The sequence below is a fragment of the Bos mutus genome, chromosome 24, assembly GCF_027580195.1.
Source record: "Bos mutus isolate GX-2022 chromosome 24, NWIPB_WYAK_1.1, whole genome shotgun sequence".
NCBI lineage: Eukaryota > Metazoa > Chordata > Mammalia > Artiodactyla > Bovidae > Bos > Bos mutus.
In genome coordinates this window covers 34,245,702-34,317,191 of record NC_091640.1, presented here as the reverse complement: position 1 = coordinate 34,317,191, position 71,490 = coordinate 34,245,702, and the positions used below count along the sequence as shown (strand labels likewise).

The following is a 71,490-nucleotide window of genomic DNA, read 5'->3' as shown; positions in this document are numbered from 1 at the left end:
ACTGAGGCACTACAGTACCCAGAGGAAACAGTTTGCCCTTTATATGATAAATTAAAGAGGAACTTACCTGGTGGTCCAGTGATTAAGAATCCACCTTGCAATGCAGGAGACTTGAGTTCCATCCCTGGTTGGGGAACTAAGATCCCATATGCTGTGGAGCAGCTAAGGCTGCATGCAACTACTGAGCCCACACAATGCAACTAAAGAATTTGTGCATCACAATGATAGATTCTGCGTGATGCAACTAAGACTCAAGGCAGCCAGAGGAAGAGAGAGAGAAAAATAAAGAAAGCACCTCGAAAGGGCTTATTGCTTGGATGCTTTCTATCCAATGCTATATTCAGACGGTACTGGATGATTCCTAGCTGGTTTTGGATCAAAGAATTAAACGAATGACATTTTGGAGGGTCTGTTCTTTTTATTCCATTTTAATTTTTTCCCCAGCTTTCTTGAGATATAAGTTGATGTCTAACAGTGTATCAGTTTAAGGTGTTCAATGTGAGGAACATATGCATTGCAAAATGATTACTGCAATATGGTTAGTTGACACCATCATCTCATATAACTGCCTTTTTTGTGTGTGTGTGGTGAGAACACTTAAGATCTGCTCTCTTAGCCACTTTCAAGTGTACAATAGAGTATTGTTAACTGTGGTTACCATGCTGTACACTGGATCCTTAGAACTTACTCATTTTAATGAGGGTTGCCCGTTCAGGAGAAAATACAGGCATTTAAGGATACCTTTCTCCAAACAACTTGAAATCTTAAGAAAAAACAAGGCACACAGAAGTTAGAAAAGATGTAGTGGGTGTAGAAGGAGATCAGAGGAAAGACATAATAGTGACAGCAGGAGCAGTCTGAGAAAGCTTCCCAGCTGGCAATAAGCCAGTAAATTTAAACTCAGCAAATGTCACAATATATAAATGTATGAAAAAGGGCCTGGAAGAAACACACCAAACTGTTTACTGGATTGAGTATGGGAGGCATTAAAGGGGACAGTTGATTCTGATTGCATCCAATGAGAGATGACTAGCATTACTGGTATACAGCACAGTGGTGTGCCGTATTAACACATATATGTGGAATCTAGAAAAACGGTACAGATGAACCTGTTTGAATGGCAGGAAAAGGGACGCAGACCCAGAGAATTGACGTGTGGCATGGAGAGTGAGGATGAATTGGGAGATTGGGAATAACATATATACACGACCATGTCTAAGACAGATGGCTGCTGGAAACCTGCTACACAGTGCAGGGAGCTCAGCTTGGTCCTCTGTGATGATCTAGAGGCGTGGGATTGAGGGTGGGGTGGGAGGGAGGTCCAAGAAGGAGGGAGGAGATAATATGTTTGCATATGGCTTGGGCTGGAAGAAGCACAAGCTGGAATCAAGATTGCCGGGAGAAATATCAATAACTCAGATATGCAGATGACACCACACTTATGGCAGAAAGTGAAGAGGAACTAAAAAGTCTCTTGATGAAAGTGAAAGTGGAGAGTGAAAAAGTTGGCTTAAAGCTCAACATTCAGAAAATGGAGATCATGGCATCTGGTCCCATCACTTCATGGGAAATAGATGGGGAAACAGTGGACTTTATTTTGGGGGGCTCCAGCCATGAAATTAAAAGACGCTTACTCCTTGGAAGAAAAGTTATGACCAACCTAGATAGCATATTCAAAAGCAGAGACATTACTTTGCCAACAAAGGTCCATCTAGTCAAGGCTATGGTTTTTGCAGTGGCCATGTATGGATGTGAGAGTTGGACTGTGAAGAAAGCTAAGCGCTGAAGAATTGATACTTTTGAACTGTGGTGTTGGAGAAGACTCTTGAGAATCCCTTGGACTGCAGGGAGATCCAACCAGTCCATTCTAAAGGAGATCAGCCCTGGGATTTCTTTGGAAGGAATGATGCTAAAGCTGAAACTCCAGTACTTTGGCCACCTCATGCAAAGAGTTGACTCATTGGAAAAGACTTTGATGCTGGGAGGGATTGGGGGCAGGAGGAGAAGGGGACGACAGAGGATGAGATGGCTGGATGGCATCACTGACTCAATGGACGTGAGTCTGAGTGAACTCCGGGAGTTGGTGATGGACAGGGAGGCCTGGCGTGTTGCAGTTCATGGGGTCGCAAAGAGTCGGATACGACTGAGCGACTGAACTGAACTGAACTGAACTGATGGCTGATTCACTTCCTTGTACAGCAGAAACTAACACAAAATTGTGAAGCCACTATACTGTGATTTTTTAAAAAATGTTTAAGAAGCAACTTTCTCAAAAAAAAAAAAAAAAAAAAAGTTATACTGTAGTGTTGTTTTATCGCAGTGTTTTCCATGGTGTAAATATTTCCACTAAGGCTTCCCAAGTGGCTCAAATGGTAAAAAATTTGCCTACAATGCAGAAAATCTGGGTTCGATTCCCTGGGTTGGGAAGATCCTCTGGAGAAGGAAATGGCAATCCACTCCAGTATTCTTGTCTGGAGAATTCCATGGACAGAGGAGCCTGGCCAGCTACAGTCTGTGGAGTTGAAAAGAGCTGGACACGAGTGAGCAACTAACATTTTCACTTTTGTGGCTAATTTTAAGCAACCAAAGTCAAGGCAACTATCTCACAAATTCTTGGAAATTTAACAATTCAAGCAATTGTTACGTGCCAGGCTCTGAGTCAAGTGCTGGGGAGTGAAGGAGAAAAGATTATGATGCAATCCTTGTCTGTCAGACAACAGAAATACAGTGGGGGTGCTAAAAGAGGAACTAGAGGAAGAAGAGATTAGCTCTGGCGAGGTGTGGGGAAGGAGGAGACTCAGAGTAGTTCCTTGCATGAGCTTTGAAAGATGGAATAATAATTAAGGAACAAGAGGGAACGCCCCAAAGCATGGAAGCATATGATACATTCTGCGAATTGAAGATTGCTCACTTTGCACAAGATTATTGGCACCAAATGTAGATTGAGGCCAGAACAGAGGGTTGGGGCCACATTATCAAAGGTGATGAATTTCACTGGTTAGTTATGTGAGCTACTAACAATTTTTGAGAAGCTTCCAGCAATAACTGATGGCAGCATGGAGACTACACTGTAAGAGAGGAGAGCATTGTGCTGTGTGCATGCTCAGCTGTGCCTGCCTCTGTGTGACCCCATGCAGTGTAGCCTGTCAGGTTCCTCTGTCCATGGGTTTCTCCAGGCAAGAGTACTGGAGTGGGTTGCCATTTCATTCTCCAGGGGCTCTTCCTGACCCAGGGATTGACTCCTGTGTCTCCTGCATTGGCAGGTGGATTCTTTACCACTGCTGCCACCTGGGAAGCCCCAGAAGAGAGCAGAGCAATGATTGAAACAGGATACAATGAGGGCTTCAATTAAGGCAATACAGTAGAGATAGAAATATCACAGACCCAAGAAGCATTTATGAGGAAGAGTTAACAGGACAATGGATTGGCTGAAGTGAGTGGAGGAGATTGGTTGCTTGAAGGTAATACCTAGGACTCTGAAAGATGATCCTGTGGGAATGAATGACTTCATCAGCAAAGAAAAAAAGCCTTTTTAAGAGACTATAAAGGTTAGGAGTTGGTAGCCCAGTTGGTTGTTTGGTGGACTTCCCTGGCGGTTCAGTGGTAAAAAACCTGCCTGCCAATCCAGGAGTCTTGGGTTCAATCCCTAGGTTGGGAAGACCTCTTGGAGAAGGACATGGCAGCCCACTCCAATATTCTTGCCTGGAAAATCCCATGGACAGAGGAGCCTGGTGGGCTACAGCCCATGGGGTCGTAAAGAGTCAGACACACAGTGACATTTGTGAGTTTGAAGGTTGGAGACTTGAGTGGCAGGCCCTGAAGATGGTTTCATTTTACTGCGTTTGGATTTATGGATCTTGGTCCTGGGTAGTTATGTGATGGAAGTGATCCGCTTTTGGTTTGAGATGGAGGACATCTCCCCAAATTGGGAATAATAATTAACCCAGGAGTTTACTAGATAAATAATAATTTATCCATGGAGCTTGAAAAGAGAATAAGTGAGGGAAGGGAGGAAAGCAGCCAGGTAAACTTGTGAATCTAGTTACTCTGAAGAGTAATAGGTACGATATAGAAAGAATTGGAGAAGGAAATGGCAACCTACTCCAGTGTTCTTGCCTGGAGAATCCCATGGACAGAGAAGCCTGGTAGGCTGCAGTCAATGGGGTCGCACAGAGTCGGGCATGACTGAAGTGACTTAGCAGCAGCAGCAGCAGAAAGAATAAGGGAGTGAGAGGTGCCTGGTGATTCATGTGAGAAACCAGTTGGGAAGGAAGCCAGAAACAATACTTAAGGCCTCAGATGTCTAAGTACAAACACACAGGGCACAGGTAACAAGCAAATTAAACTTGAGATTTTAACACCACGCATAGACAAGACGACCTCGTTGAAACCTTGTAGACAGGGCTCAAGACGGATAAACACACTTTAGGGTATAGCTGAAATTAACACAACATTGTAAGTCAAGCATACTTCCATAAAAAAAAAATTTTTTTTAAAGTTAGAAAAAAAGAGAAATGAAGCAACTTCTTGTACATTTACACAGAAAAATGTGAAAATATATTCAGTAAACAAAGTAAGTTACAAATAGACGTACATAATAAGAGATCCAATTTTGGTAGAATGAAGAACTAGTGCTATTTTTTTAAAAAAAAAGACTGACGTACAGTGATGAAATGAAATATATGCCCATATTTATGACACGGAGAAGCATATTTATTTGGGTGTATTTACCTGGATGTTGCAGAGGAACTAAGTGGAAGAACATAAAGACGAATATTTAGGAGGAGAGGATCAGAACATAAAAGCAGTTACTACACACCATCTGCCTAGAAAGTGAGTGGGGAAATATTAAGTATCAAATTTGAATTAAATATTTTGATAAAATCCTTTCAAAAACTTTAATGGAAAATCTGACCCTGATTTTGTGAACATAACTTTTCTAAGCCCATTTCTATGTTTGAAATAGGTACATACAGTTCCTTAAAAAGATTTTTTAAAAATGTCCTCTTGAAATCATCTCCATCAAGAAAAAAAAAAATTTGTCTATGTGGGTGAAAAAATTAAAATATTTTCATAAAGATTAAAAAAATGTACAATTGAGACTATAAAATATCAAACAGTAATTCCTTTTTTTTTTTCCATTGATAAATATGATGCTGAAATTCATGTGACCAGACAAGCAGATTCTTTATGATGGGCAGATACACTTGTCACTCACCCAATGGGGATAACCCTCCAGCAGGCAGAATAACTCCCTGTGGCCAAGTAGCATGAGTCTGTTAAAAAGGAGTCTGATAAAAAATCCATTATCAGTGGGGAATTCTCTGGTGGTCCAGTGGTTAGGACTCCGTGCTTCCACTGCCAAGGATGCAGGTTTGGCCCCTGGTGGGGAAACTAAGATCCACGAGACCCTCTCAGCTGTGTGGTAAAAAGAGGGGAAAAAAAAAATCACTGAGAGCTCTAGAAAGTGTCAGGTCAGAGGCTTGTTGATACTCTCAAGTCTTCTCATCTCATTTGGAGTAACTGTCCAGCAGTGCCTCGGGATGTTATGGGTTAAATCCTGTCCTGCCCCCACCCTTCCTCAAGTTCACGTGTAGAAAAGCCTACTCCTCCTCAGAACCTCAGGATGTGACCTTATTTGGAAATAAGGTCTCTGCTGATGTAATCAAGTTACATGGAGGTCATCCTGGATTAGGGTGGGCCCTAATCCAATGACTGTGTTGTGCTTAGTTGCTCAGTCGTGTTTGACTCTTCTGTGCCTTTTTAAGGAGAGGGGGATTTGGACACAGAAACACGTAGAGGGACAACAATGTGAAGGACAAAACAAAAAGGTGGACATTTGGTGCCAAGGAGAGAGGCCTGGACCAGAGCTCTCCCTCTCGGCCCTCAGGAAGAACCAGCCCTGCAGACACCTTGATCTTGGACCTCTGTCCTCCTGTGGTTTAAGCCACTCAGCCTGTGGTGCTTTGTTACAGCAGGGCTAGCGAACCAATACACGGGGAACAGAGCTCAGCTCCCAGAGGAGGGGGGCAGGGGACGGGCAAGGACCAACCAAGTGAGGGAGTGAAACTTCAGCCTTACAGAGGAATGAAAGTGAAAGGGGAACTGAGACAAAGCCAGTGATTTTGGCGGAGTGAGCAGGAAGATAAAGCTACACTCATGGGCTTTCCCAGGTCTCATCTCCCAAACACAAAAGTGCCAACGTCAAACTCAGCTCAGGAAGAGCCTAGGAAATTCTTTGTAAGTCGCCTCCTTGGGGAGTGGCCCCGTGTCTGGGTCAGGTTGGTGTGTATATGAAAGTCTCTAGTACCCACAGCTGAGGGACTGTGGGCAGGGCCATCATGTGAAAGAAGGTTTAGAGTTTGTCATGAAAGTGAAGTTGCTCAGTCGTGTCCGACTCTGTCACCCCATGGACTGTAGCCTACCAAGCTCCTCCGTCCATGGGAGTCTCCAGGCAAGAATACTGGAGTGGGTTGCCATTTTCTTCTCCAGGGGATCTTCCCAACCTAGGGATGGAACCCAGGTCTGCTGCATTGCAGGCAGACGCTTTAACCTCTGAGCCACCAGGGAAGCAAGAGGAGGATAAATTTTGGCTCAAAGTTAAGAGATTTTTCATTTTTTTTTTCTAAAAATATTTTGACATTTAAATTATCATAGGAAATTTGGAAAATAGGGAAAGAAAAAAATGTCCCCACAATCCCATCATCTTATCCAAATTCACCACATATTTCTTTTGCCTTTTTTCATGGATGTATAGTTTAGGTACTCGGATTTAGAAAACGTATATGTAATTTGCATCCTGATTTTTAAAGGAATAAAATTATAGTGCAGACATGCTCCCATTTTGCTGTATGATTTCTCGTAAGAACAACCTTTACTGGCTATGTAAGTCCAGGGAGTGTGTGAAGCATAATGAATGATTTCCCTATTGCTGGATATTAAAGTTGTGGCTAGTTTCTTCCTTATCAATAGTCTCCCCCAAGTTTCCCTCCAGTACTCAGATTCCATGATTCTATGTTTGGCAAAAAGTAAAGAAAACCACTTCTCAAATTCTCTGTCTCAAATTCTGAAGAGGGGCCTTTTGAGACACCCTGACATGGTACATCAAGTCATATTTCTGTTTATTTCCTCTAAGTATCACTTTCACAAAAATGATTTTAAGAAATTTCTATCTGGGTGGGACAAGGAAGCCCAGTATGCTGAAGTCCATGAGGTCGCAGAGTTGAACATGAATTGGTGACTGAACAACAACAAAATCTTAGTTGCCTATCTTGGACAGTTTTTTTTTCCCTCAGATGTACCAAAAAAAAAAAAAAAAAAAAAAAAAAAATGCACAATTAGAAACAAGAATTCCTATATACCTTTCATCCAGATTCACCCAAAGTTAACATTTTACATAGCATTATGATCAAAATTGAAACATTATTTCTAACATGTCACTCTTATCAAACTCCAGACCTGATTCAAACATCACCATTGATTTCTGGCCTCAGATCCAGTGAGGAATCAGAGGTTGCAGTAGCTGCCTGCATCTCCTTTGTCTCCTTAAATCTAGAACACTTTCTCAGTCCTTTGTTTTTCACAACTTTTGCCATGTTTGAAAAGTACTGACCAATTATTTAATAGAGGGACCCTCAGTTTGGGTCATCTTGTATGTCCTCATGAAGTTTTTGTACCATCAGAATGAGGTTGGGTCCTTCTCAGGGCATCTATGTGTGGAGGCATGGTATGTTGATCCATCTCATTATAAGAGATGATAAATTTAATCAGTCTGGTTAAGGTGGTATTTGTTAGGTTCCTCCACTGTAAAGTTACTGCTTTTTTCCTTAGTAAATATTGTAGGGCTCTACTTTAGACTATGTATTAAATAGAAATCTTGTTTCTTATCATACTTTCACTAACTAATTTTAGCTTTCAGTGATGATTCATCCCTTAAGCAATGATTGTGGTGTTTTCCAGATGGTGATTTTCTGTGTTCATTATTCTTACTACAAATGTTAGTTGTGACTTACCTCGGACAGTTTTTATAGATTTTCCTTACCTATACAGCCCTAGATTATCCTTTTTCAAAAAAAGCAAGAGGATGTTTATCCTCTGCTCATTCTGTTGTTCCTGTAATCCAAAAACATGCAGATCATTAAAGGTGGAAGTGCAGACAAAGGCTTGGAGTTGGTGAGGCATCTTCATACCTGCGTTGACTCCCATTTTTCTGAGTTTCAGCCAATTATAGTTCATTCTGCCAAGGAATTAGGTGCACTTTTTAATATATGATTTATCCTTAAGTCATCACTGTAAAGTAATCAGAAAGTAGCCATTGCCACTTCCATTCTACAGATGAGAAAAGTGAATCTCACAGGTGTTTTCTTAAATATATTAAATATTGATTGATTATTTGGCTGTGTTGGGTCTTAAGCAGTACTCTTGATCTTCTTGCCGCATGCTGGATCTATGAATAGTTTGCTGACTAGAACCAGGGGCCCCCTGCATTGGGATCGGGGTCTTAGCCACTGGACTATCTGGGAAGTCCCTTTTTTGGCTAATTATTATGTACATTTTCACCCATAATAATCCAGTCTTCTCTTTGCAAGCAACAACAATAGTAGTTATTTAAACAGAAGTTTCTTGCAGATATAATTTACAAGTTATTTTTATCTCAAGATGAATTCTTCAGGGTGACCTGGCATTCTAAATACAGAATTCTATTTATCCAGAATGGTTAAGAGGTTCTAGTTAACTAAACTTTTCTGTATGTGGCAGGACCCCCACTCTTCAAAGAATCCAAATACAAAGATGAAGGAAAAGTTTTTTTAAAAATCGAATAGACATTTTAGGCCATTCCTTAGATGTGTAGGATTAGTCAAGTTGCTATAAATAAAAAGAGAATGAGATTTGGCTGGAAAAAAAATCAGACACTATCTTACATTAGTATGAAAAGCGACTCTCACTGAACAGTGGGAGATGAGCTAATCACCTTCTATGGTACCTTGTTTTCTTAACCATTTATCTTTTTCTCCGAAAAATCGCACATAAGAGAAAGAAATTTTTGATAAAGTGGACTTTCTGTTGATTGGATTTTGGATTTTAAAAAGCTACTAATATAGCCGCTATTACACCAGCTTCTTTTCCTTAGGGTACCAGCAATTAGAACTGACTAACTGGAGAAGGCAATGGCATCCCATTCCAGTACTCTTGCCTGGAAAATCCCATGGATGTAGGACCCTGGTGGGCTATAGTCCATGGGGTCGCTAGAGTCGGACACGACTGAGAGACTTCACTTTCACTTTTCACTTTCACACACTGGAGAAGGAAATGGCAACCCACTCCAGTGTTCTTGCCTGGAGAATCCCAGGGATGGGGAAGCCTGGTGGGCTGCCCTCTCTGGGGTCGCACAGAGTTGGACAGGACTGAAGCGACTTAGCAGCAGCAGCAGCAGCAGCAACAGGACACCCAGCATCCACATTTGTTCACACAATCAAGACTTGTGAGGACTTCCCTGGCGGTCCAGTGGTTTAGACTTCACATTCCCAATGCGGTGGGCCTGGGTTCAGTCCCCGGTCAGGGAACTAAGTTCCCACATACTGCATGGAGAGGCCAAAAAAAGAGATATAAATCAATTTTAAAGACTACGTAAATTTAAAAGAAAAAAAAAAGACCCGTGGACTCTAAGTGCCTCAGCCCCGCCACCCCTGCTGATTGGCATTGTTTTATTTTTGTCATTTTTGTGTCCCCAGTGTTTGTCCCTGTGCCTGGCACAAAGTAGGTGCTGGATAAACATTGCTGCCTGATCCACTGACCCACTGACTGCCAGACTTCATGCTCAGGGTGAGGGTCCAAACTCAGCCTTCCTGAATTCCTGGAATTTATTTTTTCTTATTTTGAAAACAATGCACGCTCATTCTAGACACATGTGAAATAGAAACTCAAGCACACACACAAGAGAAAACCAAGCCCTTCCTATCTCACCAGCCACAGAGATGATTATGCCATAAAGATGAACATTTGCCCATTGACTAAATATTCCTTAAAAACCTGTTTTTAATGGCAATAGAATGGTCCATTGTATGGATGTGCGACGTTTAACATTTCCTTGTTGTGGGTCATATAAATTCTTTACAGTTTGCCACCACTGGGGTGAGTGTTGTAATGTTGCACAATAAACTCTCTGGCTATTAAAGCTGATTATCACGTTACTTTCCAAAAGATTATATCCATTTAAGTCCATTTGTGACTGCCCCATATATTTTAAATGCTGACAGTTGAGAAACGAGGGTTTCGAAACAGCTCCTTTCCATTTAAATAGCCTCTAGTGTGCTGTGAACTAACCTTTTCCTCCAGGCTTAACTACGGGCCCCTCGAAGGGTAGGGAAAGTCACAGGGGAGTGGGATAATTTGGAAAACATTCCTGGAAACCTCAACCTAAATTAAGGAGAGAGAGTTCGCCCTTAAAAAAAAAAACAGCTTGTGCAATAAAGCGAAGGGGCAATGACACCCCAAACTGAGCGATAATAATGCAAAACAACTAATATCATTATACTGATCTTTGTCCCTGTATTCATGGCCCCAAATTAAAAGCAATTTTCTTTACAGAAGATAAAATCATGCTAGTGAAAACGAGACACTATTTGGGAGAGGAATTAGTCAAAAGGAAAAGGAATGTTTTGTAAAAAACATTCACTTCTAGTGACTTCCTTGGTCCAGTGGATACAACTCCACCTTCCAATACAGGGGGTGTGGATTCAGTCCCTAGTCGGAGAAGTAAGATCATCTATGCTGGGGGATGGAAGGTCAGGGGGAATTCACTTCTACTCCGCAGAATATATGTGTTTCACTCAGAAACAGAAACTTTGTTTTCAAAAATAATATATGATAAAAGCCAAAACTTTCAGGAGTTATTTGCTGTGATCAGAAAGAAAATTCCATTCTGGTTCTTGCCTTTTTCTGCAACTGCATATTGTACCTCCGAGACATAGAACAGGTGTCAACTTTGCTCAGGATCCACGGCAGGTAAGTCAGTTTCTAAATACGGCACCTGCACATCTCTTTATGAGGTCAGCATTTCATGTGACAGTGAGCCACACCAAACAGCTAAATTATTATTATTGCAATACAACAGACTCTTTTCCATTGAACACTTAATGGGACAATTTATTTCCAGCCTTCCACTTCCAGTCAAGCAAAGACTGCATTACTTGGAACTCGGTGGAAAGCTCTAGAGACACAGAGCCTGGGCTCCGAGCCAGTCCTTCAGTGGGAAACCACCATTTTAGAAAGTGGGATTTTTGGAGTACAGTGGAGTGAGATTGAAATCAGTCTTTGTGTGGGACAATTTCTCTGAGAAGCCCGAGTAACTGACCCCTCTCTGTTTTACTCCTGTGTTTTCACTGATTGTTGCAAATCCAGTCCCAGACTCTTTTCCAATCACAAGCCTATTTATTGTATTTTACAGCTTCATGGCTCAGGGATGAACACTGTACCCAGCGTTAGCCAAAAAGAGGATACTCTGCAAAGAGTTGAGTATATGTAGCTTTATTAACATGAGGTAATTGGGAAAGAAGTATTAATCTCACTTTCTATATTTCTTTAGATGGTCTCATGTTGACCTTGCAATTTTTAGTACCCGATTAACTACAGATAGACCATTAAAAAGTGGATTTGAAGCCACGTCTCTAGCGGTCCAGTGCCTAGGACTCCATGCTCCAAATGCAGAAGGCCTAGGCTTGATCCTTGCATGGGGAACTAGATCCCACATGCCACAATTAAGAGTTTGAATGCAACAACCAAAGATCCTCCATGCTGCAACTAAGACCCGAACAGCCAAATAAATAAATGTATGTTTGGTAAAAGCCACCGGACTTTCCTGGTGGTACACTGGATAGGAATCTGCCTGTCAATGCAAGGGACATGGGTTCTATCCCTAGTCTGGGAAGATTCCACATGCCACACGGCAACTAAGCCCACGAGCTCTAGAGCCCGTGCCCGCAACAAGAGAGGCCACCCAGAAGCCCAAGGACCACAACTAGGGAGCAGTCCCCACTTACCACAGCTGGAGAAAGCCCACGCTCAGCAGCCAAGACCAGCACCAGTTCCGTTCAAGCGGAATGAAGAGGAAGATGGAAGATGTAACCACTTTTAAATGATGTAGGGAAAGATATAATTTTTCCATTGGCATTTTTCTTTCTAGTGGTGGTGGTAAATCCTAAAGTTCTAAGATAGAGTGAAGATCTAGGGGCTGGGACCTGGGACAGAGTAGGGACTTATGGCCTGGGGCTCCTTGAGGATGGGAGTAGAGTGTACCCCAAGATGGAGCAAACAGAGTAGAACCTTTCCCTTTCCCCACACTCGTGTGGGGAAAAAAGCAGAGGCATTACTTTGCCAACAAAGGTCCGTCTCGTCAAGGCTGTGGTTCTTCCAGTGGTCATGTACGGACGTGACAGTTGGACTGTAAAGAAAGCTGAGCACTGAAGAATTGATGCTTTTGAACTGTGATGTTGGAGAAGACTCTTGAGAGTTCCTTGGACTGCAAGGAGATCCAACCAGTCCATCCTAAAGGAAATCAGTCCTGAATATTCATTGGAAGCACTGATGCTGAAGCTGAAACTCCAATACTTTGGCCACCTGATGTAAAGAGCTGACTCATTGGAAAAGACCCTCATGCTGGGAAAGATTGAAGGCAGGAAGAGAAGGGGACGACAGAGGATGAAATGGTTGGATGGCATCACCGACTCAGTGGGCATGAGTCTGAGCAGTTGGTGATGGACTGTTGTGCTGTGGTCCATGGGGTGGCAAAGAGTCGGACATGACTGAGCGACTGAACTGACTGACTGACACTCATGTGCCTAGCCCTGCTAACCTTGCTTAGCTCCACCAGCCATATCATACCTTCCTTCAGCAGTTGGGGCTGGGGTCACAGGGGAAAGATGGTTTAGTAGATATTGTTGCTTATCTATCCATTTCCCCCCTTCACCCGACTCAATGGGCCCACATTTTTGTCTTAGTTTACATCATTCTCACCTGTGGACTTTGAGGGACGATGTTCTCAAGCTTCGTTCTTGATTAGTTTAACCTGAACGGCCTATTCCATTCCCAAGCTAAGGTCACTGGTTCAGGGTGGATGTATGACTTACAGGATCCAATTAGAGTGAATTTCGGGACTCCGGCTTGGAATCCTGTGACCTGGGTTTCCTCTCTCTTCTTTCAGATGTAAGAAGTCCTTTTGCCACCTGAGAAAAGTGACCTGAGGATAAAGTCAACAAATGGGAGAAACACGTACAGGGGAGTGGCAGAGAAATGGGGCAGGAACTCCTGGATTCAAGTGACTCTGAGCTTCAGTTACATCAACACATGAATGTTCTCACTGCTCAATCCAGTTAGAGAGGAGTTTCTGCATCTTGGGAGCTTTAGAGAGGGTTGGAAGTGTCTCATATCTAGCTACCATATGGCCCGTCTCTAAGGGCTTCCTTTTGACACGTTAGGAATGGTAGTCAGTTGTGCATATTAACCAAGAATGTAGTTTAAATAATACACACTTGCAGTGAACAATATTAGAAACAATTAATGTTCAAGTACACAATACTGTTTAATGATGAGGGGAGGGGTGGTATTTTGGTTTCTAACCATCATTTATCATGTTATTTCTATGAGAATATATGCTCCAACATTCAAATAAGCAACTTACCAAGGAACTTTGGAGGATCCTCTGGGTTTCAGGTTTCTCACGAGAGTGTGATATTAGATGAGGTTTAAGGCATTTCCCAGCTTTCTTGATTCTTTTTTATGGGTTCATTTTAAAGTAAGTAAAAGTGAGTCCTTGTAATAGGGCAGCATTCTTGAATAATACGGCATCTGACAGTTGTTCGCTGGCCTTCAGCAAGTTCTATCTTGTTCATTTTCACAGCAGTTGAGAATTTGCTGTCATTTTAACCACTTTTAAACTCTAGTACAGTGCTCACATCTTGCCTCCAAATACGTATATACAGAATACCTTATTTCCTACAGCAAACCCATTTTTTGATTTGTCAGTTTTATGAAAACCTGAGGACCGAAACAGGCTCACATTTCTAAGCAAAAGCAAATAGTAATTTTCTCCTTCTCCACCCATGGGTTAGTCAAAGCAGGGACTTTTGTCTAAAAATAGAGGTATTTGTCATCTTTAGATGGTTTCAACACAAAAATGTAATAGTTCATAATATTTTGGGTTCAGGGACTTCCCTGGTGGTCCAGTGGGTAAGTCTCTGCGCTCCCACTGCAGGGGCCTGGGTTCAAGCCCTGGTCGGGGAACTAGATCCCACAAGCCTAAACTAAGCCCACACATTGCTACTACTACTGATTTTGCATGCTCTAGGGCTCAAGCACCACAAATAGAGAAGCCTGAGCCACAACGAAGACCCAGCGCAGCCAAAATAAATAATAAGTAAATAAATGAAATTTGTAAAAAGCCATGTTTAAACTATTTTTGTTGTTTAGTCACTAAGTGTTTAAGTCACTAAGTCAACTCCTTTGCGACCTCTTGGACTGTAGCCCGCCAGGCTCCTCTGTTCATGGGATTTCCCAGGCAAGAATACTGGAGTGCATTGCCATTTCCTTTTCTAGTTTAAATTATAAGTTCTGTTTTTAAAAAAAATATACAAAGCAAAAAACAAAAGCAAAACCCAAAACTTTGAGCTCAATAGTTAAGTTATAGATTGAAAAACAAGTGGTCAAGTGAGCTCATAGGATGACTTAAATGAAAGATCCATGCTTGGAATCATGGGTGATGAACTACCTGAATTAAATATTACTAGGAGAGCTTCCTCCAAAATCTTGCCCTCAAGGATGCCAATGAGTCTGAAATTCCACCAATCTCACCTTATAGAAACCGTACTATACAAAGTCTCCATGGAAACAAGAGTCTCCTCTGATGGGCTGGTTTTTATTAGCCCATGAACTGCCAGTAGCTTAACTTAGATCAGCCTGGTGTCTACCTTTTTTTGGTGGGCTGTTGGGAAATGGAAGAAAGGAAGGATTGAGTGTGGGGTAACTGATGAGAGTTCTTGTTGATTTCACAGCACTGGGTATCGGAACAAGAGACTGGAGATAATATGACCTATTTCATAGCATTGCTTTAGGCTTTCCCTACATATCTTGATTTAAAGAAGTCAGTACATCTCATTTTCCTTCTTGAAGTTCAGAGGATATGGACTGGAATAACTCTTCCCTTTCCATCAATCTTGTTCTCTGCCTTGTCGCTTATTACATAGGGCCAGGACCTCCCCAAGGGGTGTTAGTTGCTCAGTCTCGTCTGACTCTTTGTTACCCCATGCACTACAGCCCGCCAGGCTCCACTGTTCATGAGATTCTCCAGATGAGATTATCTGAGTGGGTAGCCATTCCTTCTCCAGAGGATCTTCCCAAACCAGGGGTTGAACCCTGGTCTCCTGTATTGCAGGCAGGTTCTTTACTATCTGAGCCACCTTGCCTACAAAGGGGTCACACCAGGATCCCTGTATGTGACCTAGCAGTTGCTCTGTAGGTAGAAGAATAATTGTATGGTGCAGCTTCTCTCTCTTGAATGAGTTCCTTAGGATCATGCCCAGAGCTAACATCACTTCAGTGAGCCCCTGGTTTGGTATATGGAGGGAGGGAGCGAGAGAAAATTCTTCCTTCGTCTCTTCCTCATGACCAGCCCATAGTCACTGCATCAGTGTGAGAGATGAAGCAAGTAAGAGAAAATATTGTGGCTTCTCTTGTTGGGGAGCACAGGCTCTAGGGTGCTCGGGCTTCAGCTGTTGTGGCACGCAGGCACTGATGTTTGCTCTTGATGGTGTGTTACAGGAGAAGTATGGTTGAGGTGATATGGGTCTGCAACCGTGCTGTGAATCTATCTGGGGTGCTTCTAACTGGGTGGGACACTTTATGGTGACAATTCCTTTAGGAAAGGATTCTGTAGGGAGGAACTTTATCGACAGTGTTCTAATAAGGTGCTCCACCGTTCGTGGTGTTGTGTGAGGACGTTGGAACTTCATTTTCTTAGTGTGTCTTGCCCTGTTTCCCATGTATCTGGGGGCTTCCAGGAGGGAGGACCATGGTGTGGATGATGGCTGGTTTTCTCCAGGTAGGTCACCAGCTCTCACACTAGGCATATCCCAACCACTGAAGAGGCATCTACACTGCCCTGAACCCCAGGACAGAAAACGTAGGTGAAAGGAATTTGACACTGAATTCCAATGAATCCTTCAGAAGGGCCCCTTGTTTCTCCAGTACTGTTTAACTTTTTTTTTTTGATGTGAACTTATCCTATTTTATTTTTGGCAGGTTCCAGTTATAAATCTGTTCCTTCATTATATCTACTGGCAAAAGGTAGTTATTCTCAAGACTGACATTTATATGTTAACATTAGAATGATGAAAACAAAGGAGGAGCATGTGACTAGTACTCAGAACGGAGTTTACACCTCACTTCGTGTTCATGGTGTTGGGGGTGCTGGTGTTGCTTAATACATTCTTGCTGACTGTTCACCATTGATTCTCCTTTTAAAGTGATCTTTCTAATTGACTTAATAAATTATTGGCCAAAAAAGAATTCTGAACACAGACAGTATAATATTCTTAAGTGGTTGAATTAAGAGGAAAAAATGTGGAAAGTATTTAGAAGTTGGAAGTATTAGAATGTAGTGAAATATAAAGTCCATAAAAATTGAGATGGAGTCTGGAAAGTAAAGGAATATGTCTGCTGCCATATCAGCCTCACAGTGGCTCCTATAAGGACCAATGATACGATGCTTGGGATTAGAGAATTTGCACAGGCTATAGTTGGGATTTGTTTATATTAAGATTACTGGATCAGAAAGTGGCTTGTAAAGATATCATTTGATAATCAGCATTATTCAATATAGACTCCTCCCCAAAAGTTGATGTTCATACTTCTGGTTGAGAATTCTATTTAGGAGGATATAAGAGAGAGAGAAAGAAAAGAATTTTCAAGGAATTTTATCTCTTCAAATAAAGAGATCATTAGCGTAGAAAGATCTGACATCAATAATGTTGGAATTCACTATTTGGGCTTAGAGCGTGGTAGCTTAAAACTTTCAGGACTTCCCTGGTGGTCCAGTGGTTAAGAATCTGCCTGCCAGTACCAGGGGCACAAGTTTGATCCCTGGTCCAGGAAGATTCTCAATGCCGTGGGGCACCTACACCGGTGTGCCATGAGTACTGAGCCTGTGCTCTGCAACGAGATAAACCTCCGCAATGAGATGCCCCAATACCGCATTTAGAGAGTAGCCCCTGCTTACCACAATTAGAGAAAGCCCACGCGCAGCAACGAAGACCCAGTGCAGCCAAAAACAAAGCAAACACCAATGACAACAAAAAACTTTCAAAGTCATCACACTTAACAGTCTGGCTAGACACTGTGTGTGTCCATGAGGATATAAAGATGAAAGAGACATGATCCGAGCCCCCGAGGTCTAATGGACCAGAGCAGCACAGGGATGCAATAAAGACTAGCTGCCTGTGACCCGCCTTGTGTCCCAGTGACCACAGCACTGCCTGAGCATCAGGAAGGCAGCCATAATCGTGGAAATATGGTGGGGTGGGTGGAGAAAGAAGAGGGCCACTGTGTGATGGACAAATACTTGACAGCCTTCGCTGGTTTTAGGATGGATCTCATGACCATCAGAGTCGTGACTGTGGACACAGCAGAAGCTCACCAGGACAAAGTGGAGGATGTAATCCCAAGGCCAAGTTCTAGCCGTCATGCAGCGTTTCCTAGAGTGAGAGAAGTTACTGACTCGCCAGGAAGAACTTTTTACACTTGCTCATTGTTAAAATATTTGCACCTTGAGAATTTTACTGCCTCTCCAACCTTCACTTTTGTCTCTGATATAAACACAATATGCTGGGTGAGAACCTATGACTCCGTTCACTGCTCAAGACATTGGCACATTCATCATTGTAAAGACAGCACGTTGGAAGGTTTTATACACAGAAAGAGTGAGTTTATGACCTTAAACAATCCCCAGTAGGAAATGTCTGACATACTTATAGGCTTTTTCCCATATCTTTTCTTTCTGCCTTTGATCACCTTCCTACCTAACTTTTTTGAGACCTTGAGATGTCCTCCCTTCTCCCTTCATCTCTCTTCCCCTAGAGAGGTGGCCTGAAATGGAAATGTGTGTTTTTCCTTATTTATCAAATGGCCCAAATAGTCTGCCTGTTGAGCCAGACATTCTTCTAAGTGTTTGATAAATCTTAACTCATTAAGTCTGGAGAAGGCAATGGCACCCCACTCCAGTACTTTTGCCTAGAAAATCCCATGAACAGAGAAGCCTGGTAGGCTGCAGTCCATGGGGTCGCTAGAGTCAGACGTGACTGAGTGACTTCACTTTCACTTTTCACTTTCATGCATTGGAGAAGGAAATGGCAACCCACTCCAGTGTTCTTGCCTGGAGAATCCCAGGGACGGGGGAGCCTGGTGGGCTGCCGTCTAAGGGGTCGCACAGAGTCAGACACGACTGACGCAACTTAGCAGCAGCAGCAGCAGCAACTCATTAAGTCTTCATAAGAATTATTTGAGGAGGAGGCTACTGTTCTTTTTAAAAATTTAATTGATTAATTTTATTTATTTTTTGGCTGTGCTGGGTCTTTGTCACTGCATGTCGGCTTTTTCTCTAGTTGTGGTGAGAGGGGTCTACTCTCTAGCTGTGGTTCGTGGACTTCTCAATCTGGTGCCTTTTCGTATTGTGGAACACAAGCTGTAGGGTGTTCAGGCTTCCGTAGCTGTGGCTCCCAAACTCTAGCGCACCTGTACAGTAATTGTGGTGCAAGGGCTTCTTTGCTCCTAGGCATGTGGGAATCTTCCCAGACCAGGGATTGAACCCGTGTCTCCTGCTTTGACTGGTGGATTCTTTACCACTGAGCCACCAGGGAAGCCCAAGTCTACTGTTCTTACCACCCTCTTTGTTACAGATGAGAAAAGTCACAAAAAGAGATATTGGGGAGCTTTTATAAGGACACACAAAGAGAGTGAGCTGCTGAGCTGGGATTTAAACGCAGACCTCCAGCTTTCAACCTCCACGGGAGAGTTTCATCTAGCCATAGTTCTCAGGTGTGGATGAATTCTGCTGCTGGCCCACCAGCTCCACCACTGGGTAGGCTCTTTTCTATTCATGAAGACTTTTTCACTTCTGCCCAGAGCAAGCTGAGCTCTCTACAGAAAGGTGCCTTTGAAATGCACAGGTTGACAGCTTTATTTGTGGATCCACACTGTGGTTTTTGGCTAGAGTTGGCTGGGCATGGGCTATGTGGTTGTCAGTCTTTTAAAAAATGGTGTAATATTCCCACTGTTTTTGTTGGATAATTGCATGTCTTTAATTTGTGGGATTATAAACAGAGCAGTAACCTAGTTTAGGAGTAGCCAGAAAAAGTTATTTGATATCCACTAAGTCAAGTTTCTATTTTTAGACACCTCTGTAGAATCGAATATTCTTACTATCAGGAAAGGAAAGCAACATCATAATATACTCTAATTGGTGTCTCCTGACTGGATAGGTTAAAAAAAAAAAAAAGCCTTCGAAAGAACATAGGCAATAATTCAGCTTCTTTCTCTAATAGGTAAATATGATTTTCCTCTTAGATATTATGAGAGTTTAGGTTTTTTCAGAATATGAGCTTTAAAGGGGGGAAATATCATACCTTTTAAAATTCATGGATTTGGAACAGTGATTTAAAAAAAAAAAAAAAAACCTACCTAAATTTCTGCTTACCTTACTCATAAACTTCTGACTGTTGTTTAGTCGCTAAGCTGTGTCTGACCCTTTGGAATCCCAGGGCTGCAGCATGCTAGGCTTCCCTGTCTTCCACTATCTCCCAGAGTCTGCCCAAATTTATGTCCATTGAGTCAGTGATGCCATCCAACCATCTCATCCTCTGTGTCCCCTTCTCCTCCCACCTTCAATCTTTCCTAGCATCAGGGTCTTTTCCAGTGAGTCGGCTCTTCACATCAGGCAGCCAAAGTATTGGAGCTTCAGCTTCAGCATCAGTTCTTCCAGTAAATATTCAGGGTTGATTTCCTTTAGGATTGAGTGGTTTGATCTTCTTGCTGTCCAAGGGATTCTCAGGAGTCTTCTCTAGCATCACAATTTGAAAGTATCAATTCTTTGTTGCTCAGCCTTCTTTATGGTCCAACTAGGTTGAGATAAATGAAAACATTAAACTATGTAAAATATTTACTTATGTAGTAAATATGAAATCCCCATAGAGTCACCATATTGGACATTCATAGTAAGTGACTGCTTTTTGTCACTGTTTTGTAATTTAGTTGACATGATATATTTGTAGGCAAAGAATAGATTATTTAGATGACATTTTCCACTGGAAGACCTTTAAATGGTTTGAAAACTTGAGCCTGATTTAACTGCTCTGTCTTTGAAGATGAATCATTCCTTTCATTTAGCACATTGGTATAGTATTTAGATTAACTAATAGGTTTGTATTTAGCCTGGCAGAATCCAAACAGCCAGATCAGATACATGCTCGTGGGCTTCCTGGGGCTCTAACAGAACTAAACACAGGGAAGAGGGCTCTAGTCACTGACTTATGATTAATGTGTGTAGAAAGTAATATTTCTACCCTTTTATGGATGGAGCAACTGAGGCATTGTGAGGTTAAGTGGCTTATCCTCGATCATAAGGCTCTTTCATAGACCCAGGGAAACCATGGAGAGACATCCCTGGTGGTCCAATGGATAAGACTCCGTGCTCCCAATGCAGGGTGTCCAAGTTTGATCCCTGGTCTGGGAACTAGATCCAGAAAGCCACAACTAAGACTGGCACAGCAAAAATAAATAAACAATAATAAATAATAATTAAATACATATAAATAATATTATTTATTATCTAAGTCAATAAATTATTATAATTTATTCATAATTAATAAATCTAATATTAATTGGTAATATTTAATAAATAAATGATTTTTAAGAAAAGAAAGAAAATTATGTAAGCTGACCAGGATTTTACATCTAATTCTCACCAACTGTAAAATCTGCAAGTTACCATTTCTGTTCCTTCACAGGCAGGTTACAAACTGAAAGTTAGAAATAAAATGAGAGGTTACATCACTTTTCAGGGGAAGGAAGCTACCAAGGTTCGCCTTGACTAACAGAGCTGACATGGGTGCTGTTGTTCCCTCTGTTGATCCCACATGGCTTCTGTCCATGAGGATTCAATCAGCCAGGGGACCGCTGGCCGGGGTGGGCGGCAGCAGACTGTAAATCTGGGAAGGCTGCAACTCCTCAGGGTCTTGAACTTTATCAGGTTTGAATGTGTGATTGTGAAAGTAAAGAGCAGAGAAATGACAGCATTCAGTAAATCAAAAGGAGAGAAGATCAAGACTGTCAGAGACAAGAGAAAAACAGACTCTGGGCACAAACCCGGCTGGAGACCTGCACAGAGCGAAGACTTCTGTGTTCCCTCCAGACCTTGCCTCCTGAAAAACAAACCCCTTTTTATCTAGGAAACAGTATTCTTTGTTATGTCGCATGGATTTTTCTTTTTAAATTTTCATTACTGAGGTTTAGGTCTTGTTTTAGAAGATGGGATGCTATAAGAAAAAGAAAAAACATAAAGGAAATCAGTTGGAAAAAAGTCTGGAATGATCTAGATTTTCCTCTATCAATATTGAGGCCCCTAGCTTCTCTCTCATACATCTTTATTTTTTTTATTCCTTAACAAAATGTGATTAATGTGGAGTAAGTCTGCATAAACAGCAATACGAAATTGAAAGGTAAAAAGCATAAGCTTTTTAGTAGTGAATGAGCAGGTCAATTTAATTAGTTCTCCCCCCATCCCTTATATCTAATGCCCATCCTCAAGTCTGCCTTCCTTCACGGCCCCAGCTGTTAATTTGCTCCTATCTCCTGCCAGAAAGAAGCTTCTAGGGAGGCAGTGTTGCTGAGGATTGAAGTTCTTGGAGCAGAGGACAAGGCTCAAGATTACTATCTTTGTCCAGTAGTCTGCTGCTGGCATTTGCAAGGGCGACAAGGAATTGCTCCTCTTAAAGGAAACAAAAAGAAGTAGATCTACGCTCGTATCACCCACCCTTCCTTTCCTATCATAATACGATAAGTAAGTCCCCACTGCTGTACAGAGAAAAAGCCCAAGAACCCTTGTGAATGGTGGGTCTCAAAGTTGAATGAGTGCTCAAAGTTCTTTTCTGGGAACTAATTTAGCTCCAGGGGGATAGGTGGGTCACCCCCTCAAATTGAAATCTGATGTAGTAGGTGTGACTTTGTTACAATACAGATATTGGTAATAGTTCACGATTACACAGCGCTTCTGATGTGCTGGGTCCCCTCAGCCCCTCACACATAAGAGCATTTTTAACCTCTCAACCATCCTGTAAGGGAGGTGCTTTTCTCAACCCCATTTTAAAGATGAGGAAACTGAGGCAGAGAGGTCAGGCAAGTTGTCTTGGTCCCTCAGCTAGGAAGGGGTGGAGTCATGACTCAAACAGGAAGGCTCACCCAAAGTCTGAGCTCCCTGGGCTCACACAGGATTCCCTCAGTGTGTAAGCTAGAGCAGACACCACCCTCCCTCCTTTTCATATGTTCATCATGAAGACTAGAGGAAAATCTGAGCGTGGGCACTTTTCTAGAGAAAGAAAAAAGGCTCAGACATCTCCCTCTATCTTGAAAGCTGTCTGTGGTACTTTGCCTAACCAGCTCTACGGAAGTGCCAACCTTCTAGACTGTAAACACTTCAGAACCAGTAGGTGCCTCTCTGAGTTCTTCTTTGCGCAGTGCACACTCAGAACTGTTGGGCAAGGGCAGGAAACTGGAGGACTGCATACGGGCAGACAGCCTTTTGGTCTTAATTCTCTGCATATTTGCAACATAGCTGGAGAGGTCATATTTCTGGGTAGCAAATGCAGTACTTAAAAAAAAATTTATTGAGCACTTTTTCCCCCCTTTGATTGAATCATGGAGGAGCATAAGTTACTTAGCAAATTTCCAAATGTTGATCATCTCCTTTTTCTGCTTCTCCAATGCCCCCTGCCCCACCAGAAAACCAGTCACAAAGGTCTCTAGGCTGAGACAGCTCTGGGTCAGTGGCACGGGATGCTGACCCTAGAAAGGGCATCACCTAAACACACCTAGTGATACCTGCAAAGTCCAGAGAAAGCCCAGGTCTCACCTGTCTAGTGGGATGGAAATTTCTGCATCTCTTTCATTTTCTTGAGACATAAATGGTCCCTTTCTGTCTGATGGTCTGATTTTTCCCACTTTTGGAGGCTGGGTGAGGGGTCAGGATTAGATGAGGTGAATGATCCTCACCTCAGAATTAAATGAGGTGGAGTTCACCTTATTTGAGTGAAGAGATGAGAAAAAAAAGCATCTTTAATTCCTGGAGCCCAGCATGAGATGACAAACAGAAGCTGAAGATGCTCAACGGCCTTTCGAAATTGAGTCTTGTCTCTAACGCTGCCAGAGAAGAGACGATTGAAAGGGCAGAAGATGTGGGAAGAGGCCCCATAGCAGGGAAGCCAAGAGGGTTCTCAGCTTCTACCCCCAGTTTCTTGCCTTGCCATATTTCAAAGTGGTGCATGTGTGTTCGGTGGCTCAGTTAGGTCCGACTCTTTTGCGAACCGATGGACTGTAGCCCACCAGGGTCCTTTCTCCATGGGATTTCCCAGGCAAGAATACTGGAGTGGATTGCCATTTTATCCTCCAGGGAATCTCCCTCACCCAGGGATCAAACCTCCTGCATTGGCAGACAGGTTCTTTACAGCTGAGACAGCTGGGAAGCCCATTTCAAAGAGGTTAAAAAAGGCTTAGGTGGACCTGAAGTGTGGAGTCGTCATTCACTTAGGGGATGAAGCAGCGACTCAGTGGAGGAAACTGAAAACACAGCATCTGACTCGCACAGCCCAGTGTTCAGCCCTTGATCAGGAAATTGGATATTCTTTGCTTCACCTTTGGTGAAGGGGAAGGCATCACTCAGGGGCGGGCCTCAGCATGGCTGGCAATCCAAGGCTTTACGCAGTGATTACAGCAGTAATTAATGATAATATATACCACACTTCATAACCCAACTCAACTTGCGGATGCCTGAATATTCGGATTGTTGCCTCCCACGTGCACACTGTCGTTCTGCCGTCCACACCCTCCCCATTAGCCTCGGTGTGATCCAGACGCCGGTCCCTTCCACACACTACATTTTGACTGGGGTTCAACAGGTCTGCTTCGGAGGATCATTGATGCGGTGTAACACTGCCCCTCAGCAAAACCGCAGAAGTGGGCGAGAGGTTAGGAGTGGTTTGGCTTTGTAGTATAAATTCAGCATCAGCAAATAATTCAAATGGGAGCTAATTTGGGGCTTCCCTGGGGGCACAGACGGTAAAGAATTTGCCTGCAATGCGGGAGCTCCGCGTTCGATCCCTGGGTCCGGAGATCCCCTGAAGGAGGAATTGACAACCCACTCCAGTATTCTTGCCCGGAGAATCCCATGGACAGAGGAGCCTGGCGGGCCACAGTCCAAAGGGTCACAAAAGAGTTGGACACGATTGAAGCGACTTAGCATGCATGAGCTCGGTTTAGGTCTTCAGTCTAGTGCGGGGGGCGGGGGAGGGCACGTTTGGGGAGTCCAGCTCAGGCCTGGAGTCCCCGGCTCTCCCGGGTCCCCAGGGCCTGGCACTCTTCAGCCGGGCAGCGGCCGCAGGTCCCGCCCGGCCCATCCGAGGTCTGGGCCGCCAAGTGGGGACTGTCAGGGTGTCGGGACGCAAGCAGGCCTCGGGGAGGGAGGCCGGCGCCGGTGTGGAATGTCTTTATCGAGATGGAGACGCAAGCTTCTTCTTCGCTTCTTTAAGCGATCACGGAGAGACACCTTTCGATCTTTTGTCAGACATCTTGGCCCTTAATAGCTAAATTTATTTGGTTTAAAGCGGCCTGGGGAGAAGCAGCGAGGGAGAAAATCTTTCGTCGGTCATTGGGTGGCCTAGATAACAAGCTTTAAAAGAGAGAGGGAAGAAGAAAGTAAAAAGGTTAATGGATGAGGGGAGGGCTGGAAGGCGCCCAGCGTGGGGCTTTTACAACGACCCTCCCCCGGCCGCCCCCTTATCGCGGCCCTAACTTACCCGCGGCGGACGAAGTACATTAAGTCACGTAAACAGCGCGCGGAGAGGAATGCCACCGCGGTGACCTTTCGCGCGCCCACCTCCGCGCCGCGCTGGCGGCCGCCGGCGGCGCGCGGGGTCGGCGCGGGGCTGCGGGGCCGCGATCGCCAGCGCCTGGGGCCCGGAGCCCGGGACGCGGCGGCGGGCAGGGGGCTGGGGGACCCAGGGCACAAGGTGGGGCCACCTCCAGGCTGCGCGCGGCCCACGCTTCCGCAGCCGCCGCCACCTGACATTTCTAAGCAGTATTTCGGGCTTTTAGAGAATTAAAACAAAACAACAAACCCCATCACCATCACTGTCAGGACTCTCTGGGCGATGACCTGCGTCGGAGTGACAGCGGTGGAGTCAAGTCGGGGGGACGCGCCATCCCGACCCGGCGAGTGGGCCCAGGCGCTGGCGGGGTGGAGGGGGGTGCCGAGCTGACCCCGTGTCCTTCGCCCAGAGCGTCCCCGGGGCGGGAAGAAATATGGTACAAGCGAGAAGGTCCCATAAATCTGGTTTGAAAAATAAAAACCAAAACCAAGAAAGAAAAAGAAAAAAAAAAACTCTCGAATTAAAACCATGCTGTTAAGTTAGAAATCGCACGTATTCATTTTCTTTCTGAAACGTCGCTGGAGCACCCGAGATCGGTGAAATGACAGAGGATGCGCTGCCGTTTGCGGGGGTGATCGCGCGTCCTCTCCGGGTCTCGCGGCTCCTCCGGAAGCGGCGCACGACGGCACCCCCCCCCCCCACCCCCGCCCGCCCCGGTCACCCTTCCCCGTTTGGACGCCAGGCCCCCGCCCCCCGCCCGATTGGCGGCTGAGTTCGGCTGGATTCGAGTGGCGAAGAGCGGTGTGGCGCGCGCGGCCCAAATAAATCAGCCCTGGGGACAGGCCGCGCCCGGGAGCCAGCCCCCCTCCAGGGATGAGGAGGGCTGCTCGGGGAGGCAGGCTCGCTCCGGAGGGGCCACTCCCCGGGTCTAAATGATCCCTAGAGGAACGATTTCGTTCCAGATTAGCCAATCCCCAAGGAAGAGAGAGAGGCGTTAGGAAAAGAAAAGGAAAAAAAAAAAAAAAAAAAAAGAAAGAAAGAAAGGAAAGGAAACAACTTCTAAGGACACGACCGTCTACCTGGAGCACTGTGGAGGCCTTCGCCAGCTCTTGCGGTGCCCTTCTTCCTCTGCGCCCCTTAATATCCCCCACTTTCCCGGACCAGCTGGGGCTCTCAGAGGAAGCTCAGAGCACCAGGCCTGGGGCCCCTGGGAGGGTGGCTTTGAAAATGTGCCGCTCCCCAGGGGTGTTGTCCCCAGGGCCAAAGTCGATGTGTTGGGAAAACTGCAAACTGGAAGGGTCAGGCAATCTGGCTTTCTGTCTGAATCAATTCCATGGGTCAAACAGTTTTATTTCTTAGTTAATTGGCAAGAAAAATAAAACTAGTCTTGAAAAAAAAATTTGTGACCTTGCAAGAGAGCAAACAATTACCTCCCTGCCCCCACCTTTGTTCTGAGTAATACTCAAAAGCAATCGGAGTTCTGGGGCGGGGGGGCGGGGGGGGGAGGTGGGGGCGGGGGGAGTAAAATGTCAGGTCCTTTCTCTAGCCTTAGAAATCGCACGTAGTGAAGTTGGTGTGCGTCCCGCCTCTCACCTCTATCCCGGCGGTGCGGGGGCCAGGGCACCCTCTCCCGGCTGCGGCGGAGTGGCAGGAAAAGCAGGTCTCTGGGGATCATCTGTTGTCCAAAGAAATTTACACGGTCACCCCCGTAATTGCAAATATAAAGAAATACACACAGCAGGAATCAGTTTCTTGCGGGTGGGGGGAGGGGGCTCGGTCTTTTTTGGGTTCAAACTTGGAGGTCATGACTCACAGCCTGTATTCCCAACTTAGCCAGAGGATTTATTTGTTAACTTGGTTTCATTAGAAATCACTTCACTGAGTATGTATTTTAAAAAAGAAAACTTTGCTTTTGAGAACAGACCTCAGAAATATTTAAGAACCCTTGGACTCAAAGAAAATCAAATGCCCACAACAGTTCTGTAACGGCTCACAGATAAGCTTTTGCAAAACTCAGTCTGCATAAAAATTAGGTCGGAACTCAGGTTAAAAAAAAAAAAAAAAAAGAAAGGCATTGGAAGCCCTGGTCGGAGCTAAGTGGACGGCGGACGCCGGGTTATCTGTTCGGGTAGATGCATTCGATCGAACCCAGGTTAAATTTTAAAGCCCCTGGATTCTGCTCCAGTCGCTAGTTTCCTTTCCAGAGTTTTCTGCCTTCAGTCTTTCGGAATTGCGGCCGCGCTGAAACTGGGAGCCGCCGCAGTGATCGGGGGGAGGTAAAGAGGAATGTAATAAAAGTGACTAAATTGGATGAGAACGGTTTATGGACCTTCTCGGTAGCAATTTGAAATTCAGAAGTGTTTAGCAGCAATTTATAACGAAGAAGGGGGGTGGGTAAAGAATCGCCGACTTTCTCCATTCGGTTCCCTCCTCCCTCGGGCTGCCAGGCCCTGTCCCCTTGTCCCCTAGGACTCACAGGTTCACAGTTACATCCAGAGGAAACATATATTTAGCCAGGAGGTCTCATGATCTCTAGAAACCCTATTTTACTAAGCCTCTACCTAACCTGGTTCAAATCTGCTAAGGTGCCTCTCCCTTCTCCAACTGGAAACACACACACATATATACAAAGACACACACACACTTCAGGGAGACTGACCTTTAGAAAATCATTTACTTCGATTTACCTAAAAAAAAAAAAATTGTAAAAATCCATTCCCACAAAACAACTCCTCTTGCCCTAGTTAAAACTCTCTCTCTCTTGACAGCCTCCCGAGGTCACATCTGTTGGGAAAAATCCTTTTTGCGAGTGAAAGGGAGCGAGACATACATCACGGCTCCTGCCGAGGACGAACCTGCGGCCCCGCGACGCCCTGCTGACAGATCGGCGCTGATAACCCCGCGACGTTCATTTCCAGCCCCTCTGCCGGCCAAGGACCGTATCAGTTTGTACACAGTTGTGATAACCATTTGGAGGGAGCGAAGAAGGGGTGTGTATGTGAAGGCGGGGGCGTGGGGAAGAGGTATTTCTCGCTGGGACTGGGAAAGGTGACCCCCTCCTCTTGCCAACGACTTATCTGAGACTTACCTGAAGTTCTCCAGGGAAAGTTCAGAGCAAACGGGACACCCAAACTCGGAGAGCACCTCCGGGCGCGACTGGCGTGGAAACCCCTTTCTACTCTGCGCACTTCATGGACTAACCTTTCGGTGCACCGTGACCCCGAATTAAAAGTTTCAGGTTAGCTGGGGAGTGCAGATGGGAACCTCCCGAAACTTCCCAGGAATTTAGCACATTTAGTAGCACAGAGATAGGGAGCTGGACATTCGAGTTCTTTCTTTCCTAGATCCCAGGAGACAAGACTCCCGACGGCCACCACGACCTGAGCCCCAGAGTCTCGAGAAGAGATCGGGAGAGTTTAAGGTCGGTCACACACAACTGTGGAGCAAAAAAGTTCATTTACTGGGTCGAGAGGAGAGGGGAAGGCCGACGGAGGAAAGCACGGTCCCCCCCTTATTCGGGGGGAGCGCTGACCCCGGAGCTGGAGCGTCGCTCCGGCTGTGGTGGCTGCGTGGGGTTGTGCGTGGTCAACTCCTCCCGCGCCATCGCCCTCCCCTCCCCCCAACCCGCCCCCTTGAGAGCGCGTGTAACGGAGGGCGGAGGAATGGGTGTGGGTCGCCAGCCAGATCAGGCGTTCTGCCACCTCCGCCCCTCCCCCGGCGTCCCGGGGATCGGCGCCCCCTGGATGGACTGGCCTCCTGCTCCCAGGACGGCGCTCTCGGCTCAGCCCACACCCGCAGGCTGCGCGGGGCTCATTGTCTGCCGGGGCGGCGCGATCCCCTCCCCCCGCCGCTCGGCGTCCCCTCCCCACCCTCTTTTCTCTCCTCCCCTCTCTCCCTCCTCCTCCTCTTCACCTCCAGCGCCCAGCTGCTCGCAGAACGCAGTTCCGACCCACAGCCTGGCACCCTTCGGCGAGCGCTGTTTGTTTAGGGCTCGGTGAGTCCAATCAGGAGCGCAGGCTGCAGTTTTCCGGCAGAGCAGTAAGAGGCGCCTCCTCTCTCCTTTTTATTCACCAGCGGCACCGCGCAGACCCCGGACTCGCGCTCTCCTGCCGGCGCCCTCGGCCTCTCTCCGCGCTCGGGAGCACCCTCCGCCACGGCTGTTCTCCATGCGCAGCGCCCACCCGAGGTTCGGCTGCTTCTTCTCTTGCCCCAACTCCCTTCTTTCCTCCTCTGCACCTCCCCTCCCTAGTCGCAGGCCCCTCGGCCTCGGCTCTCCGGCCCTCTGCGGGCCGCGATCGGCTCCGGGGGTGTCTACCTTCTCCATTCCCGGCAGGCTCCCAGGTTCCCGGGACACCGCGGACCAACTTCTGGTGTCTTTTCCTCTCCCCGAAGCGCTTATCTGCGCTCAGCCTTATCTCAGAGTTATCTTGGCGCAAAGGGGCGGGAGCCGGCAGTCAGGCAGGCAGAGAATTCTTTCTTGCTATCTACCCCGGGTCTGTGTGTGGGTATTAATTTTAGTATGGTTATCTCCGATGAGCCGAAGCGATTTGAGGAAGCGGCCCCGAGAAGGCCAGTCCGGCTGCGTTCACCTCCTCCCTCCTCCACCCCCTCCCAGTCTCCCTGTCATTCTTCCTGCTCTCCCGTTTGGGGTGGCCTCGGCTCCGGGGCGGTCTCACGTCCCCCCACCCCACCCCACCCCCTTGCATTTCCCCCTCCTTTTCTCTGCACTCCGCTCCACCCCGCGACGTCCGATTGTGGAACGGTCTGGCCTTTCCGTGGCTGGGGATGACCGCGGGGTGGGCCGGGGTGGCCTGGCTGGCGTGGGCCAGCCGGCGTGAGCGCACGCACTGGCGGCTGCATAGGCGAGCGGTACCTAAGGTGCGTGGCGCCGGGGACGTGGGGTGGGCAGGAGATTCCGGCCCTGCGGACATCCCGCACAGCCTGCGTGTCCCGAAGGTCTGAGACTCCGGTCTCCGCCCTGGCGCCCCACCTTCCCAAGTCTGGGTTGAATTTCACTCCGGGGCTCGCGTTCTGTCTCGTCAGCTCAGTCCAGGAAGCTCTGGGAAAGCCCGAGTAGGAGAACGCGGCGGTTTCGTTTTCAGGGGACAGGTTGCCTTCCCTACGCTAATGATTTTCACGCGGGCAGCCCTCACCCCGAGGCATTTCGGGCGAGCGACCGCGGTACGGAGGCAGGATAAGGCAGCGCAGACGCGCATGGCTCCTTAAAAAGTTCCTTTGTGTGCCATTGGCCGGGAGGGAGCCACTTTGGGGCGGAAGGAAAACCTCGGCCAGTCTCCCAGTCACCCCTGGAATCTGGCGCGCGAGGATGAAGGATGCTGCGTCGGGGGTGGGAAGGGAGCTAGAGGGGATCCAAGCCTTGCGCGTGAGGAGGAGCGGGTATCCTGGCCCTGGGAGGACCCTGCGGCGGCTGCGCAGGCTCCATGCTCCTTCCCCACCCCTGGAACCCGGGGCTGAAAACGGGATTTTTGAGGAATTTCATTAGCTGGAGAGAAGAGTGGAGGTGAGACGCGGTGCAGCCCGCGCTTTGATAAGTCCTTTTAAAATTTTCTCTTCTCGACCCTGTCTCCCTCCCCATCTTGTCTCAGGAGCTAAAAGTCAGCTTGCAGCGGCGCCGGACCGTGGATGGCCTTGACTGACGGCGGCTGGTGCCTGCCGAAGCGCCTTGGGGCCGCGCCCCCTGCGAACGCCAGCGACTCCGGAGCCTTTCCAGCGCGGGAGCCCTCCACGCCGCCTTCCCCCATCTCCTCCTCTTCTTCCTCCTGCTGCTCTCGGGGTGGGGAGCGCGGCCCCGGCGGCGCCAGCAACTGCAGGACGCCGCAGCTCGACACGGAGGCGGCGGCGGGACCCACGGCCCGCTCGCTGCTGCTCAGTCCCTACGCCTCGCATCCCTTCGGGGCTCCCCACGGACCTTCGGCGCCGGGGATCTCGGGCCCCGCGGGCGCCCTGTCGAGCTGGGAGGACCTACTGCTCTTCGCTGACCTCGACCAAGCGGCGACCGCCAGCAAGCTGCTGTGGTCCAGCCGCGGCGCCAAGCTGAGCCCTTTCGCGCCCGAGCAGCCGGAGGAGATGTACCAGACCCTCGCCGCCCTCTCCAGCCAGGGGCCTGCAGCTTACGACGGCTCGCCCGGCGGCTTCGTGCACTCGGCGGCTGCAGCCGCTGCAGCCGCGGCCGCCGCGAGCTCCCCGGTCTACGTCCCCACCACGCGCGTGAGCTCCATGCTGCCCGGCCTGCCGTACCTACAAGGCGCGGGCGGCGGGCCCGCCAATCACGCGGGGGGCGCGGGCGCGCACCCCGGCTGGCCCCAGGCCTCGGCCGATAGTCCCCCGTATGGCAGCGGAGGCGGCGCGGCGGCCGGAGGGGCGGCGGGGCCCGGCAGCGCCGGCTCGGCCGCGGCGCACGTCTCGGCGCGCTTCCCCTACTCTCCCAGTCCGCCCATGGCCAACGGCGCGGCCCGGGACCCCGGGGGCTACGCGGCGGCCGGCGGTGGGGCCGCGGGCGGCGTGAGCGGGGGCGGCAGCGGCCTAGCGGCTATGGGCGGCCGCGAGCACCAGTATGGCTCGCTGTCGGCCGCGCGGCCGCTGAACGGGACGTACCACCACCATCACCACCACCACCCGAGCGCCTACTCGCCCTACGTGGGGGCCCCGCTGACGCCCGCCTGGCCCGCCGGACCCTTCGAGACCCCGGTGCTGCACAGCCTGCAGAGCCGCGCCGGAGCCCCGCTCCCGGTGCCGCGCGGCCCCGGCACAGGTAAGGGGCAGGGTCGCGCCGTGGCGTGCGGGTTGGAGGGCGCGAGGCGGGTGTGGAACAGCGTTTTGAACTGGGCCCTGTTTCCGGGGCTCTCCTGGTGTGGATGCCCGGAGTCTGGCCGCGTTGCGATGGGCTTCTTTGCACGAGAGAGACTAGATGCGCCGGTACGCCTCAGTCCAGGGACTGCAGTGGGCCGTTGGGGAAAGTGAGCCCAGGAGGGACCTGGCAGGGCCTGAGCCTGGTCGCAGACCTCAGTTTTCCCGGTGGAGGCGTGGGACTCCCATTTGGGAGGGTGATTTTAGGCGAGTGCTGAGCGTGGCAATCACCCTCTCCTCAGATACAGTCGTACGCAATTCAGCTCTCCAAAGATCGAGAGTTGAGTGTGTTTTTCTCAAGGAGAGTGTTTTTATTAAAAGAGCCCCACGGTGGAAAAGGACCTCGTTGGCATCTCCCTGCGACTCGTTGGGAGGGAAGGCAGAGAGGTCAGCCTCGTGACTGTCCCGAGGGAAAGCTGGTGGAAGGGCCCTTTCGCTTGGCATCAGCAGGCGGGGTGTCTGCGGCTGCTGCTCCCGTCTGCGCCCCACCCCCAGGCTGGACCAGGGGTACCCCAGCACCCACACCTATTCCTCCGCCAGAGTGCACGCCAGTAATTTTTCAGTTTCCAATCCCACTCATGCTTTCCATTCCAGTGTCTGGGGGCAGTTTGGGGTGAGCTGGGAAGAGTTGTCAAAATTCCTGCAAATGCGCGCTCTTGAAGAGCGTTTGTCCTGCTCAAGCTGGGAGGGTGTGAACTGTTGTCTGGCCCGACGGAGGGGTTTTGGCTTCTTTCCTGAGCCGCAGGGTTCTGGATCCTTCTTCGTGCTTTCAGGGGTCTGTCTTTGTATTTCACGCGTTTGATATAACTTGACAGTTTCCTAAGACCAAAAAAAAAACAAAACAAAACAAAAAACTTTTGGCCCATTGCTTCTTTAAAGGGGTGTTGTGGGTGTCAGAAGGTGGCAAAGACAAGGAGGCCTTTCAGCCTAAGTTATCCCACCTGGGATTCGCACTCCCCAGGGCTGGGCTCCTCATTTAGGACTTTTAGGGGTCCTAGTTAGTGAGGGTCAAGTGAGGCACAGCCAGTCTTGTGCTCAGGGACAATCTGGGAATGCCAGTGGCCTGAAGGTGAAGGATCTGACTTGAATCTCCCTCTCTCAGTAACATTGGGCCGAAAATCCTTAAAGTCTGTGGGTCTGGGAGTAGAGTGGGGGTGGGGAGGGGCCCCGTTCAGGTTTGGAGACCGCAGAGAACAGAGCCAGGTCACCCTTGCTGCTGCATGGGGACCCATGTCTGGCTCCTGGGAGCAGAGAGACTGGGAGACGAATCTTCAAAGGATGGGGAGGAGGTGGTGGTTGGGGTGTGAGGCGCTTGTCAAGTCAGGAATCCAGCAGGGAATCCGAAAGGTTGTGTGAATTGGGTTGGGGGCAGTTCTGCCGGCCTGACACACCTTACCTGACCTCCATTTCCCTTTGCCCCATTTCAGCATTTCACGAGACAGAGGAAGAGCAGCAGTCCAGAAGGCAGTATGGGAGTCTTGGGATGTTTAAACTGGTTCTGTGAAGAAAACCCTTTTAGAGGGGTTGGGTGCAGTTACAGACAAGTTATAAGTTATTTCATTTTAAACGTAGTTTATCCTTTCACTGTTTTTTTTTTGCTTTCTGGGTAAATGCTGCAAAGTTAGAAAAGTCTTGTATAGATTCAGAGTGTGTGTGTGTGTGTGTTTAAAGGAGAGGGGCTTAGGAACACCTAACTTTTGTGTAAAGAGTATTTTAAGAAGGCAGGAAGCTGCTGAGAATAAGCCAGTCTGGGAGCTGGGGAGACGAATGACCCTAATTTTGCTTGTCCCCACAGGTATTCCCCTGCTAGAGAGACCTTGACCCCCAGCCCCTCTCCTCCCAGGTTCCTTATTCTCTGCTTCTCCACTCTGATTAAAAAAAAAAAAAAAAAAAATGGAGGCATTCTTTTAACTGATTTGAGTGGATGGCAGGGCTCAGTGCGAAGGCAGGGGTGTGGTTGGGTGCTCTGGGAACCTGGTGTGTCCACCTCTCCCTGGTGCTGGTGGGTGTGTGGTGGGGAGGCTGGGGGTGAGCTCTGTCCCCAGAGGCCAGTGCTGTTCCAAGCTGCTGCTGAATTGGGTTCCATTCTCAGTCTGGGGATGACTTCACCCTTCTCCTCAGAGTCTGTCACTCCCCGGGGCACCCAAAGCAGACAAGTTAGGATGAATAGGGGGCCTATTGGGGGCCTGTTGGTGAGAGAGCTTCCAGCACAGTTGGATTTTGTGCTTTATAAAAAGTCGCATTTTGCTTATAAAATCGAAGCTACCCAACAAGGAGCGGGAAAAGTATGGAGGGAATGGGAGCTGTAGATTTTACTTACTTAAAAATAGGTAAACTTCCTAAATTTTATTTATCCAAGCAGGGCTTTACATTTTGTCTCTAGGTTTTCAGCCGACCAAAGAGATTTACCTGGGGCGCTCACAGTCTTCTATTGGGAGTTTCTTTATTGTTCCCAGCCTGCGAGGAGGCCAGGCATGGGGCTGGGTTCTCCAGGGAATGCCCCACTTCTCCATGGAGAGGGGCTCTGATAGGTAACATTTTAAAGTCAACAACAAAGACAAATACCTTGTTTAACTTCAGTGTCCTTGAAGTCCTGAGCATTTTACTGATTACCGTAGTCAATAGTGGCTTTTAGGGCGGAGAAGAATAAATCTCTGTGATGTGTTCTAAGTTGCAGTATCCCCATGACAACTTTGAACTGGGGTTATGGGGGTGCTAGTTTCTTTTAAATTTATTTCTTGAGGAGGAAGGAAACTTGTTTTGCAGGGAAAATAATATTAATTGAATTAAAGATTTTTGTGTATCCAAATCAGACTGAAATATCTTTACAAAAGCTGATGGTAGACACAAGCTATAAACCAACCACTGACAAATAGAAAGAGAAAGAATAGAAAGTTTTGCTAACACAGTCTTCAAATAAATTCTAAAGTGTCATGTTTATTTACTTTAAAATTTGATTCAAAATGCCCCTTGAAGAAAGCCAAATTGTAACATTTAAATTTTGTGTAATATAAATAACTCTAAACAGTTACTTTAAAGGAAATATTTTCAAAAGTACTTGATAAGTACCCATCTCACTTTAGTTAATTGTTCATATTTAGCTGATTTAAGGGAAAGTAATAAATGTTAAAATCATTTACTCTAAAGGCTTTTTTTTTTTTTAAGTTAGCAGGTTTAGGTTAATTATGAACTTTGGAAAACTAAGCAAACAGTAAAATGACAAATACTAATTTAAATAGATGACATAAGTTGAAATTTTAGTGTAGGAAAGTAGGAAAAACTGATTTAGCACTGGAATAGTGCTGGTAATTTTCTGAATCCATTCAGTATCGACCATTTGTAGAAATTTTGTAGATTGTAGCAATTAGACCCATTTTAAAATCATAATATTTTAGTGTTTGGTTTTTGTGACATGAAAATTAAACTAACATTCATCTCTGTTCTTACTAATTTCTTACTGCGTTTTCCCCCCAGGAGTCATTATTAATTAATTGGTAAAAGTGCTCAAGAACAATATTTCTAATTTCAGTTGTCTATTCTTTATGGAGGAAAAGGAAGAGTGGTGGTAGCCATAGCAAATACTTTCAAAAAATTACTTGAGATAAAAGAAGACAGCCTTGTTATGTCCCGGGGTATTTGCGGGGATATTTGCGGGTGGGGCCTGGGGTGAACGATCACTGTTAATACTGCAAAGCTTACTCGGGTTTTGGCAAGTGGTGTATTGTAATTATGATGGATTTCAGTTTTGAAAAGCTTGGGAACAGCGGGAAAGGAGAGGTCAGGGGGCCCACACCGACCACCCCAAGGCTCATCTCAATTCCGAGGTCCTTGGGGAGACGGAAGGCGGATGATCCGGGCCGGGTTTCTAGCTCTGTCACCGGACTTTGCAGGGCTTTGCACGGGGCGCGCCCAGGGGTGCAGAAGTATTGGACAAATAATGGGTCAACAGAGCGGTCGCGGTGACATCAACAGCCGGCTCCCGGCCGGGCCGCCGAGCAGAAAGGCGCGGGAGCGGGCTCGGGGGACTCTGGGTGCGGGTTTATAGGGTTCGCGGGGTCGGGCGGGCGAGCGCGCGCGCGGTGGGACCTCACCGGCCTCTCGTCCCGCAGACCTGCTGGAGGACCTGCCCGAGAGCCGCGAGTGCGTGAACTGCGGCTCCATCCAGACGCCGCTCTGGCGGCGCGACGGCACCGGCCACTACCTTTGCAACGCCTGCGGTCTCTACAGCAAGATGAACGGCCTCAGCCGGCCCCTCATCAAGCCGCAGAAGCGCGTGGTGAGTGCGGGCGCCGCCTTCCCCCGCGGCCCGGCCCGGAGCCGCGCGCTGCCCGCGGGGCCCGGGTGTCCCCGCCCGACCCGGCCCGCACCTGTGCCCGCGCGCCTACAGCGGACCCGAAATGGGGGTCCCGGGTAGTTTTAGCGCCCACTGGGGCAGATCGTCCCCGAAACTAGCCAAAGGGGAATGAAGGCAGCCCTCTGCTCAAATTCACACAGAGTGACATCCTTAAATAGGAAAAAAAAAAAAGGAAGATGTGGTGTGCTACTGTCTTTTTTTAAAAAGTACCAACCCCCTATCTTTACACATCTCTAGATGTACTTGCAAATGCACTGAAATAATTTTGGAAGGAGATCCAAGGAATGAGTAATGTTAGTAACCTCCAGGGAGAGAAACAGACTTACAGCCCCAGATCAAGTGAAGGTTTCTTTTCACTGTGGACTCTTTGGTTTGGAGTCGATTCTTGAGGAGATCTAGCTCCTCTGTAACATCCCGTAAAATGTATGTTAAAATGGAACCCACCGCCCTCTTGTCCCCAAGGCTCGACTTGAATCCCTTTGACTCTGTCGTTTCCACCTCCGGGCCCCGTCCACCTCTTCAGATTAGTTTTAGCTCCAAATTCCATCCGTCCTTTGGATTGTCCTTGAGTCTAGTGAAAAATTTATTTACTCTAACTTTTGTTATTTTGAAATCTGGCTGTTCAGAGAACTACTGTTCATAGAACTTGAGGGGAAAAATGCAGTCTGCACATTTTTCTCAAGTAGAAGATTTTCACCATCCCAACACATTTCACTATGATTTAAAGTGTGGGAATTCTGATTTTCTTCAGGGATTAATCTCTTATTGTCCCCTGTGTTTTTAAGAAGGAAAGGGTATTTACTGCTGTTGTGATTAGAGAAAATAAATGAAAGCTTTCACACGCCCCACTGTAAGGCTAACATTTGTTTAGCCAAGTACTCATACTCTAATACCTTTTAAAGTAAAATATTTTACAGTTAGATGCCAGACATCTTAAGTATCCAAGTAATTTATTTAATTGTTATACTCTAATTAGCAGGAACAAATGCTACACATGTTGTTTGTGTTAAATAGATTAGAGTGAAATTGCATCACAATGTGAGTCTGCCACCTTAAAGAGAAGCAATTAGTTTTATGGTTGTTTTGTTTTTAATGCATTTAAAATAAAGTGGCCGAGGTTAATTTAATGAGTGTATGTGCCTTAAACTTGTTAGTCACCCGCAGCTTAGACTTTGCTTCAAAGGGCATCCTTAACTTCTGTGCCTGACTCCCTGTGTTTTTTCATTTTTCTTACATGCATCGTATTTTAAAAGTACTGCTGGTAAATATTCCAAGGAAGTTCCTTGTCTTCATGCATTAGCCAATGTATGCACAATGAAAGAGATGATTATTTTTTTGGAAAGGCACATTGAACAGAGTCCTGATTGAGCCCGGAAAGGCAACATTTTCTCAAGATTTAGCAAAACGCTGGCAGAATACTAGCCATTTCGTTTCTAGTGGCATTTTAAATTTGATCTGTTAACATCCATATTTAGAGAGTGGCCTTAGTTTTGTGCACTTACCAGTAAAAATAACTGTTAACAGGAAACACAAAACCCACTTTTAACATCTCTGAATCTATTAGTTTTCCTTCTGTATGGCAGGTGTCTTGGCAGTGACCAAGGTCCGACAATGTGCTTTGTAAATGGGTTATAAATGATACCAATTGAAGGGTGTGTCTATCAATTAGTTCTCCTGTGGGCTTCTTATTTATGGTTTTGCTGGGTCTAGTTAGTTCTCAGACATAGAATGTTGAACCCAAGTTTGTTTAGCTAGCAGTACAGGACCAATCACAGTGAATTTGAACTTGTAATACATTGCAAAATAAGATTTATGGTGTAACCTGAATTCCTTGTTAGTGATGAATATAACTGAGATCGCTTGTTACAAGAAACTTTTATAACCTGCTCACCTTTATTTCACATGTTCATGGGGACTGGCTTCACTTATGATCTGCAGTTGACAGTCATAAAGTTCTTTGTTATAATGGCAAATTCTGATAACAAGTTTGCCTCACATTGGCTCCAAATTCCACTGCAAACTATCATAAATGACCTGTTTATAAAATGAACTTTCCTGTCCCTAATTTACTTATTTCATATTTATGAAGAGAGAAAGGATTGCTCTTCTGGGAAATTATTCTCTTTTACGGATAAAGAAAAAAAAAAGAAGCAGCAGCCCTGAGGTGTAAGAGTTCATGTTTTCATCATTTTAACAAAGCAAGTTCCCAAATAGTTCTGTCAGCCAAACATACTTGTTTCCACCAAAGTCAAAGTGATTCTTTCTTAGCACCGACTTCTTAAAAATGTGGCAGTGCTAAGAGGCTTCCCAGTGTCTCTTTGGTTTTACAACTTGTCTGTAAAGAGTATGCTGTAGCAATAACAACAGGACGTGAGTTGTAAAAACAAAATTCAATTTTTAGCTTTTGACTTTGCCAACAAAGATTTTGAAAATCTCTGTCTTTTAATCTGAATAGTCAGTGCATGCTCAATCTGTGTTTTTGTCGTCTATTCTTTATAACTTTTCTTAAATTAATCATCACAGCCAACTTCCCTAATTCTATATCTTTCAACTTGTTTTGGTCCCTGGATTTTCCCCATAGGTTTTTTTTTTTTAACTGAAGTCATAGCACATTTTTTAAGTTGCCTATCTAGGTAATCGAAAAGCAAACTTAGATTTTTGTCATTCTAGGTAAGAACTTAGACTAGCTTAAAAAGCCCCTCTTTATAATTCACACATAATAGTTTAGAGGAGATAAACTCCACATAAGGATGTTATGGGTATAAAGGAAACATAGAAATCAGAGTGACAGACAGTTGACCTTTTCTGACAAATTTAACCCTTTGTACTGAGAAAGAAAAGGCAGCCCACTCCAGTATTCTTACCTAGAGAATCCCAAGGACAGAAGAGCCTGGCAGGCTACGGTCCATGGGGTTGCAAGAGGTTGACACGATTTTATTGACTAAAGCACCGCCACCACGTGAGGAAAAGTTCTATACCGACAGGGTAAATCAAATATAGCAGCACCGCCAAGACAAGGCCGGCACTAACACAGTGTTGTAGAATTCGCTTGTCCTTTGGAGAATGGATAATACAGAAAATTCAGGCAATAGATGATCATGATGATAATTAATGAGATGTATTAAAATATGTTTCTTTACAAAATTTTTTGGTGCATCTTCCAAAATTCATTTCTATTAATATATATAGGCTTTTCTACAGTTTCTGGTTTATTCCTCTGCACATTCTGAGAAATAGACCTGGTTATCTGAGTTTTCAGATGAGGCAGAGACTCCCCAAAGCCACTTAACACATTGGCAGGCAGTTTATGACTGCATTTCTTTACTCAGACCTCTGACAACAACAGTGAGCGCAGGCATTGGCCAGTATTGTGACTGCTCTAATCTATGCTAATGAGCTGGGGCAGATCAATTGATCTGTATTAGATGGGCACACTTTGGTTCAGGAAGGTCAACCTAATTACACTTCAAGGGTTTTTTTTTTCCCTCAAGGGGGACTGCTTATTTATAATAACCAGGTACATGCTTGTTGCTGGCAGGGACACGACACGTTGACGTGTGTAGCATATATGTGAAAAGCACTTACGTCTGTCCACTCTCTTGTGCTGCTTTCTAGCCTTCCTCCCGGCGGCTTGGATTGTCCTGCGCCAACTGTCACACCACGACCACCACTTTGTGGCGCAGAAACGCCGAGGGCGAGCCTGTGTGCAATGCCTGCGGACTCTACATGAAGCTCCATGGGGTGCGCCACCTACTCTGCTCTGTGTATACACCTTCAGTGTCTCGTTTGTACTCAGTCTCAGCTTAAAAAACTCAGCAGGGGAGAGGGCATGGAGGTGAAGGATCTGATTTTTGTATACGCACGTTTGTGAATCTAGGGGTCTGTTAATTATTCTAGAACTATTATCATACCGGTAAGAAACAAAAAATGATGCCAGTTAAACTTATACACATCCATAGCCAGACATCCAGATTGTAGAAACACAAAAACGTGGGAAATGTGCATTTTAGAACTGATAAGATGGTAGTAATCTTTTTAAAAAAAAACTGTAAAATTGAAGTCTAGTTGATTTATAATGTTTCAGATGTACAGCAAGTGATTCAGTGATCCATATGTGTGTGTATATTCTTTTTCAGATTCTTTTCCCTCTTAAGTTATTAAAGAATGTTAAGTATAGTTCCCTGTGCTATACAGCAGATCTCTTTGTTATCTATTTTGTATATAGTAGTGTGTGTATTTTAAAAAGCTGTACACGTAAAAAGAAGAAAGCATGGAACCTACTAGAAATGGACACTAACTAGTTTATAGCTTAAAAATGTGAATGCAGTCAAATACATCTATACAGAAGAGTCATAACATTGGATAGCTCTAGTTAAAAAGATGTTGCATTTTAAGCATAGCACAAGATATTATAAAATATGCCAACTTTAAAAAGAAAAATAACCTTGGTATATGTAGAAAGAAGAATTCACGATCTCTTTGAAATAAAAATATGTAATTCGGTGGTTTCACTCTGTAATTAAAAGTTGTTTAAAACAATAAACATTAAGTTGAGGGAAGAGATTCTACCTGGCAAATTACCCCATTTTTTCCCCCCTCTGGAGGAATCTTTGCATTTGATGGGGAAAGTGTAGTCTTTGTGTAGCTGGAATCTATGAAGTGTGTATAAAAATTGGATTGAAATTTATGCCAAGTTCTTTTAAATGAGGGCTTTCAGTACTGACATTCAGTCTTTAGTTAGTTTGGTTTTTCTGCAGTATAATATTTATTAAACTTATGTCTTATGTGAAAAATTTTTTAGGTGCCTCGACCGCTTGCTATGAAAAAAGAGGGAATTCAAACCAGGAAACGAAAACCTAAGAACATAAATAAGTCAAAAGCTTGCTCTGGTAAATATAAGAAAATGCTGTTTGACTGTAAAATATTTGCCAGCCTTAGTAGAGTATATGTATATTTATGAGGTTAATTTTGACCGTTACAGGTAATAGCAATAATTCTGTTCCCATGACTCCAACTTCCACCTCTTCTAACGCAGATGACTGCAGCAAAAATACTTCCCCCACCACACAACCGGCAGCCTCAGGGGTAAGTGTTAAAACAGCATAGACTCTTTCTCAGCTAGTGAGTTGCTCTCCTGTATATTATCTCCAATATTATCTTATCTGGTAGTACAATAATCTAAACCAACAGTTCAGTTTAGTTAGCTGATACCTAAGAATAGTTTTTAGAGGAAATTACATTTAAATGTCAACAAAATGACAAACTTAAGTACTTTACAAACCTCTTAATTAAGATCTATATCATTTTTTTATGGTTGAATTAACCTAAGTAAAAGCAAGAAGTTTGGGTTTGAAGTGCTTTAAATTGTTTTATTTCCAGGTTTTTATCTGAGTTTATATATGTGTGTGTGTGTATACGTACATATGTATGTATATCTATATATCTATATATTTCTAGTGTAGATCAGGCACAGCTCAATGGTTTTATATTTCCCAATGCCCATGACATTTAAATTGCTTTTGCTTATCTTATCAACGTCTTCCCTGGTGGCTCAGTGGTAAAGAATCTGCCTGCCAATAGACGCAGGAGCTGCAGGTTTGATCCCTGGGTTGGGAAGATCCCCTGGAGAAGGAAATGGCAACCAACTCCAATATTCCTGACTGGAAAATCCCAGGGACGGAGAAATCTGGTGGGCTATAATCCATGGGATTGCAAAAGAGTCAACTGAGCAACTAAACAACAACAAATCTTATTGACTCCAGCCTTTTCTGTTCTCTTCTTCTCTTCCTTCTTTCCCTTTTTCTCTTTTTTTTGGAAATCATCTACCCAAAGCAAAACGTCATCACCATGAGCCACATGCTGCTGTATTCACTGATCTTCACCTAACTGCTGGTCCTCTGCTGGGCTGGGCAGCCTTGCCTTCTTATAATGTTCCTTGATTGTACCCAGGCTTATTTCAGCCTTGTGGTCAGCCTGTGAGCAACTGGGTTTGTGAGAGATTCACACCCCTACGAGGATGCCTGAGTTTTGGTGCAGATCTCAGACTTAGTTTCAGTAAAGCCATGATTGAAACTCAGTTTTTCTCAAGTGAAGAGCACTTTCCCACTCTAGGGTTTCCCAGATTTACCTGGAATGCCCTTTAAAAATGACCTGGCCGCACCCTGGCCCTCAGAGATGCAGGCGGGCCCGGGGCGGTAGGTTTTCCCGGAGTGCCCCGGGTGAGGATTACACTGAGACTAGTTTAGGATGAAATATTAGCATTAAAATCCCTACTTAGTAATTCTTTTTTCCGTTGATTTTTGCTTTATTTGGGGTACTTTGAAATACTACAGATTCCTGGGCTCCACCCTGGATTTTCTGAGTCAGCGTCTCTAGGGGTGGGGCTTGGAAATTTGTGTTTTTGAACAATCACCGCAGGTGAAATTGAAACCACTGCCCCCGAGGTGTCTTTGAACTGGGAACCTTGGAGCTGGTATTTTTGCTGCCTTAAACTAACAAAAATTAAACATTAAAGTAATCTGTTTTTAAACTGCTTTAAACTATATTTGATATTTTCTTTATCCTCCAATTCAAGCTCTTTTTATAGGGGAGGGAGGTTCTTTAATGAACAAGAAACATGTTCAGAGTTTCAAAATGGAAAAAGCTTTTGCTGTTGTTATTTGTTGCAGACACATGTTCTTAAAGAACATTCTTGCCTTTATAACCTTCATAAAGGTGAATGCTGCTGAAGGACTTTTTTTTTTTCTTACAAGAGGCTAACGTGTAACTTAAAGGGCCTAAAGTGGTAAATAGAAGTTACTTGTAAGGAAATGAAAAGATCGATATTATTTTAAAATTTCCTTTATTAAGCCCTAAGTCCTCAGAAGCAATTACGTAGCTTGAAAGTGTGTTAGTCACTCAGTCGTGTCCTACTCTGTGACCCATAGACTGTAGTCCGCCAGGCTCCTCTGCCCATGATATTTCCCAGGCAAGAATCCTGGAGTGGGTATCTATTCCTTTCTCCAGAGGATCTTCCTGACCCAGGGGTCAAACCCAGGTCTCCTGCATTGCAGGCAGATTCTTTACCATCTAAACTGCCATGGAAGCCAATTATGGGGCTTGCTACTGCTGCTGCTGCTAAGTAGCTTCAGTCCTGTCCGACTCTGTGCGACCCCATAGACGGCAGCCCACCAGGTTCCCCCGTCCCTGGGATTCTCCAGGCACGAACACTGGAGTGGGTTGCCATTTCCTTCTCCAAAGCATGAAAGTGGGAAGTGAAAGTGAAGTCGCTCAGTCATGTCCGACTCTTAGCGACCCCATGGACTGCAGCCCACCAGGCTCCTCCATCCATGGGATTTTCCAGGCAAGAGTACTGGAGTGGGGTGCCATTGCCTTCTCCACAATTATGGGGCTTACGTGAGGTAAAACAGTGTTCTGATTTTCCAAATCATTGAGGGGCCAGCTACGATTTCAGCCTCGGTGGTCTATCTCTACTGGCTGAAAAATGGGTTGCTGCCTGCTCCAGCTCACTTTTGTCAGTGCTACAGTCCAAGCTTAGTGAGGCAAAAGCTAAATTTGAATGGTAAATGGCACAGAAATAGAGATATTTGCCCTACAATAGGCTTTAGAAACGTGGTGAGTGGAATCTGTTTTGCTCACGTGCTGGTTCTGTGATGTAAAAATTCAAAATTGACTCTTTGCAAGTCCAATCAATTTTGCCCTCCAGGGGAGGAACTGTGCAAAGGCGGTGACAGGATTTAGCCTGGGCATGCCTGGAAGTGGGACCTTGGGAATCCGGAGGCTGGTCCCAAGGCAGCCTTGGTATCTCGGCTTCCTGGGGGTGGCTGGCTGGCCAGTGCCGTCAGAGGAAGGCTCAGTTTCCCACTAGCAGTCAGGATGCAAAGGGATTTTAGTATTAAAGAAAAAAAAAAAGTACTTTAGAGACTGGGGGAGTTGGAGAGCAGTTCCCTATAAGGTCCCCATCGCTCCTGGAGCCCGGGCAGCTTCCATGGGAGACAGCCATGCGAGCCCCAGACAGAGCAGTTCTCCGAGCCCAGGTGACCTCAGAAATGTGTCCTGACAGCTCTTCCCAGAGCCGGGGGCGGGGGGTCGGGGTGGGGTGGGGGTGTAGAGAGGATGGCCCATCATCCCCTCCTCCCTCCAAGGACCCGTCCCTCCCCGGCCAGGGCTGGCACCTGGGCTCCTGGGTGTTCCCCGACGGCCAGCCCATCGGGGAACACTGGGCTGAGTCCTTGGTGCCCTCTTGACGGGGCCGTTAGCGGACGCAGGCTTACTTGGCAGAAGCCAACCTGCTGGCCGCCTTATGGAAAGTGTCCCCTCCAAGGATAACTGAAGCCGACTCAGTGGTGCCCCATGAGCACCAGGGTGTGTCCTTGTTGGTGCCTTGACCCTCCTGGGCTGACCGGTTCTGCGTGCGCGTGGCCACTGTGGCAGCGGAGGTGCCATGAAGAGTCTGCTGGAGGTGTTATCTGTGAGCACCTGGCAGAAGCATTTGTGAAAGGCGGTTGTGTTGACAAAGATGTGACATGTTCCCACTTAGGTCTCAGTTTATGATGTTGGAGGACAGCTGTTGTTGTGACCGACTGCTTATAGGATTTTGTGAGTGCTGTGGGTAAAGGGGATGTTGCTATATCCCCGTAGCAAAGGTATATCTGGTCTGTAGCACAGGGTTCCTTCTTTGGCTTGACCCTTAAACCTCCTGTGGTGATGAGTCCGCACCGTGGATCTCCAGTGGCCCCTGTGACTGGTGGGGTGGAAATTAGTCCTGCAGGGAAGTCCTAGTTTAATAGGGACAGCCAAACTCCAGAACGAAGGGTGATCACAGGCACGTTCCTAATGGAACAAGGCAACGGGTCACGTGCTCTACTTAGAGACGTCAGTGGCTACATACCTGCTTCTCCTGCCTTCCTTAAGGATTGTGAGTTAAAGCAGAGAAGTCGGGTCTTTGAGAAGAGACCTATCAGACTGATTGTGTTAATTCCCGTCTGAGGAATCAGCTGCTGGAGATGACCAGCAGGCAGTCCTAGAGGACTTCTTTCTTTACGTTCCAAGGTCCCCGCCTGTGGGCACATTCAGCGGTGGGCCTCTCAGGACCTGGTACCTGAGCAGATCTGGCTGGACCGGAATATTCTAGGGGGAGAGACAGGAGAATCATTTTTGCGCTGCTCTGAAGCTTCGTGCTGTTGACTTTTTGGCATGTCTTAGCTTTCTGTTGCTCCTTTGTGTTTTACACTTGATCTTAGCCAAAAGGCTGAGAAGTGATGCTCCGTTGTGTTTTAACTGGACTTCTGTCTCATTCCTTCTCATGGTCATCGGCTCGCTGACCTGGCTCCCTTAGAACTCAGTTTCTCTGTTGCAGGCTGTGCCCATGTGGTGTGGTTTGGGAGGTGGAGGGAGGGCAGTTTGTCTCCTTTATGAAAACAGGAAAACCTGTTGCTGCCGCCGCGCAGCCTGGTAGTAAAATAACCCCTGTCTTGTTCCTTTTAGAATTTTTGAAAAGTGATTGCAATAAATGATTTATTTGCTTTCATTTATATAACACTTATTATTCACTAGACCATATTATCTTTCATTTTTCTTATTTTTCCTTATTTTTTTCTGTGTTGATCATAATTTTAGAATCAATTTCTTGTATGGAATTCTTTGGGTTGAGAAATGTGTTGAACTTAATTTTTGATACGTTGATTAATTTTGTGACTTTGGAACTTAAATTTCCCCAGAGTAATTTTTTTATTCAGTGTAAAATCTTATATCTGTAAATTTACTGAAAAATGAGTCTTTAGTGGACCTGAATAGACATCAGATTTTCTTTGCCATTTGTGTTCTCTGTAGATTATAGGAATATTTAAATCTTTCACTGAATTCCATTTCTTGAGTTGTATTTTTATGGTATTTGTTGTTATTGTTATTAGACAAATATGATAACATTTTGTTTCAGCAATTCCCAAATAAGATTTAACAAGTAGCCTCTGTAGATTCCTATCCCTCTAGGACTTGTAACTAAAAATTTATAAAACTGGAAGATACTTTGGATATGTACTCACATACATAAAGTGTGTGTGTGTATATATTATACATATGCTTGTGCCATATGTTTATAACTCATCCCCCAATTTCTAGATAAAGGGTATTTCTCAATTTTCTTTGGGACAGGGAGGATTAATTTGGTGCGAAGATGAACAATAAGACAATGAGAATAAGAAATCACTGAACATATTTTGCCCGCCTGAAAGTAGTTCTGTTGATGATTATTTTAAAAAGTTAAAGCCTACTTAAATTTATATTAATAGTGCAAATATAATGTTGAAGTCATCATTGAACACATAATGTTGAAATAAACACAAACTCTATCTGAGTAGCCCTTGGCTTGCAGTCCTTGTTCTATTGAAGGAACATTGTGCTGGGGTGACACTGTTTTTTCATGTAGTGAAACAAGGTTCCAGACATTGAATTGTTCATAATGTGGTGGTAGTGATGGGAGCACGTATGTACAGACAGATGAGATTTGAAAAAGCTATAAATGAACAACGAAGTAGAAGTCAAAAGTAGGGAGCCGTGAATTCCGACTACAGGGTTGGAAACAGCTTCACAGAGGAGAGGAAATCTGAATTAGTTGTGGAGGATTTTTGTAGGGGAAAAATTGGGATCGAGGCCTCCAGGAAGAAGAAGAGCATGGGTAGCTATGATTCTTCAACGGCACAGTTTTAGGAATTCAGTATGGCTGAGCTTAGGGTGTAAAAAGCCAACAGCAGGAGATGAGATGGATCAATTAGGTGGAAGGCAGATATTTCAAACTGCTTTCAAGTCCATATTAAGCCTTAGGTAGGGTCCATACTAAATTCATTTCTAAATGGTGGACTTTCTCTAATACTTGCTGTGGTTTCTCATCAACCATGTAGTTACAGTCTGACAATTAAACCATCCTGAACTGGGCGTGTTTTGATAATTGATGTAAACAAATGCTTGCATGATCCTTTTTTGTACATTTTACAAGCAGGGTTTTCCTCTCGCAGTTACAAAGGAAAACTCCCTCCTCGAAATTTGTGATGTGTCCTGACCTTAGAACTTAGAATGTTTAGTTTCTTGGTCCCTAGGGACTCCTTGGGGGCAAGATGGTTCCAGGTGACCCTTCAGAATGGAGACTATTAGGGAGGGCGTGTTGGTGATAGGGATTCATTTCCTCACTTTGTGGTTGGTGGTTGGTGATAGACGGCTTCCTGGGAGAGAGGCAGGCGTCCTTAGACTGAGACACAGGGATCGCACCTCAGATTCCTCTCTGCCTGGTTCTCTGCCTTTGGGTGGGCCTTGCTCATTGGTCAGTTTCTCTGTGCTGAATAGGTATCTCAGTTCCTGCCTCGTGTAACCTCAGGGAGGCGGTCTGCCTGGGGAGACTCTTCTCTGCAGCCTCTCCTTGGTAACAGCTTTATGCAATGACCTTGTCAGAAGCAATACCTCTGGGCTGCATGGTGCTAAATCTCATGCTAGAAGTGGTTTGAAAGAGTTAAGTGCTTAAGTGCTCGTAGATGAGGTGTAGTGATTTAGGGACTGACATTTCTTGGGCTGTCTGGATGTCTTTATAAGGCCTCTGAAGAAAGGTTAGGTACTTGGCAAGTTAATATTTTATATTCTTTTTATGGATTTTATTTTATATGTTAATATTTGCATTCTATGATGAAAACTGGAAAACATCCCTTGAGTCACGTAGCTTCTTTCTTTATTAGTAAGTTTTATATTCCACTGTCTTTTCCCCTGAGTAGTTGAATCACTTTGGATTTACCCGACATAATGATTGGTTACACAATTATAGCTTCTATTATTATTAATTATCTTTATAGTGGTTAGATAGCTGAAAGGAACATTCACGAAGGACCTACATACAGTTGGAGTTGCTTTCACTCAGAGGACTTCACGTGTCAGAAAGAGAAGATTTAAGAGGCTGCTGAAGTGGGGGCCAAAGTTCCTGCTTAACTCTTACATTGAATGTTCCACACACACCTTTAGGGCACTCAGGAATCGGGTGTTAGTGGATTAATCATCATGCTGGTTGCTTTGAGTTTTCTCTGTTTCTTGTACTTTCTCGTTTGTAAGATTGTGGGATGTAGGAAGGCAGGAGACTAACTTCTGCCAAGTACCTTTTATGTTCCAGTTGTTTATGTATCTTTTTTATTCCCAATTATCACTGTACAAATGAGGTATCTTTTTCTATTTTCTATTTTGGGGAGTGACACTCAGTAATAGGTCCAAGGTTATGTATCAGATTAAGAGACGGGCTTGGAATTGGATCCAGGCCTGGCAGATCCAGAGTCAGTGTTTTTACCACTACAGCACACTGAATTCATATGTGATAGTATACGCACTGTTGAAATCTTTAGAGGGAAGAAATGGCATTTTCTTAAAGAAATATGATTAATTTTGGTTAGTTTTGGCTGATGGTACAGCTAGGAGAATAGCACCATAGAAGTGATTTGCTCATGACCAAATATATAAGCTATATTGTATACATTTTCTTGTAAATATACTTATCAATAAAGCCCATTGCATTTCTAGGGCTTTGTTAGCTGGGTAATAGGAAAAAAACAATAGGTAAGCATGTTTACTGTTGTTGACATGCTTAATATGATGGTAAAAAGTCTCCCTTAAAATATGAAATACAAGATCGAGGTACCAAAATCCTTTTGAAGTGGGATTTAAACCTGTGCTTAGCGAGTGCCAAGTGAGTTGGAACTTGCAGAATATGCAAATTGCCTTCAATTTAATTTTTATAAAATCATTAAAAAGCATTTCTTAAAGAGGCAAGTGTCCATTTCCCCCACCCAAGAGTTTATAGTCCAAGATATTTTTTTTTTCTCTAAATGAATAAAAAGAGTTAAAAAGGCATTAATCTCGCACAAGGGTCTGGGAGAGAGTTGCACTTAGGTGTTATGAGCGGCTCATTTGTAAACCAGGATCCGGAGTGACTCCATAAGGTCACAAGACAAGCCCGCCTTGCAGCCGGGGCTGGAGCCGACGTCTCCCACCGCTCCCAGGGAGTCGGCCCATCATCGCAGTTATTAATATACCACTCGCCACTTGCTGCAAGCCATGAACATAAATATTTTGTTGGCATTTTATCTTCACGCTCCTTACGTGCCAGGCTCCCTTTCTTTTCTTCTTTCACAGCCCCTTCTAATAACTCACTCACGTTCCTGTCTGACCACATTGGCCTTCACTGAGAAAGTCACACGTCACCCTGGCAAGGAACGTGGAAGCATGTGGAGTTTGCATAGTTTCATTTTGATTTGAGGGCCTTTTCTAGACTTCCCGTTTTTTCTTTTTCTTTTTTTTTCTTGTGTGCTTGTGTCCTGAGGAGGATGGTGGTTAGAAATACACTTACTACACTGATATCCAATGAGTCTGTATGTCTGTTAGGAAACAGTAAAGCTGTTTCCTTCTTTAAATAGTTTGTAACCTATGTGTCCACCCAATTTATCACAGGACTGTGGTTTGTTTAATAAGTGACTCATTGTCACAATCTGAAAGCTAGAATGCTAGGTAAAGAATAGTGTGGGTTGGGTGTCGCCTTTTTGTTATGGCCTCAAGTTAGATGGATTCATCTCAGAACACAACTTTTCTTTGCAGATTACAGATACTCTGCGATTTTTTTTTCTTCTGCCTCTATAAGAATATACAAAATTGTCACAAAACATGAAATAATGTTACGGGAAAACACAGCCAAATTTAAGAAATCTGGCTTAGGGTGCCCTGAAATGTTATTGCTAAATGAATCTTCGAAGAAAATGAATTCCTTTACTGGAACAAAAAGTAATTTATTATGCATTTCATGGGTGTCTGCCAAAAGAGTTACTAGCAATATGAAGATCTAATGGATATGAATTAAATACAATCTGTTAGCTCTGTGTTTAGACCAATTTGTTAATTTTCTCTGAAATTTGAATAATTTTAAAAAGCATCTCCAAAGACAGGTCTTGACACAGGCGATCATTCATGATTCGGCTACCTACCACATCAGGGCAAGTACTCAAGCGTTTTGTGAGCTGAAGCGAAAAGAGATGATTTTATTCACCCTAGATTTTAAGAAAGATTTGAACAAATAACAGATATTTGGAGGCTTTTGAGTAAACAATTCCAAGTCATTACTTGACGATGTTTAAATGATAATTTACTTGGTGTACGGCCCCTTTTGGTAGCTGTTAGCATGGCATGGTTTTAGCAGAGCTGGTGCACACGCTCCAGAATCATATTTTTATCCTGTTAAACACAGCATGTGAACAAGTGCTCAGTCGCTTCAGTCGTGTCCGACTCTGCGACCCCATGGTCTGTAGCCTGTCAGGCTCCTCTATCCATAACTGGAGTACATTGCTATGCCCTCCTCCAGGGAATCTTCCCGACCCAGGGATTGAACTCCCGTCTCTTACTTCTTCTGCATCGCTTGCGGATCCCTTGCTACTGAACCACCAGGGAAACAATACTTGTAATTGAAAGCTCTCATTATGTTTAGTCATCTGATTCATGGTGGAGCCTGAGTATGGTCTGAAATTTATTCTCTGGGTTCACGGATTAACAGCTGGAAGGACATAGTCAGGCAGCCAGGCGCTAGCTCCAGCTCTGTGTGTGACTATAGTGAGCTGCCAAGGTTTTGTAAAGCCCCTGTTTTCCTCCCTCTACTAAAGGGGAAAAATAATTCCCACCATCTGGTCCTTAGGAATAGAGTGTAGCATAAGTGGGAGATGCCTACAGACAGCTTTGAAGCTCAAGAAGACTAGCACTGTTTAAATATGACCTTGGAAATTGATAGTGATGTGCTTTATTTGCATGGCATTTTTTTTTTCCTTCCCAAGACATTAGACATAAATCTTTACTTTCTTCATGGAGGGAATTTAGAGACATAAAGCTATTATATTAACAAAGTAACTGTGTTTAAATACTTTTATTTCCCTGATAGCAACGATTTTTCATTTGTTGTGATTCTTAGCAGTTTCATAATGCTTGCTTACTTTTTTTTTTTTTTCCATAATGCTTTCTTGTCAACATTGCTGGGTGCATGGACTGCTGTCCATTTTGTCTAGCGGAGATAGACCAGAGCAGGGGGCTCATCCAAGCTCCTATAGCTAATTTTTAAAAGTTAAGATCCTGATCCACCAGGCTTTTTATCTTGCCACTGGATCTTTTACCATTGAATTTGACTAAAGTCATCCATTTTGGTTCATTTCAGAAGATAAACCTTTTCTTCAGGAGGCCAGTGACTTCAAGTTGTGGGACAAACCCTTTCTCCCCTGCAATTTAGATTTGTACAAGTTTGGCCAAAAAGATAGTTCGGATTTTTCCGTAACATATTCTGGAAGCTATGGGGAAAAAATGAAGGAACTTTTTCAGTATATCAGGCTCTTACTGATAAACCCAGGGTCCTTGTAAACTTGGGGCCACGCCTTCATCACAACATGCTTGCTGTTTGTGTGTACGGATGTGTAAAACAGTTTGCTTCTTCGCCCAGAGTAGTGTGTGTCTATAGAAGAATTCTTTTCCTCCTTAAAAATAGCAGCATCTAGCCTATGGATGTAACCCGGCCAGTTCAGGCCCGGAAGGGGGAAGAGGGCTCAGGGGGGTGGCTGATGAACCCTTCTCATTAAGGAATTTGTTTGCTAAACGACAAAGAAATAAACTCTTCTGTGAAACACTGAGTTGGGTCATCGGCTGAGGTGACCGTGACACTCTCTTCTTGAGCTTTGTTGAGCAGTTGTGGGAGAATTCGCGGTTTTGTCGCCATGGATGGCTTTCACACATCCTGGTGGAGACAGAACCTGTGCGTGTTTGTGTAGCTTCCTCGTGTTACCTCCGCAACCGTCAGCTGGGTCACTTTTGTGTCTGGCCCCTCTTCCCTCCATCCAAACTGAAATGACCATGGAAGTTAAGGTTTATCTGAAGGTATTTCTACTTTTGCTGAAACATACACTTAGTTTTTCTTTCTTCTTCTTCTTTTGAGGAAGGCTGCTGTGAAGCACCACAGGGTCTAACCTAGAGGTTATGAAAGCAGTCTGGGCTAAGTGGCTCTATTTGTGTCTGACTCTTTGCAACTCTATGGGCTGTAGCCCACCAGGCTCCTCTGTCCATGAGATTCTTCAGGCAAGAATGCTGCGGTAGGTTGCTGTGCCCTCCTCCAGGGGATCTTCCCAACCCAGGGATCGAACCCACATCTCTTCCATCTACCTGCATTATTGTTTAGTCGCTGAGTCGTGCCCCACTCTGCGACCCCATGGACTGTAGCTGCCAGGCTCCTCTGCCCATGGGGATTTTCTAGGCAAGAATACTGGAGTGGGTTGCCATTTCCTCCTCAAGGGGATCTTCCTGATCCAAGGATCCACAGTCTCCTGCTTGGCTCAGTGGCTTTTTACCACTGAGCCACGTGGGAAGCCCTAGAAGAGAAGACAGCTTTAGCAGTGAGGGGTGGCTGGCTTCCCCTCGCCCAGGAAATAGCTGTAACCATAGCTTACTTAGAGGTGTAGGAAGGAGAGACCAGACACTGGAAGCTGACAGCCTGAATCCACGCTGAGGAGGCAGTGTGGTCATCTTCAAAGTCCTGTGCTCTGTCCCACTTCCCCCAACCTGTCAGGGGTGCTGGGTTTGTTTCTCCAGATCAGCCCATTCCTTTTTGGTTTTCTTCCTCAAAAACAAAATTTATAATTCACAAGCCAGAGAACCTCTAATTCTCCTGGAAAGGCTGTGTCTTCTAAGGATTGCCTTTGCTCTGATGTGTCACCTTTCCAGGACTGCTCCTTTAGTACCGTAGGAGGCTTTCTCTGGGCCTATTATGTGACGAGTAAAGGAAAAGAGAGAACTGACACAGTTGTTGGGTCTGACTCTTGCGACCCCTCGGACTTCAGGCAGGAGCCCGCCAGGCTCCTCTGCCCGTGGGGATTCTCCAGGCAAGAACACTGCAGTGAGTTGCCATTTCCTTCTCCAGGGGATCTTCGCAACCCAGGGGTTGAACCCTGGTCTCTTGCATTCCTGGTGGTCTCTTTATCGACTGAGCCACCAGGGAAGTTCTGGTGAGCCCCAGTGTGAGTCAGATGCCTCTGGGCATCCACTGGAGGAGCTCACCGAGTCAGAAATCCTCGACTTTGCAGATCTGTGTCTGAAAATGAGCAAAGGCTTATTCTCACGGGAAAACAGTCTGGGTAAGCCAGAAATCACTGTGTCGCCTCACAGGCCAGGGGAGATTTTCCGTGTTCGCGTCGGCAGCTGCTACTTGTCCCTAAATTAATTTATTCCTGTAGGACGTGGGGTGTCCGGCTGGTTGCTCTGGATCCCCCATCTGACCTGGCCTGCTTTTCAGTGCTAAGCCCGGCCTGGGTCGGGGCTGATAACACATTCTTTCAACAGGAAGTGCCTCCATTTTCAGTCTGTGGGAGGGTGGAGGCCGATAAGATGGGAGTGGAAACACAGAACAGATTTCTGCTCCACCCTCGGGTTGCACTTTGATCAGAGAAAGAGCCAGGACCTGGGCTGGCCAGGCTGCCTCCCAGAGGAAGAAGGATGGCTCGGCTGTGGGCGTCCAGAGTGCTCTCTCCTGCTTTTGTTCAGGAACTTTTGGGGGATTAGGCTGGTTTAGGTTAGTGACGTGCCTGCTTTGAGATGTCGAGATGTCTGCATACTGATCTTTTCAGGGATTTAAGTAGATGTGAGAAGACCTTAACTGGTTGGCAGTTATACTTATCTGTGTGTGTGTGTGCGCACGCGCGTGCATGAGCGCTGGGTCCAGGGTCATAATAAGTTATCTCTGATTTTCTCCCCAAATTGAACTGATTCCCTCTCTCTTTTTCCTTTTAACTTTTATTTTAAAACTTTTTACTTTGTTTTGGCATATAGCCGATTATAGAGCCTTCCCTGGTAGCTCAGCTGGTAAAGAATCCTCCTGCAGTGCAGGAGACCTCAGTTCGATTCCTGAGTTGGGAGGATCCCCTGGAGAAGGGAAAGCCTACCCACTCCCGTATTCTAGCCTGGAGAATTCCGTGGACCGTATAGTCAATGGGGTCACAAAGAGTCGGACACAATTGAATGACTTTCCCTTTCATAGCTGATTAACAATGTTGTGATAGTCTCAGGTGAACAGTGAAGGGACTCGGCCATACATGTACCCATGCTCCTCCAAACTTCCCTTCCATCCAGGCTGCCACGTAACACTGAGCAGAGCTCCTGTGCTATAAAGGAGGTCCCTGTCGGTTATCCATTTTAAACATAGCAGTGTGTACATGTCCATCCCAAACTCCCTAACTATCCCTTCCCCCATCCCTCCGACCGGCAAACATAATAAACTGCTTTTTGAGAGGCAGCTTGCATATCTCTAGTGAGGGGAAGATACTTAACATGACAACGTGACAAGCCAGGTCTCTTAGGAAGGAGAGTTATGCCAGTTCTAGACTTCTTCTGCAGTTAGATGCCAGTTTCAAGAGCTCAGGTTGTACTGATGGGCCCAACTGTGTACTCTGTGTGATGTTTTCAGGTACCTGAAGCTGCGTTTCACACGTGCATGACTGGCCAGGTTCTAGTCTGTGCCAGGTGTTGTGGAGGTGACTTCAGGGTGTGTGTGGGCCCTTCTGATCCTCCCTCCATTCCGATTCCTCCCTGTTTTTCATGCTACTTTATGACTCTGTCCAGCCTGGCTCATTTCTCAAGCTCTGGTGCCTTGTGTTTCCAGACCTGATACCTTCCACTCTTCCCCAGAGTTAGACTACGCTGTGCCACTCCATTAAAATGTTCAAAAGGAAGCTGTAGATGGCTAATAATAGGTTGGGCCCTCTCAGGTGGTCCCTCACCTCCTCACCTGGGTTCTCTTGAAATACCTATGTATGCCCATGGATAAGTTGTAATTATTTAGAATTTCTTTCCTGTGGTTTTTCAATTAACATTGCATTACAGGATTTTTCCCATTTTGCTGCATGATCTTATTAGGTTCAATAATTGCATAATTGTTCACTGAGTGGATATCCCTTGCTTTCCCAAACCGTCTCCATATTATGAGACATTAGATTATTTCCATGGTTTCCACTATTATAATAACCCTGTAATGGATGTCTTCCTGTGGGGCGTCTTTCCCTCCCTTTGAATTCTTTCCTTATAATCCATTTCCAGAAGTGAAATTACAGCACTCAGAAAGGTATAAAGTTCTTGATGGGTTCTGCTAACTGCCTTCTAAGGCTAGTGCCAGAGTGTAGCCCCGCCAATCAGGGATGGAGGGGTCTGGCGTTATCTATCCCATCTGATCTCATCACAATCTCATTATGTGTCATAACATAAAATTTCAGTTTTTTTTAAATTGAGGTATGATTGACATGGAAAAAAATGCTGTGCATTGCCACATTCCTTGCTTAAATAGTATGTGATAAGTGAAAGTGATAGTCAGTCAGTCGTGTCTGACTCTTTGAGACTCCATGGACTGTAGCCATCCAGGCTCCTCTGTCCATGGGATTCTCCAGGCAAGAATACTGGAGTGGGTTGCCTTTCCCTTCTCAAGGGGACTCTTCCTGACACAGGGATGAAACCCAGGTCTCCTGCATTGCAGGCAGATTATTTACCATCTGAGCTACCAGGGAAGCCCTTAAATAGTATATCCTCATTTAAAAATTAAGTTTCTCAAACCTTGGGCACAAGTACTTATTTTATTTTATTTTTCTCACAGGTAACAGATATTGCTTTTGATTTCAAACGAGTTGATATTTTTTTCAGGAGCGCATCACCCCTGTAATTTGGGATTTGCTTGCCATATAACTTGCCATATAACATTTTTGTCTGAACAAAGAAGACAATAGCATTTCAATAGTAGCTTTTAGGACTGTTGTTCACGTGTAAGAATAATATTCAGGGTATTAATATTTCTTTAATGCAGCTTATTTGATAAAGGGCCAGTGAGCCTTTTGAAAGGGTGCAGGAGGGCCTGGCTTTCTTTCTGAGGAGAGCTGTCATCGATGGTTAGAATAATGTCCTGGTTGAAGTGAACTTAGCTCTAGCTGAGTTCTTAGGGTTGCTCCCACCCATCCGTGGCTGCAAATTGCCTGGTGAAGAATGACATTGGGGAGATTCCATTAGGTCCATGCTCCTTCACCACAATAACAAAATTCTCAGAGTAGCATACGGCTTCCCTGGTGGCTCAGATGGTAAAGAATCTGCCCGCAATGCAGGAGACAGAGGTTCGATCCCTGGGCTGGGAAGATTCCCCTGGAGGAAGGAATGGGCTGCCCACTCCAGTATTCTTGCCTGGAGAAGTCCATGGACTGTAGCCCACCAGGTTCCTCTACAGGGAGGCCACGGTCCATGGGGTTGAAAAGAGTTGGACACAGCTAAGCAACTAACACCTTTTCATAGTAGCATGCACGCACTCAGTCTTGACTATTGTCAGAGACAAGGGCTTTCTTTATATATTCTAATTTAACCCTTGCAACAATCTCCTGATGTAGCTGCCTGTTTATTTCTATTTTCCAGGTGAGGAAACTGAGAAAGTTCTAGGTCAGACTTTACAGTTTCCCTCTCCCATAACCTCTTCTGACTCGTTGCTTCATGTCCTTCCCTTTCAGCCGTCTTGTCTTGGAGCAGGCCTCCCCACATCCTGCATTCTTCCAATTTTGAACACCCTTTCCTCACCCACAACAATAGCTTCCCTTGAAGGAATGTTTAACATGGCAAGGGATTCTGCGTCTGCAAACATTAGCTCACTTAATTGTCGTGAACACACTTGAGGTAGGGCTGGTTTCCTGAGGAGGAGGCTCAGGAGGTGGGTGGCTGAAACCAGGGAAGAATTGGAAAGCCAAAGCTGGTCCCACCATGCAGGCTGTCTGCAGCTGTCCTCAAGGTATCCTTTCTTTGCAATTCCTTTTCCGACATCTCGTTCCACCTTCCTGTCTCAGACAGTCATAAACTCATGACAGTTGTTGAGCGGTCTTACTTTTGAGTGTATCTGTCCTGGTTTCCCCACTCAACCTGGGAACAACTGTCTCTGGGGCTCATGGCCCCACTGTCTGGCTCTGATGTGCCCTGCTAATGTTGCTGGTTGTGACTTGTGGTGACAGCACGGCACGTCTGGCCATTTGAGGTGAGCTGCTTCCTGGGCCAGTCTAGGCACCCCTCCATTCCAGAAAACAGCACTGAAGTCAGATTTGTCAGATAGATGCGAAGAAAATGCTTTTTGGAGAGAATAGGTAGGTAATATAAAGCTGGATATGACAATTGTGTACAAGGGACCGCACTCTACTGGTTGTATGATAGCCCTTTTCTAAAATGAAGACTCCTTTTATAATTGAATAGCATCCTTTTATGTATTTCTTTGGGGGTTAAGTCTGGATCCATGGTTAGCTTGCTTATAGCTGAAGTTTTCTAAAAGGAATCACCATATTTGTGCATGCTCAGTCGCTTCAGTCAGACTCTTTGCAACCTCATGGACTGTAGCCCACCCGGCTCCTCTGTCCATGGAATTCTCCAGGCCAGAATGCTGGAATGGGTTGCCATGCCCTCCTCCCGGAGATCTTCTGGATCCAGGGATCAAACCAGCATCTCCTGCATTGTAGTTGGATTGCTTACCCCTGAGCCACCTGGGAAGGCCACCATATTTGTATGTGTATGTAAATCCATAGCTTTAGTTTGTTTAACAGGGTTATTTCATCTATTTCACAAGAACCTACTTTAAATATTAGACATCTCAATGAGTTTGTGAAACTTCCTTTTTTTTAGGCACCCAGAGCCCTTTGTTTACATCTTTAAGCTCATGTTATTTAAAAAGAAGTTTTGGTGGGTTGTGCTGTTGCTGGATTTTCACAAACCTTCATTTTTTGTCAGGGAGGGGAAGGGTTGGTTAGCTGTGGAAGGGCCAGTTTTGGTCTGTCCAGCTGGGGGGAAGTTCCATGATCGGACTTCCTGCAGTCCTGCCTCTCGGTCCCATACAGTCATTCTGAGGATTCGAGACCCAACCAGATCTTCTCCAGAGAGGAGAGGGTAAGACTGCATCCACTTCCAGGCCCCTGAGTGGAGTCAGGGACCCTCTGGGAAACTTCCATTCATTTGTTCTGTGTCTGGTGCCCTGTGTTTCTCTGAAGTGGATGTAACACCAACTTGGCCAGACAGATGGATGTTTTAGGATTTAATGGGCTTGTGAATATAAAAAAGAAATGCTTTGAAAAGTGCAAGATGTTCTACCTGTGTTAAAAAAAAAAATATACAGAAGTTTATGGAAACCCTGAAAGTTCAGAAGAAATACCAGGCTTCCCTGGTGGTTCAGTGGGAAAGAATTCACCTGACAATGAAGGAGACATGGGTTTGATCCCTGGGTTGGGAAGATCCCCTGGAGAAGGAAATGCAACCCACTCCAGTATTCTTGCCTTAAAAATTCCATGGACAGAGGAGCCTTGTGAGCTACAATCCATGGGATCCCAAAAGAGCTGGACATGACTTAATGACTAAACAACTCCAGTGCTTTAGAAGGAAGACAAAGTGATTTAAAAGTATGTGAATTTGGTTAATTAAAAAAAAAAAAAAGCCAAATGCAACTGTTTTCTCAAACCATGGTCTAAACATGATTTTAGTTATTTTGATTTGATTTTACTAGATAATATCATGTTTGCTATTTGACTTTTTTAATTTGGATGGAAGGAATGAATTGAGAGAAATGACCTTTTGCTTCAAGAAATAATTGTCATGATAATGACACATATAAGATGCTAGCATTTTCTTTATCATGGGGCCTGCTTCAAACATGACCTGTTCTTCTTGAAGAATTAAAGCCTGTGTATGCATGGGTTAATTTTCCATGAAGTCAGTGCCCAACAATTTCATTTATCAGGCCTTGCTGAACTATGTGTCTTTTCCTTCTTAGACTTTAATAGAACTGCTGAGCCTCATGGTTCTGCTGTGTGTGTGTGTGTGTGTGTGCACGTGCAGTACTCTGCACTTTCTCTTTTGCAGAGATTAGAGTGTGCGGGCATCCTTAGGGCCTGTGGACCTGTGTGGTGTGGTTTGTTTCACTGTCAGAGATCTGAGCATTTGGCACTTTTTACAAATAGCCTCCCTCCAGTTCCCCTTTCTACCTGTGTCCACGCAAATCTTGCTGGGTGGTTCCTGCCATGAGTTAATAACATGAGCAGGAGGCTGATTCTAAGAGCTGAAATCACCAGGGTTGGGTCAAGGGCATCTCACCGCCCAGTCAGCAGCTCTGCTGGCTAGTCTACCATTTCAATTGTCTGTCCCTGACATATTTTTAAAAAATAATAATTTAATATATTTTTTATTATTTTTTTCATTGCTGCATGGCTTTTCTATAGTTGTGGCGAGCAATGGCTCCTCTCTACTCTCGGTGCTTGGGCGTCTCATTGCAGTGGCTTTTCTTGCTGTGGAACACAGGCTCTGGGGCACGTGGGCTTCAGTAGCTGTGGCTCCTGGGCTCTAGAGCACAGGCTCAGGAGTTGAGGCACAGTCTTAGTTGCTCCGCTGCAAGTGGGATCTTCCTGGATCAGGAATTGAACCCGCGTCTCCTGCATTCGCGGTGGATTCTTTACCACTGAGCCCCCACCAGGGAAGCCCTGCCTGACACATTTATCGGTAACTGTCTCTCCCCTTCTCTCTGTCCCCCTCTTCCACCAGGCAGGCGGCTCAGTGATGTCCGGTGCTGGGGACAGTGCCAACCCCGAGAACAGCGAGCTCAAGTACTCAGGTCAAGACGGGCTGTACATCGGCGTCAGCCTGGCCTCGCCGGCCGAAGTCACATCGTCGGTGAGGCAGGATTCCTGGTGCGCCCTGGCCCTGGCCTGAGTGGCCGTGGGGACCAGAGGAGGACGCTGCCGGCCCGTGGGACCGCCTTCACAGATCCTCTTGGCAAGCAGTCCGGACTGGGCCGAAGATGCTGACCAGACATCTTCCTCTGATACATGATTTCTGTGCCTTTATTTGAAAGAGATGAATCTCCCAAGAGGCTTGCTCTGCCTTGCCCCTGGGGCTCTGCCTTGAAGACCCAGGGAGAAGAGGCTCCGCCTCTCCAGGGAAGGACTGGGGCAGCCCACAGCCTCCCTGGCCATGGTGGCCACTTCCAGGCAGCTGGTCTCTGGGTCGGCCAGGGGATTGGATGTCCATCGTGCCACGTGCTGAAACCGGAACTGCGACCGGGGCCTTGCCTGCGTGGAATATCGAAAGAGATTTTTAAACCAAAGTTTTATGTGTATTGCCCCAAATCATGTGCTTCTTCTGATCAGTTTTGGTTATTCCAGAATTTCTCCGCCCCTTTTCCACAGCCCCCTTCCCTGATTTCCCCCGCGTTTATGGAGAAGATCCTTCGTTTGGTACACACCTCCGGAGGCTGAGTCGGTTCTTGAGGTCTCTTCAAAAATATCACTCGGTTTGCAGGACTGCATCATAACTGTAACATACACTGTGACTGACGTTTCTCAAAGTTCACATTGTGCGACTGACCCGAAGTCAGTCTGAATTTGTAAACAGGGTAGCAAACAAAAGATATTTTTCTTCCATGTAAACAATAATTTTTTTAAAAAGTGCAATTTGCGTTGCAGCAATCAGTGTTAAATCATTTGCATAAAAGATTTAACAACATTTTTTATAATGAATGTAAACATTTTAACTTAATGGTACTTAAATAATTTAAAAGAAGAAAATGTAAACTTAGACATTCTTATGCTTCTTTTACAACTACATCCCATTTCTATATTTCCAGTTGTGAAAAAAATATTTCAAGAACAAATCTTCTCTCAGGTAAATCGCCTTTATCCACTTGTTAAGAATTTTTGTATAAGAACACCAGTATCGCCCTTTATTTTACTGTGGAATATGTGCTGGAAAAATGGCAACAAAACTTTACTACCTAACAGATAACATTTGTAAATACTTTAGGCATCTGTACACACCATGATGGAGTCTCTATAGTGTGACTAACCCACAGGCAGGTTGGTTTACATTAATTTTTAAAAAATGGGATGTCATATGGAAACCTATTTCACCAGAGTTTTAAAAATAAAAAGGGTATTGTTTTGTCTTCTGTACAGTGAATTCCTTCCCTTATAGTTTCATTTTGATACTGTGTATGGCTATAGACATTCATATAAAGCAAGCACATGTGATATTTGCAAACGGTCTTACAGACTTTCAATGAATTGTCCTCTTGGAGCTGTTTTATACCTTGATTTATACCTGAAGTTGCCACATGGTGTCAAGTTTCCACTTTCGTTGCATCGAGGACAATTTTATAAGTGAAAAAGACCCAGGAGTATATGACACTATCTGTGATTATAAGCATTCTGTTTAGGATCAAGCCTGAAAAACATTGAAAAAGTCCAGAGTTTCTTTTCCACTGAATGAAATATACTCTGTGGCCCAGAGACAGAAGGAATTCCTTCCTAGTTCCTCCCTTTTACAGAGTGTGGTGACATCTCCAAGCTCACGTGAAGTTAAAGTCTTTATACTCAGCAGAAGAAAGAAAATGATTTGAGCAGCCTCTCTTTTTTTACATTGCAGCATGGGTCGGCTGTTTCACAACACAAAATGATAGCCTTTCATTTTGGCTCCCCAAACATGACACCTTTGTAAATCGTGTACTCATTACAGCCGGTCTGTGGGGTCCAGTCTGAACCAGGAGAAGGGAGGCTTCTTTTGTGGTGGGGTGTTGCTGGAAGCCAGATGCAGGCCTGGGATGTGTGTGTGTGTGGGGAGAAGTCAGTGAAGTCAATGAAGTGAAGCTTGTACCCTGATACCCTATGATGGGCTGGGATGGTGTTTAAGAGAGTGAGGTCTGGAGTGAGACCACGAGATTTCAAGTCCCTGCTCTGCAAGGAGAGCTTGGCGACCTTGGATAAGCTACCCAGCTTTCATTTTCCTCATAACATAAGGCGTGTGGTGGCACTAAAGAACCTGCCTGCCAACGCAGGAGACGTAAGAGATGTGGGTTTGATCCCTGGGTCAGGAAGATCCCCTGGAGGAGGGAATGGCAACCCGCTCCAATAATCTGGCCTGGGAAGTCCCACGGGCAGAGAAGCCTGGTGGGCTACAGTCCATAGGGTCGCAGAGTCTGATGTGACTAAAGCGACTTAACATACACACACAGGTAACTCAGGACTGAGATAACCCACGTGAAGTGCCTGGTGCATAGCCGGCACTGTGTGAACTTGACATTGAAGGAAGGGCATGAGCTCCTAGCAGCACATGCGTGTTTTGGATGCCTCACCCCATATGGTCCTACTCCAAATGGAGTGCCCACTCCACTATTCTTGGGCTTCTCTTGTGGCTCAGCTGGTAAAGAATCCACCGGCAATGCACAAGGCCTGGGTTCAATCCCCGGGTTGGGAAGATTCCCTGGAGAAGGGAAAGGCTATCCATTCCTGTGTTCTGGCCTGGAGAATTCCATGGACTGTATAGTCCATGGGGTCACAAAGAGTTGGACATGACTGAGCGACTTTTCACTTTTCACTTTCACTCCATATGGGGTACCTGAAGTTTGTGGTCAGTGAGAGTCATGTCCCTTGGCTTACCTGCACTTTTGAACAAACTGGGGCAGAGTGGAATGAGGAATTCCCCCTGTCTCCCCTCCACCCAGGTGGCTTGTGGCAGAGATGTTCGCTTCAGAAATATTAGTCTGGGTTCAGCTAATTGTTTTGTAAAACTGGTATGATCTGACAGCAGAAGAAAATTACCCCCTCTGGCTCATTCTTTTTCCACTTCCTCCTCTTACAGTTCTCATTACCTTGAGTGCTTTCTGGTGGGTTGGGAGATGTTCAAGTTAATATGCTTTGATTGGAAAATGAATTTTTCTTAAAGAGTCTTCCAGAGCATCTTTTTTTTCCTGGGGATGGTCTCAAATATTGCTTCTTCTAATCCTAAAATACCAGTTAGGTTCTAAAGTGCCGCTTCTTAAAAAAAAAAAACCAAAGGGGAAGGAATTCATGAAATATAAGGGGCAGAAAGAGGGGGAAAGGGCTTCTTGTAGCCTGTCCTAACACAATGGACTCCCCTAATCTGGCCTTTTCAGTGATAACTTGCTTACATGTAATTGTCTAAAGCAGACGTTTGGTAGTTTCTTCTAAGTACACAAATTCAGCACTCTCCCCTACAGTATAACCTACAAAACCCAAGTCATTTCTTACTAGGGAGTACATTTAAATACAAGGTGTACTTCAGTTTAAAGAATCCTCAGACCCCCTTACTGAGCGTCGCAAAATTTATGTCCTCTGTCACCCTTGGCCGAGTTCAGGCCATCTTACATAACTGAGGGCTCTGTCTGGGGTCTGTCTTCAGGGTCACTTCGTGTTGTTTCCTGGTGCCTATGGAGGGAGCCATTCATTTTCCCCTGCAAATAAATTAACTTCTTGCTCTTGGGAAATGTTTTCTCCAGTCCTTGGAAATCTGATGTAGTTTCAGATCAGAAATAAATTTGACTGTTGGGAGGGCAATACAGTCAGCCTTTGGCTTAGCCGCATTCCAGGCTGCTCTCCATTTGTGGCAGCGTGGTGGCTCTAGTGTCTACCTGCATTGTCCACCGGGGTCTTTGGATCCCTGTGACTCTGAGAAGGTGTGTGGACAGAGGGTGGGAGGGCAAAGCAGAGATCAAACTTTTTTTCAGAACAAGGCAGCTCAGAATAATTAAAATGCATTGTTTCTGGGTTGAAATAGCAAGTCAGTTTGGTGACACCGGTTACCTTCTGTCGTTTGGATGCTCCGATGGACCATCAGATGTGACTTGGATTATTTAAAAGGAGAAACAAATATTAATCAACTTGCTAGGCCAGATCTTTCAAAACACAGTCCTTGGGTAGAAATTTGGTATCTGCAGCTTTGGCCAGTTGAAACTCCAGGATGGATTCTGCGTGGCTGAACCTTTAGCTGGAGCTGGGTTCTGAGAAGACCCCTCTGCTGTGGTCTCTGGGGAAGGGGGTGTGGGTCAGGGCCAAGGTGATAACTGTCTGGACCTGCAGAGGAAAGGAATCATGTGGTGTTTTCAATTGGTTCAACCATAGGATATTAGGCTGAGAGCCTAAGTAAGTTTGTAGGAACTTTGGATAAGTAAATTATACTTGGTAGTTCCAAATAGCTTCGGAAGGGAAGCTAGGATGATGGAGAAGTGGCTCGGAGATTCAGGTCAGACTGGTGACCCCTCTAGGCGCTGTGCAGCATCTCTGCAGTCTGCCCTGGAGAACTAGCAAGACAGCTGATACATCACCATGCCCCTGCTCAGCAGTTGTTACAGGGAAGGGATAGTTTGATGGTTGGTGTCATTATTTTAATGAGATACTTACTATGCATAATAATAAGAATACTTATTCTTTTTTTAAGAATGGCTAAAATATGGCAATTAAAGATGAAATAATGCTTAATTAGTAGAAGGGCTTCTATTTTCAGTTATCAGTGGTCCCTGTGGTGAGATAATCATCTAGGTATTGCTGAGCTTTGGGATGGGTCATTTCCTCTCTCTGAACCTCAATCTCCACAGCAACCATAAAATGGAGAAAGCAGGCTGTGTGGTCTTCTGGGGTCCCTTCCGTCTGCTTTTTCTGCCCACAATCCCATGTGCAGATTATTTGCAATGAGGCCATGGTGGGCCTGCGGTCCGGTCTGGGCTCCCAGAGTCCATGACCAGGGAAGCTGGTGGATTTGGGATTCCTTTTGAGCTCTTCCAGTCTCCTCGTCACCTCAGGTTTTTCTGTGGAGGTAAGTCCTCCTGTTGCCTTTGGGGACGCTGAGGGTGGCAATCCTGGCCATGTTCATGAGCACAGGGGCTTGGTAAGAGGTCCTGCCACCCCCTAATGCCAGACCTGCTGGGTTGGAGGCTCCTGATATAAAACTTATCCAGTGATACAGACCCAGACCGGAAAATGGAAAGGTCTGGCCGCCGAGCATCAGCCGAACAAGGAAAAAACAGCTTTGCTTTGCTTGGCCCGTTGCTTCAGTATCTTGTAGTTGGGTTTTTATTTCTTGGAAATAACCAGCTTTTCATTGTTGTTTGCTTTTTGTGTCTTTTTAGCTGTTACAAACTTCTCCTCCCTGTCTCTCCACCCCTTCCCTGGCTTTACCATTTGACAGTCTATGGCTTATCTGAAATAGTAATTACAGGTATTTATCCAGCACTTACCAGTTTCTATACAAAGTGCTGCACCTATATCAATGTAGCTAATTCCCATCCCAAGTGAATGAGGTGATGCTATCCCCATTTTACAGTTGTGTCTGCCGAGGCAGAGAAGTTAAGTAATTTGCCTCAAGTTAAACAGTGGCAGAACTGGGATTTGAACCCAGGCCATGTGGCTCCAGAGCACATGCTCCTAATCATCCCCACCATACTGTTTTTTCATCTTGGTTTAAGGGGGAAGAAATTGAACACAGAGGAGGAGCCAAAACAGTGTGAAACTTGAGGCTATGCCCTTACCCTCCCCACTAGCATCTCAGAAATACACAATTGTGATTTGCAGCATAGACATGCCCAGACTGAAGAAATCTATTAAACGTGTACGCTTCTTCCTTTCTCCCAGTCATCAGCTTCTTTAGAACACGGAAAATGCGTAGTTGTTAGCTGAAAAGTGGTAAATTTGGAGGTGTGCTGTCTTTGACTATTTCACTTCTCTCCTTTTCATGTAAGGCTTGTTATGCTCTTACCTAGCTCAAAAGATGAGAGTAAAGCATTTTGCTAAAGTATTAAAAGCTGGTGAAAGGATTAACAGTGGTTAAAACTGAACACCAGAGAGAACAGGGAATACTTCGTCATGGAGTAAACTCTGTCTATGCTTGGTTGTGCCAAAGAATTTTTTCTCTTTTTTTTCAGGAAAGCTTGTGCAAGATTTTGGCAGTGGTATCATAGACTTTATCTTTCCAAAGAAGTGTTCATTACTGCTTACATCACTGTTGCTATTATTATTTTGATAACTTGCGTTTCCAGTGATGTTATCCGTTGGGGCTTCTCAAACTTCTCTGCACAAGAATCATACCCAGTGCTTATTAGAATTGCAGCCCCTGATTCCTGCCCCAGAGAATCTGATTCTTCAGGTCCTGTGTAAGGCTGAAGAATCTCCAGTTTGGGGGCCTTTGTGTTCATTGAAATTTCTTGAATAGTACAAAAGTGAAACGTTATAAGTGGGAATACAGTAGAAAACAATTGCCCTTCTTATATCTGTTCTCCAGATACTCAGTTCCTGTACTACATACAACTTATTTCTTGCATTGATTATATGCATTAACTATCCATGCATACACACGCATTATAATAGCATTTTTTTTACACGTGGTAGTGTACTATACACATTGCTTTGCACTTTGCTGTTTTTACTTAGTATGTCTGAGTAGTTCATTATTTAATCAGTACCCTCTTGAAGAACATTTGTTTCCAGTCATTTGCTTTTCAAGCAATGTTGCAATTACTATCCCATATCTGTGTTATTTCACTCCTATGCAAATATACCTACAAGATCAGCTTCTAGAAGTGGCATTATTGAGTCAAGGGATATCTCTACCTATAAAATTTTTATAGATGTTGCCAAATTACTCTTAGGGGTTTTTCCCATTTGCAATCTCATGGGCAATTTTGAGTGCCCTTTTTCACCTTAGTCAAATGAGCCTGTTATCAAACATTCTGGTTTTTGTCCCTTTACTATCCCTGAGCTTTGTTTTGCATTTATCTTACTGTGACTGAGGTTGAACATCTTTTCTTATAAGAGCTAAGTGTGTTTCCTTTTGTGTGAACTCTTCTCAATTCTTCATATTCTTCTTTTTACTTCTTTTTTCTAAGAGGTTATTTATCTCATTGATTTGAGAAGTTCTTTGCAAGAAGGAAATTAGCTTTTTGTCTAAAATATACTTTAAAGATATTTATTCCTGGTTTTTCATTTGACTATGTTTTTTTAAAAAATAATCAGGATTTTTAAAAAAGGTAATTCAGTTTATCAATTTTTTCTGAGTTTGGAATTTTGTATAATATTTGGGAAAACTGTTTCCACTGTTGAGATTGTTTTTTAAAATCTCATGTTTTCTTCTAGGACTTTTGTGGCTTTGATTTTGGGGTTTTCATTTGGAATTTTTGTTTTTGGTTGTTTGTGACGTATAGAGTATACATGTTAAATATATTTAACTGTTTTTCCAAATGGCAACTTAATTGTCCCAGCATCATTTCCTGAATAATCCCATGTACCTCCCACTGATTCAAAATGGGAATTGAAAAAAAAAATGTAGATTCTCATATGTATATGTATTCTTGTATATGTATATAAGTTCTTATGTGGATATATGTTTAACATAAAATTTTTATATATATTGGGTTTATTTCTGGATTTTTCTATTCTGTATCATTAATCTATTCATGCTTTGGTATCAAATGCTTTGACTCTTATACCTTTCAGTATAGTTAGAGGGCTAGCCCATTCTGATTAATCTCTTAAACAATAAGAATTTGATCACTATTTTCGCTTATTTATTTTTCATAGAAACTTTAGAACCATCTTGTTCAGTTAAAAATCCCATTGGTGTTTTACTGGGATAATATAAAATTTGAAATTAATTTTGAGAGAATCAATATCTTATTTTGTTAAGTCTTCTGGTCCAAGATGAAGTGTGTGTTTTCATTTGTTTAAGTATTTTTCTGTGTCCCTCATCAGCATTTTAAACTTTTCTTCATGTAGATTTTGTGTGTGTTTCAAGGGAAGTTTATTTCTAGGTGTTTCACACTTTTTGATGTTAGTATAGCTCTTCTCATTGGTTGTTAGGTATGCTAAAAGTATATTAAGCTTGTTTCCCAGAATTGTTGTGAATTTTGAAATTCATTCTGAATTTTCATTTGCTTCTCTTGCATTTTCTGGGAGAAGATACAGTTTTTACTTGCATGGCTGGTGTATTGGGTGTTGATGGAGACCCCTGTTCTTGGTGTTGTCTGATCGAGGAAATACATAAGTGCACTTGTTCATTTAAATCATGGGTTCATTTAACTTTAGAGATGGAAGGGACCTTGGTGAGGTCCTGCTGAGGAAACTGAGTCTCAAGAGGTTAAATCCTACAAATTGATATGGAACTTGGATTTCCAGATTCCTTGTTCAACAGCCTTGGCTCTGGGCTAGGCTGAGAGATCGTGGAATGAAACTCGAGAACCAAACACTGTGAGCAAAAGCTTGGCCTTTGGCAGAGTCTGGCAACTTCTTCCCACTCTGAGCATTGCTTCATTCATCAGTTTAGGAATTAACAAGCTATTGAGACTTCGGCCAATCTGCATACACCCCAAACACCAGCTCTGAGTTACCTCCAAGGAGCAGCACAGATGACAGTTGGTCTCCAGTGAATCATCAGGCTGCATTCGCTGGAATAAATGAAAGCATTGTGAGAGCAGGAAATCAGGACAAACACCTACACTTGCAAACCCAAACAGTTTCCCTCTCTGAGCCCCTGGAGATCACTTATCACCAAATGGAGAGAGAGACGCGGCAGAGTTTTTGCAGGCCTCACAGCTTGTAAATAAGAGACTGCATTCTTCATGCTCTCCTCTTGTTGGATCTGGAAGAGCGGAGATCTCTGGCTCCAATCAGCTGCAATGACCAGTGACTAGGCTGGCTGGGCGAGAGTGATGACTCTTGTTGAATGAACCTTGTAAACTCACTCTGCTTAGTTCATTGTTGTTGCTGTTTAGTCACTCAGTTGTGTCCAACTCTTTTGTGACCTCACGGACTGTAGCCCACCAGGGTCCTCTGTCCACAGGATTTTCCAGGCCAGGATACTGGAGTGGGCTTCCATTTCTTCCTCCAGGGGATCTTCCTGACCCAGGGTCTCCTGCATTGGCAGGTGGGTTCTTCACCACTGAGCTAACCAGGGAAGCCCTGTTTAGTTCACAACACCCTATATTTTGAGAACACAGGCATCTTATTCATGGAAAATCACACTGGGAGCACCTGCTGTGTATTTCCTATCACTCATTGGTCCCTGTGGAACACACTGCATGATTACACAATATTTGACATTTCTATAACTCTTATCCTATTTTCTCTCTCTTATATACTTATTATTCTTTGTACTTTAAAAAAAATTCTCCTCTTCCTCTTACATTTTGACTTGAGTCTACAACAGACGTTTCTGACTTTTTAATTCCGCTAGCTTCATTGGTGGGATTTCCAGTTGGGTCCTTCTAGGAGAAATTCCCAAAGGTGTCTCCTCTCCTTCACAAACAGTTGAGAGAGTCTTTTATTTTGGAACTGACGGTGAGAAGCTGCTGGTTGGTGGTTGTATCTAGGATCAGGGCGGTGGAGGAAGCTGTTTCCGGTTCAGCCTGCCTCCCTTGACCTCTTTGAAGCATTTGACACTACGACCCACTCCATTTTTCCTGAAGCTTCTCCTTTTGACTTTCATGATGTCATAGATAAATCAGCGGTGCAATGAAGTGGAAAGACTGTGGACTTTTGAGTCATGCAAACGTGGGTTAAAACCCTGACTCTGCACACCAGCTCTGTGGCTTGACCAGGTTACTTAACCTCTCAGGCTGCAGTGTCCTTTCTTCAAGGAGAAGAGCAGATTTCCCTTGTGGTCCAGTGGTTAGGACTCTGCGCTTCCACTGCAGGGAACACAGGTTCAATCCCTGGTCAGGGAACTAAGATCCTGCATGCCATGGCTCCACCAAAAAAGAAAAGGAAAAAGCAATATTACCACCTTACGGCCTTGAAGTCTCACTTAATTTCAGCTTAGTGAAGGGAGGAGTGGAGTTTGCAGCACTGACCGTGGGGCTAGCTAGCATGCTGCCTTCACGAGGTAGTTACTATTTTAGTTGCTCTCTAATTTCTGTGTGCAGCTAAGAACATCATCCATTCATTCTCCACCTTTTAGTCAGGATTCTCCAGAGAAACAAAACCATATGTACGTGTTTATATACATACACACATAAATGTTTCTGTGTGTGGATATCCATCTATCCATCTACTTACCTATAGATATTTATTTTAAGGAATTAACTCACTGGATTATTGTGGGGGGTGGTGAGTCTGAGATCCACATGGCAGGCCAGCAAGCTGGTTACTCAGGTTATGAGTTGGTGTTGCAGTCTTGAGTCTGAATTCTGCAGGGCAGCAGGTTAAAAACTTAGGCAAGATTTCTATGTTGCATTCTTTTTTTTTTCTATTGAAGTATAGTCGATTTACAATGTTGTGTTATTTTCAGGTGTACAGCAAGGTGATTCAGTTATATATATATATATATATATATATATATATATATATTCTTTTGGATTCTTTTCCATTATAATTATTTCAAGAAATTGAATACAGTTCCCTGTGCTATATCGTAGGTCCTGTTGTTTATCTATTTTATATATAGTAGTGTGTATCTGTTAATCCCAAACTCCTTATCCTGCCCTCCTCCTTTCCCCTTTGGTAACCAAATATTTGTTCTCTATGTTTCTGACTCTGTTGCTGTTTTGTAAATAAGTTCATTTTTATCTTTTTTTTTTTTTTAGATTCTGTATATCAGTGATATCATATAATACTTGTTTTGACTTACTTCGTATGATCATCTCTAGGCCCATCGATGCTGCTGCAAATGGCATTGTTTCATTCATTTTTATGGCTGAGTGACATTTCATTGTATATGTGTACCACATGTTCTTTATCGATTCCTCTGTTGATGGACGCTTACGTTGCTTCCACATCTTGGCTGTTAAATTAGTGCTGCTGTGAGCATGAGGGTACATACATCTTTTCAAGTTAGAGCTTTTGTCTTTTCTAGATATATACCTAGGAGTAGGGTTGCTGTATCATAAGGGTAACTGTTTTTAGTTTTTTGAGGAGCTCCCATACTATTCTCCATAGTGGCTGCACCAATTTACATTCCCACCAACAGTGTAGGAGGGTTCCCTTCTCTCCACACCCCCTCCATCATTTGTTATTTGTAGACATTTTGATCATGGCCATTCTGCCTGGTGTGAGGCAGCCCCTCATTGCAGTTTTGATTTGCATTTTTCTAATAAGCAGCAATGTTGAGCATCCCTTCATGTGCCTGTTGGCCATCTGTATGTCTTTGGGAAATGTCTGTTTAGGTCTTCTGCGTCTATGTTGCATCCTTGGGGGGATTTTTTTTTTCCGTGTGAAACCTCAGTCTTTGTGCTTAAGGACTTCC

The 71,490-nt window shown here is 44.9% G+C and overlaps 1 protein-coding gene across 2 annotated transcripts; it reads left to right on the top strand.

Annotated features, from left to right (window-relative positions):
- The first annotated feature begins 29,131 nt into the window (after window positions 1–29,131).
- Window positions 29,132–61,421, top strand: GATA6 (GATA binding protein 6). 2 transcript variants are annotated; one of them, XM_070361936.1, is made up of 7 exons: window positions 29,132–29,364; window positions 30,785–31,950; window positions 36,155–36,321; window positions 40,015–40,140; window positions 41,201–41,288; window positions 41,381–41,484; window positions 60,016–61,421. In XM_070361936.1, exons 2-7 carry the CDS (start codon window positions 30,822–30,824, stop codon window positions 60,181–60,183), a joined length of 1,782 nt encoding a protein of 593 aa, XP_070218037.1. In that variant the 5' UTR covers window positions 29,132–29,364; window positions 30,785–30,821; the 3' UTR covers window positions 60,184–61,421. The 2 variants fall into 2 exon arrangements, with proteins under 2 accessions (XP_070218037.1, XP_070218038.1); XM_070361937.1 differs by lacking the exon at window positions 29,132–29,364 and adding an exon at window positions 29,899–30,056.
- Window positions 61,422–71,490: the final 10,069 nt, after the last annotated feature.

What these genes read in the sequence shown, in the direction of transcription:
- GATA6 (XM_070361936.1), top strand. Translation starts at nt 30,822, where the DNA reads ATGGCCTTGACTGACGGCGGCTGGTGCCTGCCGAAGCGCCTTGGGGCC. An exon ending in TCTACATGAAGCTCCATGGG is followed by an intron (nt 40,141 to 41,200) that starts GTGCGCCACCTA and finishes AAAATTTTTTAG; the next exon opens with GTGCCTCGACCGCTTGCTAT. An exon ending in TAAGTCAAAAGCTTGCTCTG is followed by an intron (nt 41,289 to 41,380) that starts GTAAATATAAGA and finishes TGACCGTTACAG; the next exon opens with GTAATAGCAATAATTCTGTT.